Source organism: Lissotriton vulgaris, chromosome 11 (assembly GCF_964263255.1).
Source record: "Lissotriton vulgaris chromosome 11, aLisVul1.2, whole genome shotgun sequence".
NCBI classification, from domain to species: domain Eukaryota; kingdom Metazoa; phylum Chordata; class Amphibia; order Caudata; family Salamandridae; genus Lissotriton; species Lissotriton vulgaris.
Window position 1 is genome coordinate 1,065,606,328 of NC_141699.1, and position 72,089 is coordinate 1,065,678,416.

A 72,089-nucleotide genomic window follows, 5' to 3' on the forward strand; every position below is an offset into this window, starting at 1 on the left:
GAAAAATGTTAAACATGAGAAGATGTTTGTTTATTTGAAGAGGCTGTGGCGAGCAGCGGGCCCTGCCGAAGGCCCACTCCCGGCTCCGATGCCCGCCTCAGACACTGACTGAGCTGCAGCAACGGAAAGAGGGACTTGCAACGTTCCCGCCTGTTCACAAGAGTGTCTGCACTCAGTGGCAGCCATATTGTGGCCTCGTGTATATGTATATATTTTTTATTTATTTATTTATTTATTTTTAAGAAAAAAAAGATTAAAAAAAAGAAAATTAACTCGTTTGTAGAGTGTTGTAGTACTGGTACTTCCTGCTTTCAGAAACACAATTCTGTCTGACAAAAGTTTTGAGAAATTGATAATTGTGCACTTTGTGAAGTTTTAATTTTTTTTAGCTTACAACCATTATATCCCTAGGCAGAATTTCAGAAATAAAGGGGGCTGAGTGATAGATTCACCTCAAAAATTATTTTACAAAAGAATACTTTCCATTGTATTTGATATTTCTTACGTTTTTAGGCTATGAAAAGTTGACACATTTTTCCAATTTTTTAAAAGCTTATTTTTTGTTTGTTACAGAAGCAAAGCCCTGCAGACATTTGATCAGAGAGGATGCCAACACCTTCAGATATCTATTTGTTGGCCTCTGGACTTCTTTGTCATGACACAACTCATTTATGTGTCGAACAACATTACCTTAAGTTTCGCAAAGGCCTAAAAACTTGGCTTTTTTATCTGTAGCACCTTAAATCTTTTCTTCAGTATCCAGCTCATACCTCTTCTCCATCGTGTTCACAGGCGCCGGGAAACCTCTGGGTAGCTGTGCGCCATATAAATTTAATAAATAATATTAATTGTCATGGAACGGCTTTCTGTCATAGGGAGACGCCAATAGTGAGGACGCAAAATGCACCTGCCATATAACAGCTTTGCAGCTGAAAGGCCCGGGGTGCTGTCACGGTTGGACAGTGGATTGCTCAACGTGCTGCCATGTTTACAGTCATATTGGATTCCATACTTTGTCAAGGATCACATTTGCTCACAGGGGAAGCCAGGATTATGAGTCAGAGTTCTGGCTCCTGTCAAAAACTTAGGGCCTGAATACTATGCCATGTGGCCGAAGCAGGACTGCCCTACTGCCAGGATGCCCGCATTGCGATGCGACCGCCTTCAAGGGGGGGTGCAAAATTGTATATTTTGTATCGCGGCGTGTGCTGCAGCCCGCAGCACACGCCGCAATACAAATTATACACATATAAATCATCCCTGCACTATTTTGGCAGGCACCATGCAGTGCCTGCCAAATGGTGCTTGGATGTTTAGGAGGGCACTATAGGTCGCCCCATGCCCCATAGCGGAGGGCCAGGGGGCCCTGCTTGGGTTCCCCGAAGTCACTTTCCGCCTGCCTTTTCATGGCGGGTGAACCAACATGAAAGGGCAGGGGGAAAGGGACATTGTAATACCCATGGTGGTGCCTGAGAAGGCACCGCCCTCATTGCAGGGACTATGTGTCCGACCGCCGCACCATTGGAATCCTTGATCCTGTTGAACGCGGCGGTCTTTCCATCCGACAGCCGGATCCAACCATCTGCATTCCAATGTCAGAACAATGGGCTGGATGGCGGTGGGGCCTCCACCGACGGTCTGACGGTGGCGGGCCCACTGCCATTGTAATCAGGTCCTTTGTCTGTAAGCTTTACCTGCCCACTAATGACTCACATCCCTTTGTCTTGGATAGCATGACCCACATCCCAATGGCATTATTAGCATATTATAGCAAAGCTCTTTGAAAAGGATAAACTAACCCAAAAATGTATTCAAACAGAAAATGAGGCTCCAAATATTCCTGGCATGGACATCCTTACTATAGAGCCATGGAAAATATCCCTAAAAACTCCTTTGAGTGCCCAAAGTATTCTTAAAATTCACAAGTTCCACCTTATATTTAGGAATTACATCCATGTGCCCATAGCAAAGATAAAACTAGCTCAAACCACTAAATTGACAGTATTCATTTTTAATATAGTTATTTATTTGTGTTTTTGATATAGTACAATATACCCAGGAGGCTTGTGAATGGAAAGTACAATTCTGGAAAGACTTCCGGGTGTTCCCAATCTGGTCGTAAAGAGACGCAAAACAATAAAAAAGTCATTGTTTTGTAAAACTTTTGCTGAACTGATTTTCTGGAATGTTTTAAATGTATATTTCCTTCTGTAAAAAAAATGGATGGGTTTCAGTCAAAATGCTAAAGAGGAAATTGCAGCGCAGTGCAAAAATGCTTACAGTAAAAATATCAAAACTAGAAAAAGGAGCGTAATAACATAAACAAGCATTGGCAAAGTCAATAGGCTCAATGCTCTCGCTCGAGTGCTGTCAAAAGCAATAAAGACAATTACAAAAGCATTGCTTTGTGTGTATACAGTACATGGATGAGATAAAGAAATTTCTGATGAAAGTGTAATTTTCAGATGCACAATAGTATCTTATATATTTCAATGGAGGCGCAGGGTACGACAAAACTGTAAATACCAAGGTGGTGAGACTAAAATACTAATGTGGGCTGATCCACGATTTGATTGACAATGTCTCAAGACAATGACTACAGGTTACTAAGCAATAGAAACCATTGTTTGAAGGAACCTGAAGCAAACTTTTAAGTTCGGTATGCATGGTACAATTTGCAATCACACATCCAACTTAATGGGATTGAGGATGGACGCCTTCGACTTTCCACACAAGTTGTGAAACAAACTGTAAAAGACTCACACAAAGCACACCAAAAAGTAAACAAAACACTCACTGTGTAAAGCTAGTTGGGAGGGTCCGCAGCGGACGGAAAGACTGTTCACCACGTTTCCGCCGGTTGACTCGTGGACTGGGCGGAAAACACCTATAATGTGGTGCCGGTGTCTACAAGACACGGCCATCCATATTAGGATGTATGCGGAGATCAGCCTTTCAACAGTGGCGTTGCCTTTATGGAAAGGCATGCAGTCTTTGCCATTGGGGGCCCGTTGGGGGACCTCAGTGTTTTAGGGGTGGAGGGTGCACATGGGGGGTACCTATGGTACCCCCCTGCATTTGCATTCACAAGGTGGCAGGCACCGTGCGGTGAGCACCGCCCGCCAAAATGCTGGGAATGGGGGATGCCACCGCCACGTTGGCGGTGGCATCCTAATTGCAGGTGCACCCCTGGCGGATGGTCCCGCATTCCGTTACAAAGTCGGCCCGCCATCGTAATGGACCCTTTACTCTCACAATGACTGAAAACCTGTGTTTCAACTAGTTCCCTTAAAGCACTCTAATGCCCTAAGGCACAGCACCTTCTACAGCAATCTGCAAAAGAATGCTGTCCAAATAGTGGAGAACTATCCACATAAGTGGTAATGTGAGAATTCAGGCTCTGTAGGCAAGTGTGAGCTGTTGACCTATTGTAGCTGTCTATCAAGACTTAATCGACAGTACAAATGATAGCGGTATGAGAGAAACATAGTCTGCAGCTCTCTCAGAAAGAAAACAAGTCCCAATGAAAAGTGAAGACTGTATCCTGATAGAACACAGAGGATAAAAGACATAGTGGCGGGATCGTGTTACTACCTGCTGACACACTGAGTGCCTGATTACGAGTCTGGCAGTGTGAACTGCCCGCCCAATTATGAGCTTTCTTTTGTATGCCGGGCAGTTCTTTGGCATTCCCAGGGCGGTGCCTAAGAAATAGGCACTGCAATAGGAACGTCAAAGTTGGGAAACAACACTTACAACGCAACTTTTACAACGCATTACCTTTACAACGAGACTTTTACAACGCAACATCCATTACAACGCATACCATTACATCGCAACCATTACAACGCATGTCACTACAACGCATACCACTACAACGCATGTCATTACATTGCATACCATTACAACGCATACCTACACTATCCAACACTTACCCTACTGTTGCACCCCCTGGAGTTAGAATAGTAATTTTTACCCCTACACTATCCAACACTTACCCTACTGCTGCACCCCTGGAGTTAGAATAGTAATTTTTACCCCTACACTATCCAACACTTACCCTACTGTTGCACCCCCTGGAGTTAGAATAGTAATTTTTACCCCTACACTATCTAGCACTTACCCTACTGTTTCACCCCCTGGAGTTAGAATAGTAATTTTTATCCCTACACTATCCAACACTTACCATACATGCAATGTAATGGTATGCGTTGTAATGGTATGCGTTGTAAATGTAGTATGCGTTGTAGTGGAATGCGTTGTAAAGGTAGTTTCAAAGAATTCGTTGTAATGGCATGCGTTGTAATGGAATACGTTGTAATGGATGTTGCGATGTAAAAAATGCGTTGTAAAGGTATGCGTTGTAAAAGTATGCGTTGTAACGACATACATCCGTCAAAGTCTGTATCTGCATGGCATGGACGGCTGCAGTCCATGCTGTGCAGGTGCAGGGGTGCATGCACCCCAGGGCCCAGAGGCAGCAGGGTGTCCTGTGGGGCCCCCTTTGTTTCCTTTCTACAACGGTTTTCAAGGAGGAGGAACCACCATGAAAACCGTGGAGGAGGGGAAACTCGTAATATGCTTGGTGGGACCGCAGTGGTCCCTTCTAGCATATTGCGGTCTCAAGACTGAGCTGCACCACTGATCGGTTGCAGTGGTCCCAGGGTGGTCCAACTGTCTGAGTCACAATATGGCGGTCCTAGGACCGCCACAACCGTGCCCCCGGGAATCAGGACTCGTAATCAGCGCCTAGCTGTAGGGTGAAATGTAACCACCCATATACACTATATAAATGGTCTTTGTACTGAAAAAGAATTATGTTCTGATTTGTTTTGTCCTTTACTGAGGGCTGGACAGGCGTTTTCTTCCACCAGGAATTATCCCGAAAGGCCGGGACCCTCGCAGGCTGGTTTTGAAGACCCAGGGCTGCCCCTGGTACCTCTGCCATATTTCCCAGTTCAACAAGGTTAACAGTAGCAGACAGTGGGAGGCTTCAAGAGAGAGATATGGAGGGAGACAGAAGAGGAAAATAGAGAGACCATGATGAGAGTGGGAGAAGAGAGAAAGGGGAGAGAGCATGGATTGGAAAGAGCGCAATAATGGCACGAGGAGATGAAGGGAGCAGGGCTGGTTTGAGTATTTTTGGAGAGCTGCTTTTGCTTCCCCAGTCTGGCGCTGCCTCTAATCAGATGACATGTAAAAGTAAATTGAAACAGAATCTGCTAAATACGTCAGCTGCGTTATAAGACGTTTTTTTTTCCGGTATGGGTTGGTGGCTCGGTGTCCAACTTTTACTGTGTTATGTATATTTCAATCTTTTATGCATTGTTTTATTATTTTCATAACAACTTCTTGAAGGAAGAAATGAGGATCCTAGGAAGAGTTTAAAGACCAAACCACAGATTTAATCCCCAATACAATGAATCACAACTACAATAGAATCTGGTGGTCTCAGAGAGAAAAGCAAGAAACAGGTTGTCGTAACAGCTAAGATTGAAAACACCCAGTGTACATCCAAGATGAAATGAAATTAACCCCAAAACAGTGTGTAAAGAGAGGCAGCCTGCGCCAGGTGATAGGATGTCCATCAACTCCAAGAGAGGTCAGTGTCATCACTTGGATATCCTTCCTTCCAACCACAACTCTTCCAGATGACTGAGAGAGATACTGTGGGTCGGATTGCGATCAGGTTACATCATACAATAACAGAATGAAGTACAAACAAGAAAGAAGAGGACTACTCAATTGAGACCACCAGATTCTATTGTAGTTGTTTTATTATTTGCCATTATATGTAAAGTTATTCTTCTCCACTATGAAGCTGAATGGTTTTCTGGTGCATGGGTGCGATTTTCAATTCATAAATAAAAATACAAAAGTTTTAAGTTCTGCAACCTTTGTGTCTCTTTCTACACCATTAAAGGTATTAAGAATTTTAGAGACAGTGATAAGAAATAGAGTCAGAGAGAAAGACAGAAACTTGTGATTCCTTGTATCTCATAGCGGGATACCGGCCAGGATCAATAATTCCAGGCTCTGGTATTGGGGTGTTTGTAACAGATGCCTTAAAATCCATGGCATAACTTCTGACAGACTGCCAATAACTAGCATTTATGTTTACTGCAAAGGTGAAGAACTAAGGAGACCCCAGAAGAACAGGAGTGAGGACCCAGGACAAAGATGATGGGAGACAAAGAGAATGATCCACTATGAAGCCCAGAAGCGAGAGATTAGAGGTGTCCAACAGATAGTAGCATGAAAGATAGAGTGAAGTACCAGGGTTCTATAAAAATGAGAGAAGAGATATACATGGGTGTAGCTCCAGGGGGGTGTTTGGGCTGTGACACCCCACTAATAAATGGATCCTGGTGTGTATAGTTGGCTCCATGGCCTCTAGTCGGGCTAGTGTATGATGCCGGGTTTCGACTCGGATTAGCAGCCCTCATAGCACAGATACACGTCTCTATGAAACTTTGCAGAGCTTGCATACACCACCCCTCCTCTTTACTCTCACACAAAATGGAACCAAGAATAAACAAAGGACTGGATGGCTCTTAACCTGTTGAGTGTGTTCGTCGGCCAACGGCCGTCGCGAGCACTACCTCGGTAGTGCTGCGCACGTCCATTGGCTGACGCAGCTCCGCCCACAGAATAGAATGCCCGCACTGCGGTGTATTTTACGCTGCAGTTAACGAGTTAAGCGAGGCGGAGAAGCCTTTTAACGTAATACAATTTTCATACATGTTGCCATTTCAATGGCAGTGGTGGTTGGGAAATCTCTGACACACATCCCACGAATCTAACTGACTAAAGCTATGCCCCTGCAGACATACCCAAGAAAAGAAAGGGGTTCCCAGGACAGAGATTAGCAGTGCTCAAGAGATGTTGAATGGGGACCATACGAAACATTACTGGGCGACTTATGAAAGCGAAGAAGGCAACCCTAGAGGGAGAGGGCCCAGAAGAGAGAGAGTTCTGCACTGCTAGAAGAGGTGGAAAGTGGAGACCATACGAAAGATGAGGGGAGACACCAAGGGAGAAAAACTAGAGGAAACAAGTTAGAAAAAGCTGTGCGTTAAATGGGCAGGTACTGTCTGGTACTGAGTATCTCCACTTCTTTCATTTGTAAGGGAGTGTACCTGCCCTACTCAGTGCTTCTGGTGTGCATTTTATTGGGAGAGTATCAACGGTTCTCTGGAGCAGACGGGTGACTAGGTGTCCCGGATTTGCCCGGGACAGTCCTGGGTTTTCAATCAATCAGTCAGGTGGCTTGTAGCGCGCAACTACTCCCCGTAAGGGTCTCAAGGTGCTGCGGGGACAGGAGCCAGGGGGGGAACCACTGTTCCATCGAAGATGGTTACGTTCAATCGAAGAACCAGGGCTTGATGTCCTTCCTGAATTGAGGCAGCCACAGTGACTACCGAGGTAGGAGAAGGATCTTCCACCGGCTGTGGTCTTGTGGATATGTGGGACGGTAGCTAGGGCCAGATGGGAGGGGCAAACAACCTTTACAACGCAACTTTTACAACGCACTACCATTAGAACAAAACGTTTACAACGCAACATCCATTACAACGCAACCATTACAACGCATGACACTACAACGCATACCACTGCAACGCATGTCATTACAACGCAGTCATTACAATGCATACCATTACAACGCATACCATCACAACGCATAGTACCCTTACACTATCCAACACTTACCCTACAGTTTCACCCCCTGGAGTTAGAATAGTAATTTTTACCCCTACACTTTTCAACACGTACCCTACTGTTGCACCCCCTGGAGTTAGAATAGTAATTTTTACCCCTACACTATCCAATACTTACCATACATGCAATGTAATGGTATGCGTTGTAATGGTATGCATTGTAAAGGTATTATGCGCTGTAATGGTAGTTTTAAAAAATTCTTTGTAATGGCATGCTTTGTAATGGATGTTGCGTTGTAAAAATGTGTTGTAAAGGTATGCGTTGTAAAAGTATGTGTTGTAACGTCATACATTTGGTGGGAGGAGTGGAGGTCACTGGTGGGTGCGTGGAATGCGAGGCGGTGGCTAAGGTACGCATTTCCAGGATTGTGTAGGGCTTTGTAGGCATGTGTGAGGTGTTTGAAGGTGACTCTTTTGCTGACAGGGAGCCAATGGAGGATATCTCAGCTTCGCGATGATGTGGCTGCAGTCAGGGATGTTGAGGATAAGTCTGGCGGAGGTGTTCTGAATATTCTGCAGTTTCTTGAGGAGTTTCGGGATGATGGCAGCGTAGAATGCGTTGCTGTAGTGGATTCTGCTGAGGATGAGTGCGTGGGTGACCGTCTTTCTGGACTCGGTGGGGATCCACTTGATGATCTTTCGGAGCAGGCATAGCGTGTGGAAACAGGATGATGAGACGTTGTTGATTTGGCAGCTAATGGTGAACAAGGTGTCCAGGAAGATGCTGATAGTTTCGCCAACTGTCCCAGATTGCGGGAAATTCAGCTCATGTCCCTGTTTTTAACCCCTTCGATGCTGGTGACGGAACAATTCCGTCATCAGTCACGGTTGAGCTGTGCTGATGATGGAATGGTTCAGTCACGACCACACCCTGTTCTGGAATGTCCAGCACGGGAGGGAAATCGGGGCCGCAAGCAAGGAGTTAAAGAGGGTCGACTGAAAACTGTGGCAGGTGCCTTCATATGTTTTCCATAGCAGGGTTAGTTAGCAGCTGTAAAAAGAAAGCAATTTAATTAACAGACATGATACTGGTTTAAAAAATTGCATTCATTTATGTTCTTACTGCTTCTTCTGTACTAGTGTGCTGAAGAGCGCTGACATTCTGTGCGCTCAATTACAGTGAGATTGTAGTCCTTCTTCTATATTTGTGGAATGTCCCGATTTCTGGCTTTAATATTCTGGTCACCCTATCTGGGTAGTGAGTATCAGCAAGGTTTTAAGTGGGATAAAAAAACTGGGGGTCTCTCAAAGGGGCGTGGCCGATGCAATTAAGGGCGTGGCTTAAAAGCACTGAGGCTCAAAATCTTTGCTTAGCTTAGTGTGCCGCCAGACTGGTACTTTGCTACTTCTGTCATTACAGCCAGATATATAATTCAGCAAGTAACAATACACTCACAACAAGCCAGTACTATTGGTTTTGTCAATGGGTGTTGGTTGCATAGTATGAATAAGCAACAACTACGGCTTTATAGTATAGCATTTTAAAAAAACTTACGTTCTGAAATGATGAGACTGTGAAAGAGCTATAAGTAGTCTCTTTAACCCTTTGGCTGCGGCGGTAATTCCATGCTTGTGACGGAACCACTCCATAACGAGCCACGGACGCGCTGTGCTTGTGACGGAGTTGTTCCGTCACGGCCCCGCCCGCTCAGTAGAACTGCCGCGCAGGTGCGGAATTACTGCAGCCTGGGTGGGGCGGCCGCGCCGTGATGGAACCACTCCGTCACCAGCACAGCGCGTCCATGGCTCGTGACGGAGTGGTTCCATCACGGAAGGGGTTAAAGTTACCTTGAAGTCACTGAAGGGTGGCACTGCTGAAGAGTTAAAATTAATTATTTTGCATCCTGAGGGTGAGGGCAAAAATGTAGAGCTCGTTAGGGACCCTCTTGGCACCTGCTTTTTAGACATGCCGGTGCTGAGCCCCGGCAATACCCGGCCCACTTAAAGCCCTAAGTATTCAGCACTTATATTTTTCCATTTACAGGACTAAGAGGGAGACAGGGGGCCCAAGGAGGAAAAGGGCGAAGCTCCTCTCCTTGAGAAACCGGAGAAAGCACCCCTTCTGGATAATGGGGTTGAGGGGAGGCCGGGCACAGCCATGAAACGGTAGCCACGGAGGTTTGTTGACATCGCCCTCAGCCAGACACAAATAAACAAGCAAAGCCGAGAAGTGGATTCCATTTTCAGGAGAAGCAGGCGAGGGAAACGACAGCGGCGCTAATCACCCTGCAAATGAAAGGGGAAGTGTGTGTTTATTCTGATAATGAATGTTTATTATCAATTTGCAAATGTAAAATCAAAGTGTGCTCGAGAGGGCGAGAGAAGGGCCTGGCTGGGAGGGGATCTGATTAAGCCTGGCTGGGGTGGCTCCTAGGGAGGGGGGTCCAGATCTCACCTCCCTACAGGCCCAGGTGAAGAGCTGCCTATTGCTTCCTATTGAGCCCTGTACATGGCCCCCCTGCCCTCCCCAGGGGGGGCAGGCCCGGACACCTGGCCGCATTAGCTAATTGGATTCAATGACGAGGAATAGAAGCCACGGAAGGGAGGAGACGGCGAGAGGCCTGGTGTGAAGAACTGAGATTAATGGACGCAGCGAGGTGGAGGGCAGCACGAGGCAGAAGTGACCCGTGCGCGCCACCGTAGAAATTAATAGGTTCACAGAATGGGAGGAAGCAGCCAAAGGCATAATGTTAAAAACTCGGGGACAGATTTAGAGGCCCCTTGCGCCACTTTTACGTCACTTTTAACATGGAAAAAGTGACGCAAAAGTGGCGCAAGGGGCTTGTAAATCTGCCTCTCGGATTGTATTATAGCTTTATCTTGCGCCGTGATGTTCCGAGACACATTTAAAAAAAAAAAAAGTTGCTCTTGCGTTAAAATCGATTTCTCAAATGTTCAATATATTTTTGGTAGAAAAAAAAGTTACAGTTTCAAAGCGGTAATACCCACCAGTGCTTTAAAAGGCCGTTCAGGTTCACATTTTGTCAAGTGTCAACGTTTCTGATATTCGTGTTTCAAATGTGTGTCGTCGTTCCATTTTAAAATGTTATGGGGCAGATTTACATGCCCCTTGCAACACATTTACACCACCGTTGCGTCACTTCTGTGGTGCAGCTGCGGCGTAAATCATGCGCCATGTTGCGCCGTATTTACAACGTGACGCATCTACGGAGATGCGTCACGTTGTAAACCCCTGCCCCACATGAAACCTGCGTCAGGTTTCATGGGGGCGTTCCAGTGCAGGGTGGGCGTTCCCTCGCAGGTTCACTTCGTAAAAGTGACGCAGTGAAATCTACAAGATTTCCCTGAGTCACTTTTACGGCCATGCTGCGTCGAAACCCTGCGCCTGCTTGAAGCAGGCATTAGGATTGATGCAGCATGTTAGGCAAAGGGCACCCCCGAGCCTTGCTGGAGCCGCATAGTGCTTGCGACGCGATTCCTGCAATGCGCCGCATTTCCACAGGGGGATGCGACACGCATCTGCCCATCCGTGCGCCAGAGCGCGCCGTATTGTAAATGCGGCGCATCAGTGGTGGCGCACCAGTGGGCAGATGCGTCGCAACACTTCTAGCGCTTCCCTTTTGATTAGCAGAGATGCGCCAGAAGTCGTAAATCTGCCCCTATAAAATTACCATTTTGACGTACGATTGTGAACATCAACATATCGAAAACATTTTAATTGAATTTAATCGGCGCTTGCTATGAGCTTTGTAGTGCTTTTGTTTGCACAGTGGTGCTTCACATGGTAAGGAGTTTCAGAGGTTGGCGGGGCACCAGCGCTCTCCAGTTCCCCTAGCCACGTTTTCACCCTTCCTACAACTACTTGTGTCCCTGCTGAACTCATTATAAATTCAAGACTGCAAGTACCACAATGCAAAGCTTGACATTTCTATTTTCAGAATTGGGGTTTCCTTTAACAAAGGATGGAGTGTGGGGGCAAAGGGTACACTTTTCTTAAAGTGACATAAACATAACATGGTATATGTATTTGTAAAGCAGCCGTTCACCCAGAGGGCTATCTTGGCGGCGGCGCTGAATAACAGATGTTTATTATTACCCAACGGTACTCATTTTATCGACCTCAAAAGGATGAAAGGCTGAGTGGACCCACCAGGATTTGACCCTGTAACCATGAGGTCAAACACAGGCCCCTACAGTGGACGCATGAGTCCACTAAGCAGTTAATCAATTTATCTAAAGAAGCAAAATACAATAGGTTGTAATAAGAAAGGTGATGAACGGAATATGGGTTAATTCAGAAAATCGCGTATGAGTATTGAAAGGAGTACCCTTTTATGTACTCTTTCGTGCCTTTGTGATTCGCCCCGATGACCTTCTCCCTATTAGTGAAAGAGGAAAAAGAGCACACTTCTTTCTATTTGTACTAATTGTATATGAATATTCTCTATATATTTTGATCTTATTCTCATTTCAGGTGTTTTTGGGGCTGATTCACCTGAACAAGTACTCCTGCAGCACTATTTCCCAATACTCGCACATGCTATGGGAATGTGAATTGGCCCCATGGTGTTCAAGTGGCACGCGGTCATTTGGTAACCTCCATACTGTGTTGCATTTAGTCACTTGACAATACACTAAAATAATGTGCATTATACAGCAGAATTGTCAGCTGCCCACATGTCATGGGCGGGTCTTCATGCAGCCCTGGATTTTTAGCCACAAGCGCTTTGCATGCTGGGAATTGTAGCCCTATGCCAACAACTGAAGAAGCAAAACGATATGTTCCAGGATAGGCAGAGATGTTAGCTAAATGCCCGGATTAGATCAAATCTGTTCCTGATGACTAGGGACTTGTTAGCAATTCTGCTAAAAGTAAAGCCATACTACGACAGGAGCAGTATGTACAAGAAATACATACAGTCATAGTGAAAAGAGCGAACATCACCTCACGCCAACGGGGAGAAGGAGGACTAGTGCTGAGGGGAAACAGCCATTACAACGCAACTTTCACAACGCACTACCATTACAACGAAACTTTTGCAAAGCAGGATCCATTACAACGCATGCCATTACAACGCAGATGCTATTACAACGCATTACGTTGTAATGGCATGCGTTGTAGTAGTACCTGTGTTGTAATGGCATGCGTTGTAATGGATCCTGCGTTGTAAAAGTTTTGTTGTAATGGTATGCGTTGTGAATGTATGTGCTGTAATGTCATACATTCATTGCTGAGATGTGATCTTGCAAGTGCTTTTTCAAAGGTGTCTTCACATCATTTGGTTTCTAATTCCAGTTTCAGGATTCAACCACTTTATCTAGACCTGAGTCAATTACTTCACTTTCCATGTCTCAGCTTCACTGCAAGCCTAACAGGGCAAGCATAGAAACAAGCAAAGCGCGGTATCCACAAATCACCTGTCATTTACAGGATCGAAGAGGTTGCATCTTGGAGTACTCGGATTACCATAGTGATGCACCATCTGTCGTAGAGCCAATAAAACACCTTCAAGCCAGATCTTAATTTGAGCTGGTGGCTGCAGGTGGGGCCCAGCACCATGCATTTTTGGGGACCAGGATTTATTTTTCATCATCAGACATTGACACAGAACAACAGAGAAAGGAAGAAGAAGCAGAAAAAAGGAGGACGATGGTGAGAAAGATGGGAAAAACAGTGTAAAAAATATTAGAACATTGGAATGTTGGTAGCTCCATTGAAAACAATGGAGTGCTCCGGGCTTATAATGGCTGGTATAAGCCCGGAGCTCCAACATTCCAATGTTTCTTTGTTCACAGCTGTGGCTGTGAACAAAGGCTTCAGGGAGCCTGAGGGGATTCCAATCCCCTCACGCTTCCAAAAGGCTTTGTTTGTTTTGTTAGAACATTCTGAACTCTAGTGACAGAATGTTCTAATAGCCTTATAGCCCTTCGTATATAGGCTATACCGCTATTAGACGGACCGGGAGGGTCGGCCGAGGATAAGGGGAGAGGTCTCCGGGGAGAGCCGTCTCCAGCGATCGTACAGACAAGTAACTACCCCCCCACAGACGTACACCACACCAGGATAAGGTTCAACGATACTTTATAAGCAATTCTTTAAGTACGGTAAAATGATACAAGGAGGTCTGGACTCAGGGGTCCCCTCGATTCTGGTCTCGGGATTGGGAAAGGGGTAGCGGGACAGTCTTGTTACCAATAGATGAAATAGCTCTCAATCCTCGAGCTCGGCGTTCTAGATGGTCGGGCCGCGGCGGAGCCAGCAGGTCCCGAGATGGATGACGGAAGCGACGGTCCGCGGCGGAGCCAGCAGGTCCCGATGAAGATGGTAGTTACAAACGGTCCGCGGCCACGCCAGCAGGTCCCGACGACGATGAAGATTTACGAAGGTTGCGGCAGCGCCAGCAGGTAGGACGATAGTTCGCAAGGCAGAGCTACGGCAGCGCCAGTAGTCCGTCAAGGATGAGTTCTTCTCTGCGTCTCTCGACTCCAGGATACAACTGCCTTCCTGCTCTGGAGCTGCCTCAGTTATAGGGCTGGGGCCCTTTGATGTCCGGACCCTCGCACTTGGGGGTCGGGGGGTCCGGGATGAGGGAGTCCAGACACCCAGCAGGGGGGTGGAGCCAGCGCCCGGGGAGGTTGTGGGCGAGCGGTACCTGGCGGGGGAGAGCCATCGACGCCTCTTTCTCCCATTGACTTGCCAAGTAGTCCGCTCACCTCCTAGGTGGATGGTGGTGCCGGGATGTCTGGGGCCTGGCCAGGCCCAGGGTTAGGGTCGATCGGAGGCCACGCGGCCTCGTGGTGTAGTGTCCAAGATGGCGCCCAGGTTGGGCGCGCGGGCCAGTATTGGATCGGGCCCATGAGGTTGATATGTTCAGAGGCAGGGGTCCCGGAGGGACGGAAAACGTGAAGTGGTGGTGTGTGACACTTGAGGGACCGGGCTCGGGCCTGGTCGGGCAGAGGGGGAGCGGGCCCTTCATGTGGCCTGTCCAACATGCGTCCCCCCCAGCTGAAGGCGGGGAGAGTCACCCATCCTCTTGGGGACTCTCCTCGTCGAGGCGGAAAAAGCGTGACAGGCCATCCGCGTTGGCGTGATCTGGCCCAGGCCGATGTTCCACAGTGAAGTCCATCCCTTGTAGGGAGATAGACCAACGTAGTAGTTTTGGGTTCTCCCCCCGCATCTGCATCAGCCACTGCAGGGGTCGATGGTCGGTCTGTACCCGGAAGTGTGTGCCAAAGAGATAGGGCCGGAGCTTTTTGAGGGCCCATACCACGGCGAAGGCCTCCCTCTCGATGGTGCTCCAGCGTTGTTCTCGAGGTAGGAGTCGCCTGCTGATGAAGGCCACTGGCTGATCAAGGCCTTCGGGGTTCAATTGAGACAGGACCGCCCCAATGCCGTGGTCGGAGGCATCTGTCTGGACGACGAATTCCCGGCTGTAGTCGGGGGCCTGGAGCACCGGGGCGGAGCACATGGCGGCCTTCAGTTGTTCGAAGGCTGTTTGACAATCTGGGGTCCAGTTGACCTTCGTTGGTTGATTTTTGGACGTGAGTTCTGTGAGGGGCCCCACTATGGTACCATAGTCCTTCACGAACCGTCGGTAATAGCCCGTGAGTCCCAGAAAGGCGCGTACCTCGGTCTGGGTGATGGGGGGCTGCCAGGACTGGATGGCGGCAATCTTGAGCTGCAGAGGGGCCACCAGGCCGCTTCCCACCTGGTGTCCGAGGTAGGTTACGGACCCCTGACCAATTTGGCATTTGCTGGCCTTGATCGTGAGGCCAGCTCGCTGAAGGGCCTGTAGCACCGCTCGGAGGTGGTGGAGGTGGTCGGACCAATGGTGGCTGTATACAGCGATGTCGTCTAGGTAGGCGGCGCTGAATCCTTCGAGCCCGGCCAAGACCTGATTAACGAGTCGCTGAAACGTTGCTGGGGCATTCTTCATGCCGAAGGGCATGACCTTGAAATGATAATGGCCGTCAGGAGTGGAAAATGCAGATCGTTCTTGGGCCCGGGGTGTGAGGCCGATCTGCCAGTAGCCCGCCGTCAGGTCGAAAATGCTGAGGTAGCGGGCAGCTCCCAGGCGGTCGATCAGCTCGTCTGCCCGGGGGATGGGGTGTGCGTCCGTTCTGGTGACCGCATTCAAGCCCCGGTAGTCGACGCAGAACCGGAGTTCCGGTGTGGTGCCGGGAGTGGCTGCTTTGGGGACCAGTACTACTGGGCTGGCCCAGGGGCTGTCTGAGGGCTCAATGACCCCGAGCGTGAGCATTTTGGTTACTTCTTCCTGGATGCAGGCCCGTACCCGATCTGGTACGCGGTAAGCCCGGTGGCGGATAGGGGGGCTGTCCCCCGTGTCCACGTCGTGCGCACACCAGGAAGTGACACCTGGGGTGAGGGAAAACAGGCTGGCGAACTGCAACAGAAGGTCTCGACATTCTTGGCGTTGTTCCAGGGTGAGGGCCTCCGAGAGTCGGACCCCGTCCACGGAGCCGTCTTTCTCCCGAGTCCTTAGGAGGTCAGGGAGGGGTTCGGAGTCTTCTTCGGCTCCATTGTCTGTGGCCATCAGGAGGCTGAGTTCTGAACGCACGAAATGGGGTTTCAGCCTATTAGCGTGGAGGACCCGGAGGGGGTTCCGTGAAGATTCCATGTCGATGAGATAGGTGACAGGACCCTTGCGCTCGACTACTTTGAAGGGCCCCGTCCACTTGTCTTGCAGGGCGCAGGGTTCGGTGGGGGACATCACCCATACTTGTTGTCCGGGTTCAAATTCGATGGAGGAGGCATTTTGGTCATACCACTTTTTCATGTCCTCTTGACTGGCCTCCAAGTTTGCTTTTGCCAGCTCTCTGAACCGTCGGGTCTGGTTGCGGAGGGTTAGGAGGTATTTGAAGACATCTGGAGGGTTCTTTAGAGGGGGCATCTCCCAGCCTTCCTTGACTAGACTGAGCGGCCCCCGCACGGGGTGTCCATACAATAATTCAAACGGGCTGAAGCCGAGGGACTTCTGGGGGACCTCTCGATATGCGAAGAGGAGGCACGGCAGCAGCACATCCCACTGGCGACGGAGGGGCTCTTCCAACCCCCCAATCATCCCTTTGAGCGTGCGGTTGAACCGCTCAACGAGTCCGTTTCCTTGAGGGTGATAGGGGGTCGTGAATCGGTAGGTGACCCCACACTGTTGCCAGAGGGACTTCATATATTTGGAAATAAAGTTCGTGCCTCTGTCGCTGACGACTTCTCGGGGGAAGCCCACACGGGAGAAGATCCCCATCAGGGCCCGGCCGACTACCGGGGCTGTCACAGTTCGCAGGGGAACAGCCTCGGGGTAGCGGGTGGCGTGGTCCACCAGTACCAGGATGAACCGATGTCCTTGTGTTGTACGGGGGTCCAGGGGCCCCACAATGTCTATCCCGACCCTCTCGAACGGGGTGGTGACCACTGGAAATGGTTGTAGGGGGGCTTTTAGTTTGCGGCCGCTCTTTCCACTGGCTTGGCACGTGGGGCAAGATCGGCAATGCTGGAGTACATCATTCCTCATTTTAGGCCAGAAGAAGTGGGTCACTAGGCGGCTGTAAGTTTTATCCTGACCCAGGTGTCCAGCCAGGGGGACATCGTGGGCCAGATTTAGCAAGAAGTCTCTAAAACGGAGGGGCACCACTAGCACTCGGCTGGCCCCCAACTCCGCGATCCTTTGTTCACTGTATAGCAGATCATTGTCCCAATAGATCCAATGTGTTCCGGAGGTATCCCCTGCGCTCTGGGCGAGGGCTTGTTGGCGGAGTCCCTCGAGGGAGGGACAGGTCTTCTGCTCTTGGCGAAACTGCTCCTGTGTGGGCCCCCCCTCTTGATGCCACTGGTCGAGGCCAGCGAGGTCCGGAGGTTGAGCTGGTTCTGGGGGGACGGTACGGTCGGTGTCTTCGACTGGAGTGACCGGGGGAGGAGGCGCCGGCCATTCGGGTTCCTCGGGTCGGGGATTGGCACGGGCGGCCATGGAACGGGTGGTGACGCACGCCCAGTCCGGGATGCCTAACATCCCCAGGTGTTCTCTTCGTTCTACGGCTGCCCACGGAGAGTTTTCAAGGTCATTTCCCAGGAGGCAGTCTACGGGGGCATCATCTCGGACCGTCACCTTCAACATGCCGGAGACCCCTCCCCATTCGAAAGGGACGCAGGCCATCCGACACAGACTCTCCGAGTTATCGGCTGAACGGACAGGGCAGAGAATGTTGGGTAGGAACTGTTCTGGGGTCACCAGGTGACAGCGGACGGCTGTTACACTGGCCCCGGTGTCACGGAGGGCTTCGGCCTGGCGTCCATTGATGCTTACCCATTGGCTGTACTTCCGGGTGTTAGCGGGTAGGGGGACCCGCGGGACCATGTCTTTCCCCCCTAAGCATGCTAGAGCCATGGCGGCTGGCTCCCATTCTTGATGCTCTTGCTCATATTCTTCCTGCTCCTCGGAGATCTGTTCTTCCCCCAGGGCAGCAGCAGCCACCTGGCGGGGTCTTGGGCTCTGGTACTGTGGGCAATTTGGGTCGTTTGCATAGTGGCCGACTCGTTGGCATCGGTGACACATGACATTGGCTCTGTATCCCGGTCGTGCCGGGGTGCTGCCCCGGGTGGCCGGGGGGGTGGTGCTGGTAGCGGGGGCGGCCGGAGCGTTGTCTCTTCCTCGTCCTTGGCCCCCTCCTCCTCCTCGGGGACGGTGCTGACCGTGGTTGTTCCGGTTCTGTTCATAGGATCCATTTCGGCCCACTCTGGTGATTTCCCACCGGTCAGCCTCGGCTGCGAGCTGCCGTGGATCAGTCAATTTGCTGTCGAGGAGGTGCTGCCGGAGCTCAATGAAGCAATTGTTTGATAGATGCTCCCACACCATGAGATTGAAGAGTTGTTCGTAAGTTGTGACATTGCTTCCTTTGATCCAGCCCTCGAAGGCTCGGCTAAAATAGTTCACGTAGTCCACCCAAGTTGTACCCGGGAGGCGGGTGCAGTCTCGGAACCTCTGACGGTACATCTCGGGTGTGAGCCCATAGCGGGTGAGGAGGGCAGCTTTCATGTGGTCATAGGAGGTCATCAGATGGTCCGGGAGCTGTAGCAGGGCATCGCGGCCCTCATTGAGGAATCTCCCCCATAGACCGGCTCCCCAGTCGCTTCGATCGATCCGGTGGGCGGTCATAGCGATTTCGTAGGCCTTGAACCATTGCTGGATGTCGTCCTCTCGGAAGTATTCTCGAACGACATCCTTGGGGATGTGTACCTTCTTATCTGTTGTCCCTGGGGTGCGGGGTTGCTCGGGCGCCCCTAATTCTTTGTTCTGCTTGCGTAAGTCTATCTCAGCTAATTTGCGCTCGTGTTCATATGCCAGTCTTTTTTCCTCAAGCTCCCTTTGTCTCTGTTTTTCCTCTCTTTCTTCTCGGAGACGCAGATGCTCTAAGCTCAGTTTTTGTTCGGCCAACTTAAGTTCACCATCCATTTTGAGCCGGGCCATTTCTAGTTCATGTAGTCGTGATCTTTCTCGTTCCTGGATCTCGTCTTGCGAGAGACCCGTTCTTCGCTCCTCGGGGGCCGTGGTGTCTTTTTCTACTGCTGTGATATTTTGGTCGGGGGATCTGACGGCCCCGGTTTCTGCCCAGGACTCTAGGGCATGCTTGAAATCGTCTTTGGTACTTAGACCGGTGGTAGCGATACCTAGTTCGATGCAGAATTGTTTTAATTCACGATGGCTGTATTCTTCCAATTTCTCCATCTGAAATTTCTCGGTGGGTCCGCTTTCTTTGGTTGTCATCGTGATTTCGTCGTGGGGTGAGCTACTCTCTGTACGATTATGCGGTGATTCGGATCGCGCCGCTGGCCACCAAAGTTAGACGGACCGGGAGGGTCGGCCGAGGATAAGGGGAGAGGTCTCCGGGGAGAGCCGTCTCCAGCGATCGTACAGACAAGTAACTACCCCCCCACAGACGTACACCACACCAGGATAAGGTTCAACGATACTTTATAAGCAATTCTTTAAGTACGGTAAAATGATACAAGGAGGTCTGGACTCAGGGGTCCCCTCGATTCTGGTCTCGGGATTGGGAAAGGGGTAGCGGGACAGTCTTGTTACCAATAGATGAAATAGCTCTCAATCCTCGAGCTCGGCGTTCTAGATGGTCGGGCCGCGGCAGAGCCAGCAGGTCCCGAGATGGATGACGGAAGCGACGGTCCGCGGCGGAGCCAGCAGGTCCCGATGAAGATGGTAGTTACAAACGGTCCGCGGCCACGCCAGCAGGTCCCGATGACGATGAAGATTTACGAAGGTTGCGGCAGCGCCAGCAGGTAGGACGATAGTTCGCAAGGCAGAGCTACGGCAGCGCCAGTAGTCCGTCAAGGATGAGTTCTTCTCTGCGTCTCTCGACTCCAGGATACAACTGCCTTCCTGCTCTGGAGCTGCCTCAGTTATAGGGCTGGGGCCCTTTGATGTCCGGACCCTCGCACTTGGGGGTCGGGGGGTCCGGGATGAGGGAGTCCAGACACCCAGCAGGGGGGTGGAGCCAGCGCCCAGGGAGGTTGTGGGCGAGCGGTACCTGGCGGGGGAGAGCCATCGACGCCTCTTTCTCCCATTGACTTGCCAAGTAGTCCGCTCACCTCCTAGGTGGATGGTGGTGCCGGGATGTCTGGGGCCTGGCCAGGCCCAGGGTTAGGGTCGATCGGAGGCCACGCGGCCTCGTGGTGTAGTGTCCAAGATGGCGCCCAGGTTGGGCGCGCGGGCCAGTATTGGATCGGGCCCATGAGGTTGATATGTTCAGAGGCAGGGGTCCCGGAGGGACGGAAAACGTGAAGTGGTGGTGTGTGACACTTGAGGGACCGGGCTCGGGCCTGGTCGGGCAGAGGGGGAGCGGGCCCTTCATGTGGCCTGTCCAACAGGGACCAGGATTTATTTTTCATCATCAGACATTGACACAGAACAACAGAGAAAGGAAGAAGAAGCAGAAAAAAGGAGGACGATGGTGAGAAAGATGGGAAAAACAGTGTAAAAAATATTAGAACATTGGAATGTTGGTAGCTCCATTGAAAACAATGGAGTGCTCCGGGCTTATAATGGCTGGTATAAGCCCGGAGCTCCAACATTCCAATGTTTCTTTGTTCACAGCTGTGGCTGTGAACAAAGGCTTCAGGGAGCCTGAGGGGATTCCAATCCCCTCACGCTTCCAAAAGGCTTTGTTTGTTTTGTTAGAACATTCTGAACTCTAGTGACAGAATGTTCTAATAGCCTTATAGCCCTTCGTATATAGGCTATACCGCTATTAAAGTCCCTCTCCCTTGTTAAAGGCCCTCGCCTTCGGCTCTGGGCCTTTAACGCTGCAGAGGGCCTTTAATAGCCAGTATAGCCCTCTAAGGCGGGCTATAAGGCTATAGAAAGCAAGGATGAAAAAGAATCTGCATGAGTGAGATAAAGGGGAAGGATGCCTTTGGTGTGGGCTAAAAAGGTATGTGGTGGACTCAAGACTATGCAGCTTTGGTACTCGGCACCCCATTATTTGATTCTGCCAGTGGTGGCTTCTGAGAAAAACTTTGGGGTCCAGCTCTTATTCTTTTACAACTTAGGCATTGGTCCAGGCACATCAAGCTTACTTTAGTTTACAGCTTGGCTCTTGCTGTTTATTTATTTTAATTGCCACTTGTCATTAACCCCTTACATGCTCATGATGAGCTGAGCTCGTCATGAGCTACAGTGCTCCGGTGCTCATGACGAGCTGAGCTCGTCATGGCCATTAGAACGCTCGCACGCTGGGATAATTCCCCTGCTGTGCTGAACGTTCTATTGAAACGGGTGCGGCCGTAACGAGCTCAGCTCGTCATGAGCACAGGAGCACTGTAGCTCATGACGAGCTGAGCTCGTCATGAGCACCGGGGCGCCCAGCAGCCAAGGGGTTAATACAAGGTTTTAGCCTGTTGCAACTAATCTGTAACACTCTTAAGTTGCACATTTCTGCCGTTTGTCTTTCAGTAGTTGTGCCTTGTACAATAAGCTGGTGCTCTGAAGGGGCCAAAATTCTACTTGTTGGTGCTATCCGAGGAGCTAAATGTAAAATAAATAAATGGATTCAACTTGCTACCCAAAGAGCCAAATAAAAAATAAGCAAACAAATAACTAAACAAATAGGCAAAGAAGGTTTTCTCAGCCTATCTTAAGAAATAATAGTTTATTAGCTTGACTACTGTGTATATCGCCACAGGTAATTCAGCAACAATGCCATTTAAGGGTATTAAGAGTTGCTTGTGAGTTAAAAAGCTGTGAACCCCTAGCAAACCATATCTCTACCTCATTCACACTCTTTTGAATTGTTAATCTCTCATAAAAACACATCTTCCAAGCCTCTGGTCTGTAAAGAAGTGAACAAATGAGGCCTTCTGTGACCACCTCTATCCTACTAAACCAGCAAGGAAATTGTAGGGTGGCATTTTGCGGCACACCGAGCGATGGCGGAGCAGCATTTAGTGGTCAGAAGTGTGAGTCATATACCTTGATGTCACTTCAAACTCCGAGGCGTAATGTGAAATAGGGCTGAGAGAATTATTTTTCACTGTGCCATAAACCAAAGAAAATTTAGCCTAAAATCCATTTTTTAACCACATGGCTGCTGGGCGTTTTCCCCCCCTGTGCTGGAAAATGCCATTTTAGTGGCACCATGACGAGCTCAGCTCGTCATCAGCACACGACACCCGTGGATGATGACGAGCTGAGCTCGTCATCAGCATCGAAAGGGTTAAAGGATCTTCTCTCAACCTGCAGTGATCCGTAAAAAAAAAAATGCAAGTTGCAATTCGACCTTGGAGTAGTCCACAGACTTCAGTGAGATGACAGGACTGCTTTCTGGTGGTTGGTCAAAAGGTCTGTTCTACCAGCAGCCAATGAGAATGGATCTAAGACATGGCTCTGGTTTGATTGCTTGAAAGAATAGCCAATCAAATGGCTGAAAAAGTGGAAATCTGATTGTCTACTCATTCAACCAACCAGATTCGATAATTGATTTAGAAAAGATTGATTCGCTGCCACCAGTCAATCCAACGGCTGTACACAGCCCTGCCTACTTGAACTCAGCTTCTATAGGCTGCCTGTGGAGGGGGTTTTGAGTGTTTCCCTTTTCCCTTCACCCTGTTTCCTTTTTCAGTAACCTCTGTGCCTCTTAGGAAGCACATTATTGGGCACCCTTCTTGCTCATTTGTGGTCTTTCACGCAGCAGCACAACTTTTCACCCATGGAAATCCTCTAAAATATTTCTCTATCTAAATCCCGCTCTGTCTGAATATAATACTGTCTGTCAAGGCGAAGTGCCTTTTTTGTGTTTTTTTTAATATATCCGAAAGGCAACCTTGCATATAAAGATCTGGCAAATTGCTCTCAAGACCACAACAGCCTCATATGTGCACTGAGCAATGAAATTGTTCCAACGGCCCCCTGGTCACCTTATTAAGGCTTTTAGGGCCTTCGAGTCTCATGACAAGCTCAGCTCGTCATGAGCCACGCTGCTCGTGTGCTCATGACGAGCTGAGCTCGCCATGACCGTTAGAACGCTCGCATGCTGGGCAAATTCCCCTGCTGTGCGAGCGTTCTAAAGAAACGGGTGCGGCCGTGACGAGCTCAGCTCGTCATGAGCACACTACCACCGTGGTTCATGACGAGCTGAACTCGTCATGAGCACGGGGGCGCTTTGCGCGCTCACCCCCGCCCCCCTGCACAGCAGGGGAATTTACCCAGCTGTGAAGGGATTAATAATCCGTACAAATGGTACTCTATTCCCTTCCCAATATCCCCCCCCTGGAGTAGAAAGGGTTCTAACAGGGGAATTTCTGGGCTAGCCTTTTTGTTTATCTGAGGCTCATAAATTGTTAACCGCATGTTTTATAGTTTTTATCTTGCATTCTGAACAAATAGCCTTTTAGCGTTAGACTATTATTGTAATTTGTTGTCCTCTCTTTTTTTAGCTTGAAACTGCGTAAAAATGGAAACTGTTTGTAATGGTTTTAATTAACTGTACAATAAAGTATACTTACTTACCTGAAAATATGCTACCACACTGCCTCACCTCTTATTTATAGATATACAATCGCCCTCTTACCCCCTCCACACATCAGTGAAGCACGCACAAATACACACCCAAAAAAAACAAATTCATACACAATCACATACTCAGACTGAAACAGTTTCAAGCTTACTCATTCACTCTGTCCCTAGTCAAACTCAAACACAATCACTCACACAGCGTCTCTCTCATAAACACGCTCTTTCCTGCTCCCGGATTGTGTGACTCTCTGTGATTGGAAGTGTATGTGAGTGAGTGTGTGTGTTGGGGGCGGGTGAATTCTGTAAATGATGTGAGATTTATTGGTGGCATGCACAATGAAGGGATGCTCGTTTCCTCCGTTGCATGCTTTTCCACACCCATATTACCAGTATTTCATAGCAAAGCCGAAAGTATATCTTGCGAAAGTCTTTTGGTAAGGAAGTCGAGATCTCTGGGTCAACGTTCTTACATGGCTGAGATCCTAAACAAGGGCAAATTGGGTTTAGAATTAAAAATAAGAAAATAGTGTTTTCAAAATTAAAAAAAAACATTTTATGTGATGGGAATGGTATAGGAATGGTTAAGTCTTGGTATGCATATGTTAGACAGAAACCCTACATACAAACTCTCCACGCATAGTGTCAGTGCCTTAATAAACAAGCATTGGTAATGCATCGGTTTTGCCAATGTAATGAATAAAGAGCTGTTTTCAATAATCATTGCCCGGGAGAAGGAAAAAGCTCCCTGACAGATAACACAGGAGTCTGGAGGATGAGTTGCAGCAGCCAGAGCTGCTGACTCGAGAGCTGGGGATCCCAGTACAAGTCTCGGCAGCGCCGAGCAACAGCCTGTGAATCTATGCATATTAATTAATCTCGCCAGGTGATAAATTGTTCTATAAATATGCTGCAAAAGGAAACGGCAAACCTTTTATGAAAATATAGTTTCACCAAAGCGGATTTTAACAGTATTTTGGCAGCAGGAAACTGATAAGAGAAGCAGACAAGGAACAAGCATTGGTAAATGTCGGAAAATGTGCTACAGCTAAAAAGAAAAGGGAGAAAGGTAAGTGGCACACACAGGAACCAATGAAAAGACAGGAAAGATGGGAGGTGGGTTATAAGCCCCTTTTAAGTTTATATGAAAAACAATAGATTTTTCAAGCGCAGCACAAGTGCTGTGCAGGCGAAACCTAATGAAGAAAGATTTCTGTCAATGTAACTGCCCGTGCTGCTTTGATAAATCTAAGAGAAATATAAAGCAAGTGGTTAGAGTGCTAAATGTTAAGCACACATAGTAAAAGAGGGTGCATTAGAGTGTAATACAAGCTTCCAGCTGAGCCAAGTGTTCAGTAAAGCTATGAGCTTTAAAAAAATGAAGCAGCACTTTTTTCTGCTCCCACTAGTCAACTTCAAGATGTGTAAATGGATAAATGGTTCATGAAGTTTTTGGCACAAAAATAGTGATTTTTATAACACTTATACTGGCAAATCAAAAAAACCATGACATATGCGTTCCAGATGCAGCCGCATTATATGTTTTCAGATGGTATTATCTGTTTGAACTATGTGGGACTAGCTGCTGGCAGTGTCAAGTTGTTTGTTTAGTAACACTGACATTCATCCCACCACTTGATGAACTCTTTTGAATTCATTTTCAGTCATAAGCATATCCTTATTCCCCACATGGTATTTTTTTAAATCTATTTTTTTACTATTTAACACAAAAAGCATTTGTTATGTATTAACTCAGTTCATTGAAATTGGACCATTTTTCATCTGAAATTTCTGCTTTTAAATTATGACATTTAAAACTTGAAGCGAAGCAAACATAAAATAAATCATGAAATTAGGCTTGTAACCCTATGATGCTGCTGAGTAACTGCGAGCCAGATGTAAGAAGCATTTATTTGGTATGGAAATTAGGCCATTTGCAACCGCAACAAGGCCATCTGGTATGTACTAACCACAAACTGCGATTCAATAACGTTCCCAAATCGCAATTAGGATTCCCAACCAAAGTCCGACTTGGAATTAGATAGGGGTGTGTTTAAGGCCTGCCTTCCAAATACCAATTTGCAATGGTATGTATTAATGTTTTGCGACCGAATTCTGGTTGCAGAAAAGTAATCTTTAACTAGCTACTGAAGCGTAGTGGTAAGGCATTCACAAAAGGGAACAGGTCCCTTAGGGGGGCCTTCCACTTTGAGGATGTTGAAATAATACTTTTGATGAGGAGGCGGGGGTCTGTACCACTGCATAACCTTAAAAAAATATTAGCTACAAGTAAAAAAATTTTTAAATGCATTTCGTATTCCTTTAAAGAAAATTGGTTACATTTAAAAACAAAATGCTTTATTTAAAATCGATCACAGACATGGTGGTCTGCTGACCTCAACAGCCAATTCATTATTCATGTGACAATGGAGATTCATTGTGGGTACCAATTTACGACCTGCCTCATTAAAATTCGGAAAGTAGGTCAAATTGCGACCAGCTACAATTAGGGTTTTTGCAAACTGACGTAGTAGATAGGTTGGTTCGCAAAAACAGAATCGATTCAGTAAATGTTGTTGCACAATTTGCAACCATTTTACCAAATCTATTCTTAGTACAACTGGCCTAAGACTCTAAATAAACATTACAAGCTTTCATGAAGTCCTTCATTGCAATTGGCTTCACCACTGAGAATACTGCCCGTATTAGCATAGAAGTAGTCATCATCCTTCTAACTTTGCCATATTTTTGTAAATAGTTCCAGGTATTTGCCTTAAAGAAAAACAAAATCGTGTTATTGGATTACATTATGTAAACATTTATGAATTTGTGAATTGATAAAAAGATTCCTATGCATTTTCATATATAACAACTACAATTTACATAATCATTCAGAACCCGTATTGATACAGTGCCTAATTTTTCTAGCTTCCAATGGTATTGTTGTAGAGACACTAGAGGCCATATGTGCAAGGACAGGCGAAAACTATCGCTAACATTAGTTAGCAGCAGTTTTCTTACCACCGTGTACTGCTGAAAACTATCGCTATGTCAGCGACGTATTTACAAGCCGTCGCCACAGAGTGAAAGCATCAGGGATCGGCATCGAAAATTGCAGCTAACATTAGCGTGATGGGGATAGCAATTCTGGTGTTAGCGGGTGAACACCAACGAAAGGCCCATTAGCGGCAAAAAGACGCATGTTAGTCAGCCCAATGTGATTTCTTTTGCCTCTAATAGGAAATAGGCAAAAGAAACAATGAAATGCAGAATGGAGCAGCCAGGGCCAAGTGTAGCACACATCAACAACCCCCTAAAGCCACACAACATCCAGGATGACCAGGATGAGAGGCTGGATGCCTCGCAGGACCTATGTCCGGAGCCTGGATGCCTCACTGGACCTGCATCTGGAGCCAGGATGCCTCACTGGACCTGCACCTGGAGCCTGGATGCCTCGCTGGACCTGCGTCTGGAGCCTGGATGCCTCACTGGACCTGCATCTGGAGCCTGGATGCCTCACTGGACCTGCACCTGGAAACTGGATGCCTCGCTGGACATGCATCTGGAGCCTGGATGCCTCACTGGACCTGCGTCTGGAGCCTGGATGCCTCACTGGACCTGTATCTGGAGCCTGGATGCCTCACTGGACCTGCATCTGGAGCCTGGATGCCTCGCTGGACCTGCGTCTGGAGTCTGGATGCCTCACTGGACCTGCGTCTGGAGCCTGGATGCCTCACTGGACCTGTATCTGGAGCCTGGATGCCTCACTGGACCTGCACCTGGAGCCTGGATGCCTCGCTGGACCTGCGTCTGGAGCCTGGATGCCTCACTGAACCTGCATCTGGAGCCTGGATGCCTCGCTGGACCTGCGTCTGGAGCCTGGATGCCTCACTGGACCTGCGTCTGGAGCCTGGATGCCTCACTGGACCTGCGTCTGGAGCCTGGATGCCTCACTGGACCTGTATATGGAGCCTGGATGCCTCACTGGACCTGCACCTGGAGCCTGGATGCCTCGCTGGACCTGCGTCTGGAGCCTGGATGCCTCACTGGACCTGTATCTGGAGCCTGGATGCCTCACTGGACCTGCATCTGGAGTCTGGATGCCTTGCTGGACCTGCGTCTGGAGCCTGGAAGCCTCACTGGACCTGCGTCTGGAGCCTAGATGCCTCACTGGACTTGCACCTGGAACGTGGTTGCCTCGCTGGACCTGCATTTGGAGCCTGGATGCCTTGCCGGATCTGCGTCTGGAGTCTGGATGCCTTTCTGGACCTCTGTCTGGAGCCTGGATGCCTCGCCAGACCTGCGTATGGAACCTGAAATGCCTCACTGGACCAGTGTCTGGAGCCTGGATGCCTTGCCGGACCTGCGTCTGGAGCCTGAATCCCTCGCTAGACCTGTGTCTGGAGCCTGGATGCCTCGCTCGACCTGCGTCTAGAGCCTGGATGCCTCGCTGTACCTGTGTCTGGAGCCTGGAGTGGGATGCTGAGGAGCTGTGGTGCCGATGAGCCGTGGTGGTAGAAATTTAGGCTCAGCGATCGCCCGTACCTGGTGGTGAAGTCTGGCAGGTCGCATGGAGACACATTTCTGACCTGTGTGAGAAGACCGTCTTGAGCCCCTTGGAACTGTGAATCGTAGAGGCGCTCCTGCGCACCAACGTAGGGAGGTCTGCATCGCACAGTCCTATCCGCCACTACACCGGGGATTCACAGAGGGTGTTTCCAACGGTGGGCGGCGCCTCTCTGCATCACAGGCCAAATGATGTTGCGCTGGCTGGACGCTGTAGAGGGTGAGGCCTCTGAGCTGCACCTAACTTGTGTGGTGGGAGCACTGCAACTTCACGCATAAGGGGGTCCTGATGCATCAACTGCATTGGGAGGTTCACCAGCAGACTTGTCGGTGACTGCTGAGGTACCCAGCTGAGGTACCCAGCCTTGTGAAATTCCCCCTGGCTGAAGCTACTGCTGGCTGAGTCACACATTTGGAGATAGTGTAGCGGATTGCACCACAGTGTCAATGTCCAGGTAAGGAGAAGGTGGGACGCGTACCGGAGGAGGCCCGGGGGTCGAGTCGCCCAGGCCTAGCACCTGTAGATGACGCACCCCCAGTGGCGGCTTATCCACTGTAGTAGAAGAGTGTCGTGCAAGAAGAGGAAAAAACATCACATGACGATAACTTCCTGATGTAATCGTGCGGTGTTTCCATTGCGTGCGACAGGGCAGGGACAGAGTGGCATGTCTACTCAAGTGGGCAATGACTTTTTGGTCGGCCCACTCAGACCGCCTAAAGCAGTCATATGCACCATCCTGTTTGCAATGCAGGCTGCATTACAGACTGCATGGAGAACATTCCAACCAATCCAGCCCCTGGCTGACCGCCATGTCCAGGGGGCAATGACCAATCCCGTTGTGATTGGCTTAGGGGAGGGAGCCTGGCTGCCTTCCTTTAGTTCCTGGAAGCAGACTCAGGAGATCAGGAGCAACGAAGACACAGGACCCGGCCTCGAGGTAAGATTTCTCTCATTTAAATATTTACAACACCCGCTCACACACACACACCCCCACGTCCACGCCCCATCGAGTGTCCTTTCCGGCATTTCCCACCTCCGAGCTGTCCAGTCCCCCACCCCGCAGCACTTCTCAATGGCGGCTGCTGTGCGGCCATGCGCAGCGGGCATACCACTGGTGTGCCAAAGGTATAAATGAAGTTATGACGCATACCATTACATCACATTACATAACAATGCATACTAATGCTAGGCATATTGCAACAGTAGGGAAGGTGTTGGATAGCAGAGATTTAAATATTACTATTCCCACTTCAGTGAGTGCAACCCTAAAACTAACCCATGCACCCCAAAGCAAACCCTAAACCCTAAAATTAATCTTTGAGCCCAAAAACACTCCCTAAAAATCATATTTGACCCAAATGCACACCCCAATCTTTATAATTGACCCCAAAACACACCCAGAATTTCGAATTTTACCCCATAATACACCCCAAATTTAATCTGCTACACTCAAAACCCATACCCACCCCTAAACTTAAAAATAGCTCATTACTGACCTCACAATGCGTTGTAATGGAATGCGATGTAAAGGCACCTGCGTTGTTGGGGTTGCGTTGTAAAGGCATTACTATGTAATGCCTGCAATGTAAGGGACATCTCCCTTGCCAAAGACAAGCCATAGGCAAGCCTGTCTGCGTCCGTCTGTCCCTGGAATGTGTTCAGCACCAAGCACTCTTCCTCTCGGACACTCCACCGCTACGACGCTAGCACCCTCCTCGCCAACAACCCTGGACGCCACATTGTCTGCCAGGACCAACCTCTGTTCCGGACTGGACATCGCGTTCACTGACGGCTACTAAATCACCCGCAAGGACTATCCCAACTGCCCAGGAGGAGGCATTGCCATCACCTACAGAAGCACACTCTGACTGACCACGCACTCTAATGACCCAACGGTGACCAGATACGGACCAACCCCAAGCCCATCCTCTGCGGCACCCTCATCTGCAGACCACTCAGGCCATAGACCCCCATTCTCCGATACCATTGTAGACCTCATTGCACCCCAGGCTCTCCCATTCACAGACAACATCCTACACAGTGAACTCAAGTTCCACCTGGACAACCGCACTGACCAGAACACCAGCCCCTCCTGGGGAAGCTCCCCAACATCAGACTCAAGCAGCTAGTCACTGCAGCAAGCCACATAGCAGGATACACGGTCGAGCAAGTCTCCTCCACCAGCGGGAACTTTAACTACAGCCACACCACGGGACTCTCCTGGACCGACCATCACTGCCTACATCACGCCTTCATCATGCCCACTGTACACCACCGCCATCATCCCCTCCCCTCGCAGCTGGAACAAGGCCACCGAAGAACGTCTTGTCAACTCCCTCAGCACCACCACTCCACCAACGCTTACAGACGATGACATCACAGCACGCAACCGTCACCGATGGATCTCCAACTGCGCCAACAACCTGGCACCCCTCAAGAACAGCACTGCGTCAGTACCTTATGCCTGCCTAATGGCAGGCGTAAGGGTGACGCAGTGACACAGGAATAGGCTGGCTGCATGCGTTGCTGGAGTTGTGTCATGGTTGTGACACGACTGCAGCAATGCTTAACTTTAGCGCAGACAGATGCGTCAGGATTCCAGACGTTTCTGTCATTACTTGTGTCATGGAGCGATGTCCATTGAATACACTAAGAGGTGCCCCCTGGTCCAGGACACTCAGCTGGCATCAGTAGAAGTTTGTCCTGAAAGAAAAAGTGAAAATCCAATGTTTGGGCTCTTCGCTACTTCAAATGGGCCAGTTCGCACTAAGACTCTGTCGCCCGTGACGGCCGCTAACTTGAAGCTCCATGGAAACCTGCTCTTCATGCTACAGCAACGACAGCCTGCGGTGACCGCCGATGCAAAGCTACAGCAATCAACATCTGAGATGCGTGACTGGCTCTTTATGCTACACAGCCGACCATCGCAACAACCAACCTGCCCTTTTTGCCACAACTGTCCGCTATGCTCAGCCTACTCCTCGCATCCAACTCCAGTGTGAATGGAACTCTTCACGCCGGACTTTGAATGTAACTTTTCAGTGGGACTAATCTGGTCCCTGCATCTAGCTTGGGCTCCATTGCATCAGCGGGAAATAAGAATTTTGCCCGGTCTAGCGCAAAAAGATAACCTTAAGTATCGTTTTATGCTTTTAGGCAATATTTTCACTAAAAACTTTAAAATACAATATCTCCAGTTCTACTGATTCGCTTGGGATTATTCTTGTATTGGGTTTTCACTTTATTACTGTTTCTGTGCTGCATAAATGCTTTACAAATTGACTCCAAGTTAAGCCTGACTGCTTATGTGCTTCGCTAATAGAGGGTTAAGCACATGCTAACTTATCAACTTAGTGGTTCACCCTGACAAGGATTGTGGTTGCTGCCTGATTGGGGCTTCCACCTTCCTCAACCAATGCCCAATTTCAATTCATGTAAAGTTCCTTAAATGATGCCATTACACCACTTTGCTTAACTACATGCCATTCCCTGTTAACATCTGTTGTGAACACACAGGAGCAACATCAGTTTTTGTTTGCAGTGCTTGTGCTTTTTTGCAACATTTTTTAGTGTGAAATGCATTTTTGCACCTCAAACTGATGTAATGACTCATTTAATCCTAAAATGTAGTGTTAAATGCCAAAACTACATTTCATGCCATTAGGCATAATTTCTCATAACTTTTCCAAAATTTCACAAGATTACGAGAATGCAAATTATGCATATTTCATACACGACTAGTCTGTATCCAGCTACAACGCCTGGATCCCCCCACAGGTGACAAGCAGCCCTCTACAAATCCACCTTCCCTTACAAATGCACTATTCTAATTATTTTGAAAAGGTCAGGCCTCACTTCAGATGATGTCTAATGTAAGAATTAACATATTAATCTTGTTGCACCTTCACTTAAATCTACACACCCGTGGAAATCTTACAAATACATATATGTGCATGAATAATCGAAGTACTATTAAACTATAATAAAGCAAACGGTATACGTTATACGTGCACACAAACTCTAAATGCATTATGCATTTATACATGAGAAATGTACACTCAAATAAATAAAATATATGAAAGAGATGACATAAGTACAAATGTGAAGATTACTTCATGGCCTGCTATTGTGGTTTGAGATGGTTCCAGTTGTCTCTATAATAGTGTTGTAGGTTCTAAAAGGCACATATAAGGCCAACTCAGTGAGTCAATGGGCTTCAGCTAGGATGTATGCAGTACACAGCTCACTAGAAGGGATGTATGACGGTACAACGCGTACCTTTATGACGCAGGTTTTACAACGCAAGCCGTTACAACGACTTGCGTTGGGGGGCGCTGGACAGTGAATAGTTTAATTTACTATTCCAACTCCAGTCCCCGTGGATAGTAGGGAAGGTGTTGGATAGTAAATTAAACTATTACCTATCCTAGAGCGCCCTCCAGCGAAAGTCGTTGTAATGACTTACGTTGTTAAACCTGCGTCGTAACGGTACTTCGTTGTAAAAGTTCTGTTGTAAAGGACGTTCCCCACTAGAAGTTCCCAAGGAAAGCTAAGGTATCTCTCTCTGAAAATGCCTTTGCATCAGACTTAAATACCCATTTCTTGTTATTATGAAAAGGCTAGACCTTGTGCTTAATGAAGTAGAATGCAAGAATTAGCATATGAATTCAATAGCACATTTTCTAAACTCTGTTGCACATAATTCACATTAATACATGAGATATGAACAATTGATGCACTATCTCTCTATAATAAAGACAATATTAGGTGATAAATTGCAATTAATATTAAACAAAATGTGCATTTATAAATGGGAGATGTGCACACAATAAATGAAATGCGGTGTGACACATTCGCAGGAAAACGCAGTGCATGTGCAAGCCCATTCCTTTCCAATTGAATTGTATTTGCCAATGTGCAATATGACACACTCGAGGGATAAGGCTGATCTTGGTTAACATAATTTAAGGGTGCAAGTTCCTGTTTTGTGAATACTTTACACTTATGAATCAAATGATGATTTGTGAATGTAAGTTGAACTTAAAAGGGCAAATAGCTTTGTGAATCGGGCCCTTTCCACCATTGAAAGACCTTGACTATAAAAGGCTGCAACTCTTTTGATAATGTACACAATAATGCAAACAAAATAGTATTAAATTAAAGGCTTAAGCAATTAGATCAGGCCAATATGAGAGTTGCATGTCTTGCGTGATGTTGTTACATTATGTATGCTTTGTGTAAGGAAGCAAAGCTGATATTTTGAAACGTGATAAATCAACTGAGCAGCACCCCCTGCCGGCTTCATGGATGTCTGTCTGTTTGTCAGTTCTCAGAGACAAGGAAACACATCCTTACTCTGAGTACAGCAGTGCATATTAGCTACCTATGGTGCAGAGGATGGAAATAAACATTATGGTATAGAGTTTGTGTTGTTTTTGTGTAAATAATAAGACTGAAGGAGGACTGGTCTTGTCTGGTGATTCTATCAGAATGTACTGTATGGCCCTCTAGCATAGACATGCTGATATGTTCATAAAAGTTATTTTTTAGCTCTACCATTTCACATTGCCGAATTACTTCAGGTAACACTTGGACCATGAGTGCTCTAGGAAGCACTGTGTATTGGATATTAAATTGAACCCTGACAGACTTGAATCTAAGATGGAAGCAGCCAGTCAATCTGAAACAGAAGCAAAAACAATGCTGCAACCTTTGGTGATATTATATTAAGCAGCCTGGAAATGAGGACAAAGTGTGGCTTAAAAAGTAAATTTCTTAGATGGCCATGTAAAGATGTGCAATTGAAAAGATGCATATCACAAAGTTACTCCATATAGGGGAAAGTCAAAATCAGGAAAGGAGAAGTTTAGTGGTGCTGAGTTGATGTCTGGAGAGACACAAGCCGCCTGGGCCTAACGGAGAGGATACTAGGTAAAATGCAGGAATACTGAAACATAAATTAACATTGAAAGCTTAAATACTGAAATGTTCAATAGTTTGATAAATTTGAGCGAAAGGGAATCCGCTATCATAAAAAACTGCATAATTATTATCTATAAAAAAGGTCAGATATTGAAAAACCCCTCTAATGAGATTCCTTTCTTGATTTGCACATGGAAGAACAATCTTGTATAAAATTAATTTCTAAGCATTCAGGTCTTGCTAATACATAGCATATTTTTAGATGTGTTATACTTCTAAGTGTACAAAAAAAATTAGAATCCAAGCAATTGGAATAAACAGATTAGACATAAATGTGTTTGCATGGTGTGAACAATTTAGGGCTGTGTGGATTTTAATTATACAGGGAAAGGTTGAAAAATGATCAATAGACAAATGTGAAAATTTGCATATAGACTCAAAAGTTAGCATTATGCAATTTCTCATCATTTTTGTCCAAGGGATGAGGTTTGTGCAAAAAATGGCTTGATTATTATCTTTTTGTGCTTGAACCAGTCTTCTTCTGATATCTCAAGCGATTTTTGTACCTGCATAAAAATGTTGTTTAATGTACCAACAAAGCATGTTTCACTTTAAATTTTGCAAAATATTGCAGATAAAAATATGCAATTTTTTTATTATAGTAAGCTTTCAACTTTTTTGGAATCCACAAATACCTTCAGAAGTGCTCCTGGAAAGCTACAACTTTGGCTGTGTTCCTAGTAGTACACCTGGGGTACACGCCATATGTGCTCAGGTTAATAAAAGCACATTCTAACATTCCTTTTTCTTTTTTTTCTCCATTAGGATTTTTTTTTCACCTTGGAGAAATCCCTTCCTCTATTCCTCCACCATTTCTAGGGTTAGTCGACCCCATTCCCACTCTGGAAAGGGATTTGCACCTGCTTTAATGGGGTAAATCCTTAACAATTTCCAGGGTTGGAATGTTCCAAGAAAAAGCTTGTGAATAAACATAAACCTGATATTTTGTGGGTGTTCACCAGATTTCCATAGTATGCCCACACTGGGAGCAGATTTACATATTATATCATCACATCAAGCCAGTATTATGTTACAGTAAATACTTTTCGGAATATAGATTCACGTTTTGCAAATACAATACATGAATTTGCACTTGTAAATCCTGCCATTTGTAAACCTTAGTTAAACTTGAGGGCACAAATTGTTTTTAAATGGGGTATTCAACTTATGCACTCAAACATCCATACTTTGTATAGAACCATGCTCCACATAGAACTGTGGATCTAAGAATTCAATCTTCTGTTTATTGTGGTTCATTGTTAGCATGAAATTGTATGGATTTTCATAAAAAATGCGAGATATTCAGTGAGTTGGTCAGCTGATCTCTTCCATAACATGATAATATTGTCCATATACATCCCCCAAAAAGACAATATAGTCTGCCATGGGGAAGGCATACCGGCCCCAGACATTTTCCTGCTCCCACCAGCCCAAAAAGAGGCCGGTGTAGGATGGAGAAAACCTGGAGCCCATTGCAGTACCTTGTATTTGGTGGTATCAGCATCCATCTTGTAAAAATATTTTTGGGGGAGAGAATGATATCCATCATCTCAATGATCATCTTGTTGTGCTCCAACAAATCTGCACTTCTTGTACGTAGAAAGGATTCGACAGCCCGAATGCCAAAGGTCTTTTGAATTTAAGTGTACAATCTGGTAACACCAAACATTATGAAAATGAGTCCTTCAGTCCAAGGGACATTGTCATACTTGTTGAGAATATCCTTCCTATCCTGTATGTATGCAGGTAAATTGCACACAAAAGCCTATTAGAACTTGTCAATGTATTCTGCGAAACGTTAAGTTGGAGAGGATATCCCAGAAATTGTAGGCCTCCCTGGGGCGAAAGGACCCACCTTGTGGATTTTAGGTAGTATGTATATGCATGGGACTCGTGGGTTTTTAACAGAGAGCTATCTGTGCTCGTCATCCGAGATGAGACATATTTTTATCCAGTCATTAAGTCTCATATTTATAAATGACACCAGTTCTTTAATCGGGTTGTCTTAATTTGAAGTATGCCTATGTAGACCTTTAGAACAATTGATGATTATTTATATATACTTATGACAAGCAATCTGCCCCCTGAGCCAATCTTGCAACCCTCCTTTTTCCTTTCTTCTTTTTTCCTCCCTCCCTTTCTTTTTTTCCTTTTTTCTTTTATTCCTTTCTTCCTTTTCAGCTTTCTTTCTCCTATAATCTTGGTTACAAGGAACAGAATATACTTGAGAAGAAATTAAAAACTTGTAACACAACCACTAAGACATTTTATCGACATTAATCTTGAGTATAGATACGGATTCCCATATTGAGATTTGTCGATCCTAAGCATATATATTTATGAATATTGAACAAATGATAAATGCATGCCTCAATATATTTGAAGTATTGATACCTTATGTTGCACAATGAGTTATGTGGGTAAATGTCTTACCTATTACCCTTAAGTACAACCTTGCATAATGTTTTTTAAATGGTTTTAAACTTAAGGTTTTGTAGCTTGGTGTGTGTATTATGGCACTAATAGTGGTGAGTGTTTCTGTCCTTGAAGGTTTTGAATTGTCTATCTCACTCTAATGTGTGTTCTTTTTTAATATTTATATTAATGTGTATACATTCTTTTGTATTTCTAATGTAACAGCCCTGAAAAAGTTCACATGTTGTGAACAAAATCCATTGGTTGTTTGCAGTAACGTCTGGAGTGTCTTTTGTATACAAGCAAAATAAAGAAGTTATGGATTATGTCAACTCTTGATTTGGACTTTCTTGTATGAATATTGGTTGTTTGGTGCACCACTATTTCTGTTTTTTTTTTTACAATGTGCCATAAAGTCGCCCCCCTGGGCAGTAGATGCCTATAGTGTGTGCACATTGCATAGACTGAATTTGAACAAACACTTGGATTTGGGACAAGTGAGAGGTGTAATATTTTTGGGCTCCTTGCTCTGGTGTTTTTGTTTTGTAAAAAAAATATTGTGGGTAATAGTTATGTTTATTTGAGTAATTCTAAAATTAAAGCTGCTAATTTCTCAGAACAAATTACCTTTATGATGTGAAAGATAGAATAAAATAGGAATTTAATCACTGGTGCACAGAGTTTGGGTAAATTCGTTTTTAAATGTTTTTGAGCTCTTGGACAGGTTTGGTAATAGACTGTATATCTTTTCATTATATTGCATGCTTTCTTGTTTACTATTATACTATAGCATTGGATGCTTGTATAAATTAGTGCACACAGGTCCAGACAAAACTAAGCATTTCATTGAACTGTTAAGTAAACCTGTGATAGTGCGCTGGTTGTTAGAAACAACAAAAGCAATGAAAGCACAGGAATTTTATGAAAATTTAGCAGGGAATATCCTCTTTCAATGATTTTTGAAAACTTCATGTACGAGTGAGTAATGAAGATTAAATATTATTAAATTTGAGCATGCTTTCCCGAAGAGATATAGGTCAGCTTCTAAGTGCGGGCAAACGTAGTCACGCTCCCTTGCAACTATGTAAATCACTTTAACATATTACTTTCATATTACTTTCATGTCTCATACTAGGACAATTACATTACCTAAAGAATGCAATCTGCTCCTCCCTCCCACTTCGCCATTTATGGCGGAGTCCACGCGTACGCGCAGCAGGCGCGCCGATTGCGCGCCGAAGCGGGCCAAAGGCAAGCCCGGCTATGCCTATCCAGGCCTGGACCGCGCCCAGCGCCAGGACCCCTGGCCCTCAATGATACCAGCCCACCTGACTGAATTACGACGACGCCACCCTCCACGCTCTCAACACCAGCCAGAACCCCGCCTGCCACCGAGCCACCCCGAAACGCACCCACGGACCCTTCACCTGCCAAGCCTGCAAATTCACCTACCTCGGACCTGCACCGCACCCGCCAGGCCAGGCACCAGCAACAATCACTTCAAGTGCATCCTCCTGAACACCCGCTCCGTCCACAGGCACGCCGTCGAACTCTGGAACCTCCTCGACACAACAGCGCCGGACGTCGCCTTCCTCACAGAAACCTGGATGAACGCCTCCTCAGCCCCCGACATTGCCATAGCCATCCCGGATGGCTACAAGATCACCCGGAGGGACCGCGTCAACCAAACAGGAGGAGGCATCGCCATCGTCCACAGAAACACCATCCGCATCACGACCAACTCTGACGACACCCTCACCGCCGCCGAGCACCTTCACTTCCAGATACACACCGACTCCAAGACCACCCTCAGAGGCACTCTCATCTACAGACCCCCGGGACCACGCACACAATTCAGCGAAGCCATCGCAGACTTCATCAGCCCGCACGCCCTCACCTCCTCAGACTACATTTTCCTAGGGGACCTCAACTTCCACCGGGAAAACAACAACGGCAACAACACCACCACCCTGCTGGACAACCTCACCAACCTCGGACTCAAGCAACTGGTGAACACCCCCACCCACTACGCCGGCCACACGCTTGACCCAGTCTTCTCCTCCAGCAACTACATCTACTTCAGCCACTCCACCGGACTACACTGGACAGATCACAGCTGCGTCCATTTCAACTGCAGGAGAACCACGACCCACCACCACCCGCAACAGGTTCCCCGAAGACGCTGTAGCAAGATCACCGCCGACCAGCTCACCACCTCCCTGAGCCAGAACCCTCCCACCAACACGACGGACCCCAACGAAGCAGCCCGCAACCTCACACAGTGGCTCACCAACTGCGCCAATGCCCTTGCACCGCTGAAGAATCCTCCCAGCAGACCCGCCAGTAAGAAAGCCTTGTGGTTCACCAACGACCTCAAAAACTCCAAGAAATCCTGCCGTACCCTCGAGAAAGCCTGGCGCCACGACCAGTCAACAGAAAGCATGACAGCCCTCAAGAACGCCATCCGCAAACACCACCAGCTGATCCGCACCACCAAAAGGACAACATTTAGAGAACGACTGAACAACAACACCCACAACAGCAAAGGAACTCTTCAGCATCGTTAAAGAGCTCTCCAACCCCAGCGCCAGCAACAACGACATCACACCCTCGCAAGACCTCTGCGACTCACTCGCCTCGTTCTTCCACCGCAAGATCGCCGACATACACAACAGCTTCGGTGCCCAGACCACGCACCCAACCACCGAACCAGTGCCCTCCACCACCACCCTCCGCACCTGGACCTTGGTCAGCAGTGAAGACACCACCTGCGTGATGAACACCATCCACTCCGGCACCCCAGCTGACCCTTGTCCACACCACATCTTTAACAAAGCTGGCTCCATCATCACACCCCAACTCCGGAACATCATTAACAGCTCCTTCGCATCCGCCACCTTCCCGGAGAGCTGGAAACATGCGGAGCTCAGCGCCCTCCTGAAGAATTCCACCGCGGACCCCACGGACCTCAAGAACTTCCACCCCATCTCGGTCCTCCCTTTTCCTGCCAAAGTCATCGAGAAGACCGTCAACAAACAACTATCCGCCTTCCTCGAGACAAATGGATCCCTCGACCCCTCGCAGTCCGGCTTCCGAGCAAACCACAGCACCGAGACAGCCCTTAGCGCAGCTACCGACGACATCAGGTCCCTGCTCGACAACGGGGAAACTGCTGCCCTCATCCTCCTCGACCTATCGGCCGCATTCGACACAGTCTGCCACCGCACCCTAACAACCCGCCTCCACCACGCCAGGATCCAATGGAAAGCCCTGGAATGGATCACCTCCTTCCTCTCCGACAGAACTCAGAGAGTCCGCCTCCCCCCTTCCGCTCAGTGGCCACCAAGATCATCTGCGGCGTTCCTCAAGGATCCTCCCTCAGCCCCACCCTCTTCAACGTCTACATGAGCCCCCTCGCAGCCATCGCACGCCAACACAACCTAAACATCATCTCCTACGCTGATGACACACAGCTGATCCTCTCCCTCACCAACGACCCCGCCACCGCCAGAGCCAGCCTCCAGGAAGGAATGAAAGACGTCGCGGAATGGATGAAGGAAGCTCTGAAACTGAACTCAGACAAGACGGAAGTCCTCATCCTCGGACCATCCCCCTCCGCCTGGGACAACTCCTGGTGGCCCCCCACACTGGGCACCGCCCCCAAGCCCACGGACCATGCACGCAACCTGGGCTTCATCCTGGACTCCTCCCTCACGATGACCAAACAAGTCAACGCCGTCTCGTCATCTTGTTTCAACAACCTGCGTATGCTCCGAAAGATCTTACGGTGGATCCCCACCGAAACCAGAAAGACGGTCACCCAGGCCCTTGTCACCAGCCGACTGGACTACCGGAACACCCTCTACGCTGGAACCACAGCAAAACTACAGAAAAGACTCCAGCGCATACAGAACGCTTCTGCACAACTTCTCCTGGACATCCCCCGTCACAGCCACATCTCTGCCTATCTGAGAGACCTGCACTGGCTCCCTGTCAGCAAGAGGATCACGTTTAGACTCCTCACCCACGCACACAAGGCTCTCCACGACATGGGCCCCAAATACCTCAACAACCGCCTCACATTCTACACACCCACCCGCCAGCTCGATCCGCCAGCCTCGCCCTCGCCACCGTCCCACGAATTCGCAGAACCACCACCGGAGGAAGATCTTTCTCCTACCTGGCGGCCAAGACATGGAACTCCCTCCCCACCCACCTACAGCTGACCCAGGACCATCTCTCCTTCAGGAAGCAACTCAAGACCTGGCTCTTCGAGCAGTAGCAGCTCCCCCCCCCGCTCTCCTCCCAGCGCCTTGAGACCCTAGCGGGTGAGTAGCGCGCTCTACAAATGTGTTTGATTTGATTTGATTTGATCTCTTAAAATCCACTAATGTCCTGCTAATTTCACATTACAGGCTGTGGATGTCTGTTCAGTATACACGATCAATAGCAGTCTACTTATTAGGGCTTATGATGTCACACTAAGGGCCCGATTCCGATCAGACTGGAGTCCGAAAGAGCGAGTACGATACATTCTCATGCTTACGGACTCGGTTTGCTCGGACTCCCATTGAACTCTATGGGAGCCTATATACCGGATGCGTACACATGCTCCCATAGCAAAAAGTGGTGGGTGGGGAAAAGCGTACACTCTATGGCAGGCACCCAATGGTGCCCGCCACACTGTGCATGCATGTGAAGGGGGGCCCATGGGTGTCCGCCCGGGTCCGATTCGGAGAGCTACAGTTGAAGGGGGGCATGCCACGGGCCCCAAAAGAACGATTCCTGCAGCTTTTTCAATCCAGACATACTGACTCGTGAAGGCTCTTCAAATCTTGCATCGTACTTGCTCGCTCGGAAACAGAGTCCAAAGTGCTGTACAAAGCATCTGCGTATGAGTCGTACGGACGGGATCGGGTTGGGAGACGATTCGCTCGGCTCGTACGTGCTCTTCGCATCGTACTTGGTGGTTTGGACATGTGTACGATTTGGTCAGGAAAAAGGGCTACGAATTGGATCCCTTAAAACCAAATCCGATTTGGAAGCCTTTCGAGCGAGATCGGAATCGGGCCATAAGTGTAAGTATAGAATCTTGTCCAGCCCAGGACTTATCTTTTTTGATCAAAAGAATGTACTTTGATCACACAGTATAATGTAATACTACAAAGCCCAATTAGGGTTCTCAGACCTTAAGTTGTAGTCCGGTTTGTGATCTTCAGTGAGATGCTACACTCTTTTGGTACCCTCCCGCCACAAATGGAGTGTCCTATTATATCCAATCACTGGAGTGTACCATGGGCCAAGGTGCTGATTGGGCACAGGTGCACTTCAATCAAAATATACCTGCAACTTAGAGGTGAACATCAGTTCAGTTCGCTTTCATCAACTCAACCTCACCGGTTCATAAGGCATAATTCTAATTGCTTCCTCATTCTCTCATTCCACTCTCCGTTTAGGCCCTGTTGTTACCTATGTTCCGTAAATGGAGTTCTCGTGATGCGAGACGGGCGCATGCAGCAGCAATCACGATAATACAGTGGCGGCTCTTGGACTGTGGCAGCCATGGCTATGGCCTTGCTTGGAACTTAATGACTTGGTGAGATCATCATGGCAGTACTGACATGCAACAGTGGTAGTCTACCTAAGCTGGGTACAGATAGTGTGCTTGGATTGCAGGTTCGGCCTCTTGGCTGGTCACCAGTAGGTGAGTGTCTTATGCAGTTGATGCTCCCAGGCCAATCAGGGATTCTACTCGGCAGAGGGAGAACAAGGCCTACTTCGCCCCAACCATGGTGGATGACATAATGTTTTGGTACTTTACATATACCTCATGTTTGGTTTTTTCTTTTTGTACATGTGCTTGTTAACTTACCTTATGTTTATTATGTACGCTTTTACTTCCCAATCTTATCTGCTTCTTTGTACAGTGCTCTGATACCCTTACAGGTCATGCTCGCGCTATATAAAACTTTTCGAATAAATAATAAATAAATCCTTTGCCACTCGTGTTCTGGGGTCCATAATACTTTGGCTCTGCAAAAGCACATCCTTTCTACACTTGACTCTCATGGTAGTGAGGGCAAGCGGTCAAAGCATCTCAGGAAAGTAGTGTAAGGGCAAGAACTCAGAACTCCACAGTCAAACAACAGACAAAATATAATATATATTGTCCACCCCAGTGGTTGGGGGTTTCAGGCAGAGGGTGGTAATCCTATTTGCTATTTTTAGTGAGGATTCCATTTGCTTCCAGTCTTTTGTTTCACCCAGATTAGGTGTCATGTTACAACTTTTCTGTAGATGAAGAGGCCATACACAGGGCTATGCAACATATGGAGAACTCTCCCAAACTAGGGGGAGGGGGGGGCAGGGATACCCCAGGCAACTCTCAGTCTAGACTACTCACAAGTGAACATCACACTCTAGGATAATTCTAAATGCTTGTAATTAACTCATCATCTTAGAAATTATGCCCTGAAGAAGTTGACGGTGCAGTGCCGCAACGGCGAGACACAGGCTGGCTAGAGGACCTTTTTGGACTTATTGGAGAAAAATTAATCTTACAAGAATTAATTTATGACTTGTAGCATTACTTATCCAAGTATGAAATGTTTGCTTAAAGGCATGACATATTGTTCTGTAGAGGCCGTCCTCGTGGTGGCACCTACAACAGGCATGCTCATGTGAGTCAACAATGCAGTTCAGAGCATGACTCAAGACTCACCATGAATTCAGCACCATCCATAGGGGCCCAACTTCTGCCCCCATTCCTGGCACACCCTTGCCGCACTTGTAAAAATAAAAAAAATATAAATGTGTATACTTGTAAAGCGCACTGTGACTCCAACTCGGAGTGTCCTGGTGCTGTATACCGCTGGGGAACCCTTCCTGGCTTTCCCTGTGAGATGGTCCCTCCTGGGCACCCCCAAGGTGAAGCCAGGCATCCCCAGCGCTGAAGGGGCCGTTGTGGAGATTAAGCAAGCTATTGCCCAGAGTTGAACCCATGGTTAGAGTAGGCACCGAGGCGAGAATTGTCGAGTCCGCAGACATTTTGACCCAAGACCCGGCTGCGTCGGGAATTGAACCCTGGTCCTGGGCCAACCTCTGCTTCCGGGTCTGCCGCTTTTAACCAGTGAGCCACACTTCTCCACAGTATCATCCAGACACAAACAGCATAACCAATACCAACTAAATCCTGCATTAAAGGTACAGAAACCATGTACCCACTATTTATGTCACCTAATGTAGTTCAAGTTTATATTGTTATAGATGTTTTGAGATGTGATGAAAAGATCAATTTAACCACGCCCACCCAGCCTGGGTGGGCGGGACCCAGGCGAAGGATGGGCATTACTAATGTAAATTTCTCCACCATAATTGCATGTGAAAATTACTTGGAATTATACACAATAACATGAGAAGTGTAATGCAGCATTTAATGCTATTTTCAAAATGCTCGCTCACGTCCAAAATGGGCCTGAGGAAGCATTTTGCGCGAAGAAAATAGCACTAACTGCTAGTGGACATGACCAGCAGTGGCCAGCAGCTGCTCGCTCTCTCTTAGTTCGTTGTTCCTGTGCTCCCGTGGTAGGACGCTTGCCCACAAATTACTCTTATTTACTGAAGCTGGTGTCATCGCGTAATTTCACATCACAAGTGTGCTACGTAATTACTCTAATTATGCAGATTACTCCAGCATAAATAAAATATTTCTCCCAAGCCTAGTCCAGGCCCCTGATACTGGCGTAACTAAAAACCATGGGGCAGATATAAAAGCCCCTTGCACTTTTTGTGATGCACTGGCAGTGCATTTCTCTGCCCCTTATTTACAAGGACAGGAAAAGCCACCCTATGTGGCTTTTCCTGTTCTTGTAAATACGGGCCCTTTACACGCAGCACTTTGCATGAAAGGGGCGTTCAATGGGTGTTGCTGTGGGTGTTCCCCGCAACACCCATGGAACTAGACACATTTCCAGATTTACGAGGAATCGTAAACCTGGAAATGCATCAGAATGCTACGCCACCCTAGGGGTGGCGTAGCGAGGTGCAACTAATAGAAATGTTTTCATTTCTCATTGTTTTTTCCTCTTTCATTGTGTGCTGCGTTCTACAGCACGCATTGAAAGAGGAAAATGCCTGTAGTGATTGTTTTTGTGCAACAGGTGCCCCTTCCTACACAAAAACAATCTCCCAATGACGCAGGCATCCTTGTCTTGCACCATGGTGTAAGGTTGCCTGCGCCGGCGCATGACAGCCCATTGTGCGCCAGCGCAGAGGAGAGCACATAAATACGACATATCATTGTTAATAGGTCGCATTCCTGTGCTCTGAAAGTGCTGAAGTGTAGCGCAGCCAAAGGACTTGCGGTGTCACGCTACAGCACTTTCTTGTAAATCTGCCCCCATCAGTCCAACACAACCATATGCAAATCATTCTGCAATGTATATCGATTCTATGCAAAGCACACACAATTGATGGACGGAATGCAGAACAAATCAAAACATTCACCCCCAGTCAAGAGATCTGGGTTAAATCCATCATTCTTTTGCTCACAAGGCCACCCCAGTTGAGACATGGCCATATGCAAATCAATCTTGACCCTGTGCCTCATGGGAACAGTCCAGCCCGAACTGCCAAGCCAGGTCTTCCCTGGACCGGACACAAGCATCCTGGGACCACTTACGATTCTATGCTCCAGCGCCTAGAAGCACTTGAGTTTTGAAGTGCATGCACTATAGGTATAATAAGCATAAAGGTAAATACAGTCCAGGAATTGATGGGTAATGGGGGGGCTCTATGCAGCACAGGTCGGATTGATGGCTGTTAAAGGCCAGTGAAGAAGAGAAGTCAGTCAGGGGAAGCCCTGGATTGAACCCTGGCCCCCTCAGATTTGGGGATCACACACTTTGAGCGTCTAAAGTTGATTGGGGTCTTAGGTAAAGACTCATTAATCTGGGGGTGTCAGCACACAGACTGCCCACCTGCCTCCCGCTGCCCGAAACCAGCTGCAGCCCGGGCTCACCCCTCGGTGCCCTGATCTTTATGGCACCCCTGTCTTCAAAGCCGCCCCTGGCCCAGCTGCGAGCCCCTCCCCTGCCCACCTTCAAGTGGTCTCGAGCTCCGAAGAGGCCCCCCCCTGCCGGGAAGGCTAACATCACTGCGGCCCTAAAGCCGGGCCTGGAGCTGTCTGTCCGGCCCTCTGTTTGACCTACCGGTGTGAGGCCTCTGTGGCCAGCAGTGGGCTTGAGCTGACTCTGGATGGAACAGCAGCCCCCTAGGTGAGGGAGAGAGAGAGAGAAACCCCCTTCAAAGATCTGCTCCTCCCCGGAGCTCATCCCTAGTGCACACTGTGTGAGCTTAGGCAGAACTGCCACCAAATGAGGGTGGGAGGGGGGACGCTGCAGAGAGAGTTGAAGTTAGGAGTTTAAAACTCTCTTTTCAAAGGCAAGGTGAAGTAAAGTGCATGATGGAATAGCAAAGTGCCGCGAGTGATTACTATCTGAAACTGATGAAATAGTTGAGTTTTACATAATTTACAGCTTTTGAAGTCTGCGGGGTAGCTCAGTGAGTTAAATAACCGCTTCTGGTGTCCTCTTAGCTGCAGGTCATAGGTTGAATCGAGTTATGCCTTCATCCTTCGGAGGTAGGTTAACTGAGCACCGCTATCCTAGGTACAATTGAGGCAGTGTATTTAACACGCTTAGAAACAGAAGTGTCACCTGCAGGCAGCAGCCAGCAGCCAACAGCCAGCAGCTGCAACAATAAATACACCTTAATGTTTACATGGACTCACTGCCAGTCTGTTAATGTCAGTCATGCAACTCACAGAGTAAGTCGTAAATCTGCAGATTTACAACCTTTAGAAGTCTGAAAACCTTTCCAGGTTGAGTGTAAACGCGCTCCAGTCACAGCGTTCCGCTTCTAAACCTGGCAAAAAGTCAGAGAATTCCAGGCACAGCTTGTGCAGCAGGTGCAGTGGCGCCGTACACCCTGGGATCGGAGTCACTACAGCTATGGTTTTATTTTTCTAACCAACTGTTGGGCTGGATTTAGGGCAACGCCACCTGTGATACACCATTGCAAGTGTACATTTTCGATTGAGTGAAAAAGGACAAGTACAAATTCGATTGCTTCTTCTTTATTTTTTCTTCTCTATGTTGGACAATATTTCCCCCGCATAAAAACTCCTTCCTGTAATAATAACTCTGCACACATTTTGCGTTTGTTACAGTTCCCTTCCGGCTGTAGAACGTGATTTACTCCTGCCCTTGTCAGGAGTAAACATCTGTCTGTTTCCTGGTCGAGAAGGGCTCGGAAAGAACTTGCAAAATCCCCCCAAAGACAAAGTTGTGGTTGTTCACAAACTACAAATTCATGACACGTCAACTTCTTTCCTGCAAGAAGAGATTTACTCATTCAGAAACCTTCGTGTGAGTAAATTCTTTATTGAGGGCTAAAACAACTTTACTAAACTGCAAAAGTAATTTTGCCCCTGTAAAAGAAGTTATTTGCGAATGTAAACCTTGCCTTACGTGCGCAAACAGCTTTGTGAATCCGGCCACTGGTGCAGGCAACGAGGTTTGAGAGCTGTGGAACAAGCAGGAAGTAAATATCTGGTCAAGTTGCACATATGAAGCAAGCGAAACAAACAAGTCTACCATTCCCCAACAAGGCACCATGGGGCATATGTATCAAAAACCGTTATTGCAATTCTTAAATAGCAATTTTTAGAGAATCGGTATTTGAGAATCGCAAAACGGGATGCAATAAAAAATTCACAAATATTTAGCGATTCCTTGGCTTTCCTTAATTGCGATTGGCAAATTGCGAATTGCAATTAAGGAATACCTTCCCATTCATTCCTATGGGCCAGGAGGCCCATAGGAATGATTGGGAAGACATTCTCAATTTGCGATTCGCAATTAGAGAATCGCAAATTGAGAATGCAATTTCAAGGGTGCCAGGGTGTCAAAAGGACACCCTGTTGCACCCCTAGAATTTGTATGTGTGCACATGTGGCGCACATACATGCCCTGGCACATGGCACTTTGAAAAAAGCAAAAAAGTTCTTTTTTCAAAGAATTCGCAAATTACCACCAACTATCAGTTGGTGGTAATTTGCGCTTTCTGATGCCAAATTTGCACAACTTACGTGCTTTCTACATCGCATTTAAGGAATCGCAATGTGCGATTCCTTAAATGGAATCTCAAAATAGAGAATCGCAATTTTGCGATTCCCTAATTTGTGATGCCCTTTCGGGATGATACTTTCCAAAAGGCCTTTTACCGTGCGCAAACGGGCCGATTCCCATCCATACATATGCCCCTATATGAGGTACTACTCTCGCAAAGAATTAAACAAAAAAATGGGACACGTGGTGCAATCCGCCCAACAAATTTCCTTAAATATTGTCTAAAAGGCAATAGGTTTTACCAGCAGCTCTAGGGGGAACACAACATATTCCACTATTTTCTGGTCTGCAGGAGTGTCTGGGGCAAGTGTAATCCTGCTCCAAAAACATAACTGAAACGATTAAACTAACAATGCATTTTACAGCACCATTTCCCAAATAAATGACCTGCCAAGCTGAAGAATTCGCTGGCAGTTCAAAATCCTGGGCATGCCGTCTGACATGCACCATATACTGTTTCAAAATATACACAGCACCTGCCATGTCTGTGGATTTCTATAGCACACATCTAGCTACACAGTAAAAGTGTTCTGAATAGCAGATGGGGGGAGCAAGTCAGGGCAGGTCAGAGAGGCTGAGGGTGCAGAGGGGACTGGTACCCATGGCCGCTGAGTACCTATATGGTCTAGGGGTCAAGGGGGGGGAACCTAGACAGCATGAAGAATCGAAGGGGCATATTTACAAGGGCATTGCACCACCGGAAGGTCGCTTTGTAGGACACTTCAGTGGCGCAATGCCCTGCTCCATATTTACAAAGGCGGAGTTAAGCCACTATGCGTGGCTTAATGCTGCTTTGTGAATATGGCACCCTTTCATGCAGGTATTTGCGTGAAATGGGGGGTGCAATGGGTGTTGCTGTGGGCGATCCATCGCAGGACCCACTGCTTGTTTACATTGCGCCAGATTTACAAGGATCTGTAATTCTGAGGCAGCACCAACAACAAAAGCCACTGAATAGCAGGCGTTAAAGTGGAGCAGCAAGGAGAAATACTTTTATATCTCTTCGTTTTTGCACTTTATTTGTGTGCTGCATTCTGCAACACACAAAGAAGGAGTAAATCACCTTTAATGATTGTTTATGTGCAGGAAGGTCCCCCTTCCTGCACCTAAACAGTCATCCCTGCAACGCAGGCATCTTTGCACTATGGCTCAAGGGAGCCTGCACTGGCGCTAGGCAGCTTTTTTTAGTGCCAATGCAAGGGAAAACACAGGGGTGCACCGTATTCATGTAAATACGGCCAGTCCTGCTTGTTTTAAATGAAGCAGCAGAGCCAAATTGCTTGCAGCGCCGGCCTGCGCCATTTCTTTGTGAATATATCCCAGAGTTTATAGGTTAACGGGCCGATGAGCAGCAGGGTCCGTAGCTCTTTCCTGATACGAAGGATGGTTGGGGTCTTACGGGCATCTTCTGCGTTGACATTCCTCATTACAGGGGCCCAATGGGAAAAGTCCTGTCATTTCCATCTCTTTTTCTTGCATTCCCTGACGTTTGTCTGTCAATATTGTTGAAAAGTATTGTAGTAGTTTGGAGAGCTCTAGACGCTTATGTGGATTTGGCTTCGAAGGGTTTGGTTGATCAGTATCCTTTTGTGTCATCTAACTGATTGCTGTTTGTTATTTGTGTAGTGTGTCTTTGTAGTACGACAGTGGATCCTTCCCTTCCCTTTCTTCACTTCCACTTCTTTCCTTTCCCCCCTTGTATTTCTTTCCTTCTTCTCTTTTTTCCTTCTTCTTGCTGTCTTCCTTTTTTCCTTTTTCTCTCTTTTTACTTCTTCCATTCATAATAGTGATACCGTTTACGGATATTGTGGTTCACTAACATTCCCCTTATGGATTTCTTATATTTCACTCTTATTTGACTTGCGGGAATTATTTGTAATTGATTCAAACATAAGTACTGTACCCATGGATTTCGATGGTATCACCTTATATTGTATTTAATTTTTTTTTATACTTCTTAAAATTTAATAAACTTAATGAACAAAAAAAAAAAAAGAAAAGTATTGTAGTAGGAATTATCAAATCCCGAATATTAAATCCCGGAATATCTTTCCCACATCGAGGGACAAAATAACGGAAGGTAAGTGCACTGAGGAAGGTAAGGATTTACGATTCTTAACTCCACCTCTACGTACCTTGAGGATGTATACATCACCAAGGTACGCATATGTGGAGTTAGGTATAGAAAATGTTTAGAAACGTACCTTTTGATATTCTGTCCCATCAATATTTGGGCTTCAATATTTCCAGCCTACAATATTAAAGGGTGCTCTACTGAACTATTGATTTTGGAAGCTACATATGGAAGCTGTACCACCAATGGATGCTAGGCTGAAAGTGGGAGCAGTTGGAGACCCGTAGAACAGGTGTTATTCTATTGCATCTTCATAGAACTTTAATGCAGCAGCATGGATGCAGCTCTTGAGGGGACAGAAGGGATTCTGGGATACCCGGGTGGAGATGAGACAGCACCAGTGATCAGACTGTCATTCTGATTCTTCTTCGGATAGAAATAGCTCAACTCTCTGTGGAAGCGCAAGCTGATGCCGGGTATTCTTGGTTTTGTGTGAGATGTGTATCCTATAGTTAGCGTAGGTTTGGATATGGAAACTAAGAGACCTGGTGTTGCTGATTAGTCAAGGAGTGACGTCCCCTAGGTTAATTTTGTTCCAATATCCTTTGACCGTGTGTTGACTGTTGGCATTAGAGGTTAGGGCGACTCTATCCTTGTTGAAATCAGCTTCAGGTTTTCCCTACACATCCAGGATTGGACGATTGGAAGGCTGGACGACAGGCTTGTACTGTAAAGGTCTTCAGTGATCCTAAGGTACAACTGGGTTCAGTGCTTAATTTGAGCCAGTGGTTTCCGTTACTCAGCACCAGCACTTAATTTACAACACCGGCACTCATCACAGTCTACCACTTGGTGGTGCTGTTTGTCTCATTTAAAGATAAGCAGGACAACAGCTGTTTATTGAGTTAATACACTTAAAAAATGACTATTACCTACTGCTAAAGCCATTCTTTTAACTTTGGGGTCTGGAATAGTCTGAATTATCACTGTCAATTGTCAGAAGCAGCACTGGCAGGGGCAATGGTGCCAAGCTGCTGTGACCACCTGTTGAGGGCCCGGTACTTATGTTTTTGCAAATTAAGGTCTGACTGGGTGTCACCCCTTTATTGGTTAGTGTTGGCGTCCATTTCTGCCAACAGGACTGACAGAGGTCCTGTGTAAAGGCGGAAGCTAATGGGCAGGACTATCAGGGTTTTTATGTGGCCTGGGTCAAAACAACTTGTGGCGCGCTATCTTTACTCACCTCAAACCATATTAATGAGAAAACACGAAAGAGCAAACATTTGACTCCAGAAGAGTGCGGGATGCCGAAAAGGCACAGAGCCTGGACATATTGCCCACTCTGCCCTCCACTCGTGACGGCTCTGGATATGGAGGACTAGAAAAAGGGGTGACTGCGCTCTGCTCTTCAAGTCTCATCTCAAGCTCTGCAGGGCGGTGCCTTCGAAGACCATATTGTGGGTTACGGTGTTCTCAGCATTTGGTGATAAACTTTGCTGAATGCTGAGGAAGGATGATGAGGATGAGATGAGATACCAGGATCACCATGCCCTACCGTGGACAGGACATAACCAGTTTGTGGATCTGTTGCACTATGATCCTAAGCTATAATATGCATGTGATTTTCTTGAGAACTGGGTGGTGAAGGCTTTCTAAAAGTTTTTTCAGGGATGTAGTAGGTGCACAATTAGGCAGGAGTTTGGAACGTGCTCAGGCTGCAACCCAGGCTTATGATTAGAGGAAGTATCTGTCCAGTCTCGACAACATCTGTAAAGACGCCTTGCATGAAGGAAACATAAGCATTGACTGTGTTTACAACAGTGCTTAATTTATTAAAAAATAAGTGCCAGGGCTCTTGTCAGGAGCCCACTGCTACGTGCACCACCCCTTGCCCCTGCCCGCACTGCCAATGCCAGTACCAACACAACTACTATCACACTCCTCCAAGTGCGACAATTCAGACTATTTAAGGCCCCCAAAGCTTTATGAATGGCTTGGAAGGCAGGTGTTAGTTATTTTTAGGGTATATTGAATTAACAAATAACTGTTGTTGTGCTTGTCTCTAAATTGGACAAACAGTGCCACCAGGTGGCAGACTATCATAATCGCCGGTGCTGACAATTAAGTGCTGGTGCCGAGCCCCAGAAACCACCGCCTCAAATTAATCACTGGTTTACTATTGAGAGGTTCTCACATCATCTTTTTCATGTTTGAAGATGGGACGACACTGTCTTCATAAGTGGTGGCCTTCAGTGACTGGAGTATGCCTACCAGGCTCCCTGTCAGCTGATATCTGTTTGAGTGTGTTCGCTAGTGTGATGTGCGGATGCTCGGACAGTGGGAAACTATTGATGTGGGGTCAGATATTTTTCAATCTTGACTTTGAAGGAGATGTTGAAGGAAGGACAATTCTCCTGGGAATGGGCAATTTTATGCCCACTCGAAGGCTTTAGCTAGTGCTTCCACCTTTCCTGCCCCATCAGAGGAAGTATGCGAATATGAAAAGTAAGACATGTCTCTTTTTTTTAAGTTTCAAGAACAAAATTTTATTAAAAGAAGTTCAGATAAGGTAAGCATAACATATCATAAAAACATGTTACAAAAAAATGAATTCAAATATTCTTAAAGAAAAGAAATAAGTATAAAGCATCGCAAAAGAGAAAAGAATGAAGGTATAGAGAAGAGAGAAAAGGAAGAGAAAAAGAAAAGAGAGAAGGAAAGAAAAAGAAAAATGCAATATGCTATAAGCACGACTAATAACTATAACAAAATACAGCTGAGAAGGTATATACTATACATAACAGTCACTAAGACATGTCTCTTAGTCTCAAGCCCTAGCGAGCAGAGCTGTCCCTCAGGTTGAAATGATGGATCCAAATTGTCAGAGTTCAGCATCACTGATGCATTGGGCTCAGACCTGACAACAATATATACAGACAATGAACTCCATGACGGTCAGTAAATAATCATCACCTCAGCAAGAAACTGATTGATGCTGCTAAGGAACTTATGACAACTCCTCGACAATAAGAGGCTCAAAATCACTATGAAGTATCAGAAAAATAAAAACTTCACATTTTTGGAAAAGAAATGGTTTAGTTCCAAAATAACATTATGCCATTTTCACGAAATTATCCAATTTTACCCCCACCCTGCTACCGCTGCAATCCAACTTGCCATGTTCAGCAAACACATGCCATGTTCTCAAAGCATGAGGTTTCATTAGGTTTTGCCTGCACAGCGCTTGCACTGTGCTTGTGAAGTCTATTGTTTTTAATATAAACTCAAAAGAGGCTTACATTTCCCCCTCTTTTCTTGGCTTTTCATTGATTCCTGTGCGTGCCACTTACTTTTCCTCCATTTCCATTGGATGTACCATGTTTTCCTGCATTTACGAATGCTTGTTCCTCATCTGCTTCTCCTATCAGTTTCCGGTAGCCGAAATACTGTTAACATCCGCTTTGGTGGAACAATTTCTTCATTAAGTTTTGCCTCTTTTTGCTTTTTCGTCTTGCAGCAGTTTCACATAGCATCTCATCAAAGGAGATTTTAAGTGATTTGCAAAGAACCACAAGATATTGTGCAGCGGAGACTAGAACTGGGATCCTCTGCTCTCAAGTCAGCAGCTCTGGGCACTGTGCCACATCCTCTCCACTCCTGCATCACTTGTCAGGGAGCACTTTCCTTTGTCCCGATCGATAAATGATAAAACAGCTTTTTATTCATCACATGGGCGAAACCGATGCATTACCAATGCTTGTTTTTAGTGAGCTAGCGCATGAGCTCTCAAAAGTCAAATTGGTTTTTAACAATGTGCTACTGTGATCCCCTCAATAAAAACTTTTCCTTGGTAATAAAGAAACTATGTCACCAAATATTAACATGCTCTTGCCTGGGAATCCGTGCCAGCACCAGGGGGGAAATCTCGGTCCCTGCCATTGGGGGAAAGCTTACAGCATCAACGCCGACGCAGCGCCCGGTCTCTCCCTGCCGTCTGCGCTCCTCTAACACCAGCGCGGCAGGAGAGGAGGGGAGACCGAGGGGCAGGAGAGACTTCATCTCCCAAGAGCCCTTGCGCTGTGCAGCTGACGCCGGGGGATGACGCGCCAGGAGGCGCCTTGAAATAAACACTGACCTCCGAGTCGCGGGAGCGCGCGGGAGCCGCGCCGGGCTAAGCCCGGGCAAAGGGCGGGCCCTCTACGGCCCTCATCGGACAGAGGAGGACGGGGACGGGCCACCCCCTTTGCAAGCTTTGAGGTAAACTACCGACCTGTATTTCTGTATCCATGCCTAAGCCCAAATCAGGGGATATGTCTAATAACATCCCGGAGGATATATTCGCATATTCCCCATCTAGTTTTCCATGGCTGGATGACCTTAACAGTCTGTGCAAGGTTAAATATGTTCCAGCAGCACCCTCCCCCACGCTAAAACGACGCAGCTCATCATCATACCCAAGGGAGCAGAAATCTCTTACTGATACAAAACTTACACCTCCCAGGGTTACGCTTGTCAAAAAGAAGACTGTTAGGAATAATGACAATGGGAGCTCTACTAAATTTCAAACACCTGATAAACCTTCTCCAAGTCCAATTCCACCTTTAACTAATTCTCTTTTTACCATGCCGCCTGGTGTCAATCTGGAGGATTTATCACCACCTTCCCATCAGGCCCTCCTATCTATAGTAGAACATTTGCTCAAATCTTTAATACACCCCTTGATGGACAAAATCACTACCCTGGGGAATAAGCTCATGGGGCTGGAGAACTCCATTGAATCCCTCCTGAAACCCTCAGACCATAACGCAACAACTCATTGCTCATCGACAACCGCCCATTCAAACTTACCTAACTTGATTACTCCTTATGAAGCAGCGCCTATCCAATTGCCAACCCCCACCTCCTCTCTGCCTATCAACCCCAAAGTCCCCCTGAAACTGAAAACCCCACGTCATCCCCCACCTAAACTTGCGCGCACCACCCATATGCACTTACCTCCAGAAGCAGCGCCTTTTGTCATTGTTCTTTCAGGAGTCCCTGAACTAACAGAAGGCAAAGCTGAGAGACATCACGATCTTATGAACAAGGTCAAATATTGGCTATCAAAAAATAGACCTCTGCCCTACCACCTTGATGGCCGAATAATAAGTGTCCGGAGGGTGGGATGGCTTGGACCTCTTAAAAAAGACATCTCGGGGGATTTGATCTTGATACGTTTTAGGAGTAGACTCATTGTGCCATACATGCTGACGTGGCTACCCCAAAATGGAGATGGACTCATTTCTACCTGGAATCTACATGACTTTTACCCTTATAGGGCCTACACGCTTTCCCCTAGTACCCGGGGCATTGATAACATCCCGGGGGGCAGAGGAACCCATTTAAGTAACTGCAGTAGTTTTCCAGTGGCTTTTAATTATCCCAAACCGTTGTATAATAATAATTTTTTTGTGTCATAATTACTAAACCTTGTAGATTACTGTGCCCTACAAAGTTGCCTAAAGGTTGCGTAAAGCATGTTGAATACATTAACTGTGTAACCAAAAGCCATTTAGGAGATTTATTTTAAAATGTTTATAAATGTATTTTAGTATTTGTCTGTATGCTTTTATGATTTTAATATCTAAAATCGAATAAAGCTTTAATCAATCAATCAATCATGCTCTTTTTTAATAAACAGGCTAATGTAGTCAATGCAATAGCATTCTGAAGGTGGTCCCAATTTGTGGGTAAGCTTCATGGGCCAGTTTTTCCCATTTCACCCTAAATGCCACCATGTGCCTACTTATGCATTTTAAGAGGCGGCCACATGCATCAACCTATTTAGGAAGTGCAAACGGTGCGAATCGGTAAATTCGGCCGTTTGCGATTCCTAAATACGTTTTTGGGATGCATCATACATTTTTGTAAAATTCGCTATTTTTAGCGATTTCCAAAAATGCGATTGTTTTTAAGGAATCGCAAATTTGCGATTCCTTAAAAGCAATGCATGATTGTTTTTCAAATTGCGAATTAGCAATTAGGGGGTGCAAATTACCACGAGGTTGAACCTCGTGGTAATTTGCGAAAAGTTATGAAAATGCTAAAAAATGCATTTTTTAAACTTTCATGTTACAGACACACATGTCCTTAGGACATGTGTGTGTGAAACATGCACTTTAAAATACATTTCAGGGGTTCAGGGGGGGGGGGTCCTTTGGACACCGCTCTGCACCCTTGGAATGCATTAACAAATTGCGAATTGCATTTTCAAATTCGCATTTTGTAAATGTCTTCCCATTGACAACTGTGGGCCTTTTGGCCCATAGGAATCAATGGGATTTGCGAAATCGCAATTAGGTATTCGCATAATATTTGCGATTCTGTAAAAATTGCGATTTTTACCGAATCGCAAATAATATGCGAATAAAATCATGCATCCCATTTTGCGATTCCTTATTTGCGATTCCCTAAAAATCGCAAATAAGGAATTGCAAAACCGTACAATGATGCATGTGGCCGCTAATGCCGTATGTGTAGGTAGAATCCATATGCCACTCAAAATCTTTAGGTCTTCTTCTTTGGCCAGTCAGTGTTGTACGCCCAGGTATGCCACATTTGCTAGAAGATTGTGACCAGTTATGCTCGGTATGCCATTCAAAGACACTTTGCGCCATGTACGCCCAAAGTGCAGTCAGGGCTGTCATATGCCCAAATATGCTCTGGCCATAGACCAGCATACTCTATTATACATACATGCAGGCACACATATTGCCCCACACATATATGTTAGTCTTTGTCTTCTATTTATGTGCTGTGACGCTTACCTGAATGTTCGAAAGATAAATATCTACTGAGCTCAGGGATTTTTCAGACTGAAATGGCCTAAAAGTCTGGATAACTCCTTTATAAATTGGCCCCATTTATAAAAAAAAAAAACAACAACAAAAACAGGACAGTGGTGATACAATAAGTGACTTTCATGTTCTTGTGAATACACGTGTGAAGATACAGTTGTGAAAAATTGACACTTTCACACCTATTCTAACTACTGTAGAGTAGGTGGCGCTGTTTACTGCAATGGGTGTAGAGGGCTTACCAGTACGGAGAATACCTGCTATTCTGAGTTTTTCAGCGTGTAATGGGCCACAAACTGTGGAATCATCACAGCACTGAATTCCACGTTTTACTTCTATAGTGACTGTTTTCCGCTAATAAATTATGGCAGATTTTTCCTTGCAAAATCTGTCCGGGTGGGAAAACTACAGGGATGTGATATTTACCAAAGAACTAGTTTCTATGTTCCATTACTAGATATGAAGCAATGTCAGTATGTTTCATGCTTAATTTTGTACATTGTATATGTTTTGATCTTTTTTCTATTTTTTGTGATTTTGATGTATGTATTTATGTTTCTACACGGGAGCTATAGATACAAATATGTCCCTAATCATGGATATAACTGTAACTGTAAATATTTTTGTTTCAGATTACATTAGGTTATTACAAATATAAATTCCAACAGTCCTGAAGCTGGTCTCACAGATTAACACTTAGGAGACCGAAACGCGACCAGCGCCTTTACCTTATCTGTCCATCAAATTGAGAATTAGGAAAGGTGTCATCTGGACCTACAGAGTCATATATTTGTTTATTATCAATGTACCTGTAGGCCTGCATATATATATTTGTATTTCAAATTGATTACCTTTTAACTGAACGATAAATTCAATATTTTTCTATACACCCGCCTAGTGTTTGTTCTTTTGTGTTTGTTTTATGTTGTATAACAGTGTGTACCTTTCATATAATCAGTACAAAGTTATATTTGGGATTGATTCCATCAGAGGACCATTGAATTGTCCTTTTAAGCTTCTTTAAATCACTTCCAAGTTATTTGTGAAAATAAATTCCCTTGAAGGCATTCCTTACCTTTCCATAGTTTCTATCCCAGCACAACTTGCCATTTGTGTATTTGTTTTGCTATCTGAGAATTAGTAAAGAGACATACATCTTTTTCTTTCTTCAATGGGTGTAATTAGTCCCTTGAATGCCAAAAGCATAGATTCATATTTTCTTCTTTTTGTTTTCCGTCTAGGACATGGGTCTCATGGAGCATGTTGCGGCCATAGTGCTAATTTATACTGGTCTTCATCAGGATCGAGTTGGAAGCTACACAACGAAGATCCTTTTTCGTCATGCTCATCTTTAGAGGACTAGGGTGTTGACTCACCTCTCATGTGTTCTGTGTGGTTTAGATAGGTGCTTCTGATTATTGGTGTATTTTTCTCTTACAATCGTATTGATGACTCTGCATTAAAGCACCTGTATATTGTTTAGTGTGCTAATGTTCTACTTCTTAATTACCTTCTTATCAGGGCCACTGGAATTATGTGGCAGGAGAGGGCCACATTATACGGCACAGTTGAGGAAATTATGCAGCAAGAAATGCCAAAATATGCTCTGTAATGTGGCACATTATTTTATAGTATTACTTCATTATTTTGTACTTTTTGCACTGGTTAACACTATCTGGGCATTAGTTGCACCTCATTAGTAGCAGTTTAGTACCCAAATATAGCAATAAACAACAGAAAGGTGACCAGTCAACCTTTGCAAAAGGCCTTTCACTACGCGACAACATGTGGCACTGCGTTTTTGCTTACTTTTGAACCATTTGAACGAGAAACAATTTTATTTTGTTAAAATCTGCCGTTTATACAGCAGACGGTGGATTATGTGGTAAATGTGGCAAATCTATAATTATGCGAAAATCATAGCACAATCACATAATTCCAGTGGCCCTGCTTATTACAGCATGCAGACATCTCAGACAAGTGAAGGTCCGCCAGTTGAGCAACATTGTGCAGTTGCCACATTGTTCCACTGACCTAATGCCTGTGTGGAAGACATTCAGCGTTGACTGTACATGTAAAAGTTCTATTCCTGCAAGCTGACCTACACTCACAAACACCATGTAAATGTTACCTGATGGCTCAATAGACACATATGCTGCGTAGAAGTAAGTGCAAGTAACTAAGCTGCTTGACTCAACCCCAATAAATTCATCAAATTACTTACAGACCGGCTAGATTGGTCGAGCTCTATCTCATTTACAGAGAGGCTAGACTGGCTAAGGTCCATCTTACTTATAGACAGGCTAGACTGGCTGAGGTCCATCATACTTACAGACAGGTTAGACTGGCCGAGGTCTATCATACTTACAGACAGGCTAGACTGGCTGAGGTCCATCTTACTTACAGACAGGCTAGACTGGCTGAGCTCCATCTTACTTACAGATAGGCTAAATTGGCTAAGGTCTATGTTACTTACAGCCAGGCTAGATTGGCTGAGGTCTATGTTACTTACAAACAGGCTAGACTGGCTGAAGTCCATCTTACTTACAGACAGGCTAGACTGGATAAGCTCCATCTTACTTACAGACAGGCTAGACTGGCTCAGCTTCACCACATACATGCTAAAGAGAATTGCACAAAATGAACTACCACCCTACTCTCCACCTTTAAGAACAGAGTAAGGCTTCCTCACAAACATGCCAAGCCTTGGAGCTGCATATCCTATACCATGGAGGTTACAGCCCTACACCCTAAACCCCTGCTAAATACCGCTCAAAAAATTCACAGCCCCATGTACGACCTTTGTTAGTGGTCGCAAACGGAGACCCGGGCCGTTTGCGACCACTAAAAAGGGTTGTAGCGTGTATCAATCATATTTTGTGATTTGGTAACCTGTTACCGACTTGCAAAATAGGGTTTGGGAGTCTGCATTAGGAAGAAGCATGCCAAAGGCGGCCCTTCCTAATAGCGATTTGCAAGCTCATATATAATTGTTTTGCGACCTGAATGTAGTCGCCAAACAATTGCAGTTTACCGCCTATTTCAAGTAGGTGGTAAGCCACTTGCAAATGTAAAGACCCCTTCCTCGTTGTGCTTAGTAGCAAAAATGTTTTTTAAGACCAGGCAGTCGATAAAATTCACAAATTGCGAGTAGCAAAAGGAAATGGTCATACGTATGGTCCTTAATGTTTTCTTGCAGCACTCCCAATACTTCCTTAATGAGTGTCAGATCCATTTGGGTGGGACCCCTGGGTCCCCTCAAAGATGGTGGAGGGTGTTTTCTGCTGGTGTCCAGGGGTTCGTCCTACTATGGCCCCGCAAACCGACCAAGTACAATCCATTCTGCACTTTACTCTCAGGGTCACGAGGACAAGCAGTCACAGGCTTCCCAGGGAAGTAGTGTGGGCAACAAGAGCTCAGAACACAACAGTGAACTAACAGACACAATAACACATTGTCTAGCTCAGTGCTTTTTTAATATAAAAATGAATTTTCATCTTCCAAAACTAAATACTGAAGAGTTTAATAAGAATGTATTTGAAGTTGTATTAATCAGTGAGGCACTCCACACCTCTCTTCACCGTATTCTCCCTCTACCACTATGGCATATGCATCGATTAGGCATCCGTACAGAAGGCATGAAATACTCTCACTCGGCCACTGCACAACACAGAACAATCTATTTTACTCCTTGTGTTTACTAAGCAGAATTCTCAAATCTATGTGACAGACTCTTCTGCATGTGCTAGTTTCTAGTCCCAGGTACAGGCTTAGCCCAGTGTTTACCTGTGGGTTATCACTGCAGTTCTTGCGGTGCTGGAGGTGCTGTTCGTATTCACGTTCTTGAGGTGAAGTCTGGGCAAATCACTTAATCGCCCCTTGCCTAACAAAAATGAATGTGTGTCCTCATGTAACGTAACTGGTGCTATGTAAAGCGCTCTGATACCCAATTCGGTTGCGGGTCAAGTTTGCGCTATATAACACTCTACAAAAAAAAAAGTACTCAGATTCAGCAGTTGTGGCTTCAGGGCTGGCTCGTCCGTGGTCATTTGTCTTCTCAGGTGCGACCTCAAGGCCAAGTAGGACTTCCCGCTTTGGTGGTAATGTGGCTTCACTTCCTGATGTAGGCAGCACCATTCTCTTGAGCTCACAGCAGAAAGCCTGGCCAAAAAGATGTGCTTGGCCTTGAAAAGTCTTAATGCAGTTCACAGAGGAACCACTAAGGGACTGGAGAGACCCCTTTACAGCAAGGGTCAATTCTGGCTTCCCTTTCTGTGACAGCTTTTGCTGGGTGCTCATCATGCCAGGAGCACACTCAGCTTCTCCTCCTCTACAGTCTCTCCTCCTGCAGGACCAGGCACATGCCTTCACACTCTCAGCAGACATGCATGCTTCTAGGCACTTCAGACAGAGCCTTAGCTTCTCCAGCAGAAAGTGTAGGCTTCTGGTGATTCCCTCTACCTCCGGGAAACGGGCTGTAAGGCAGACATCAGCCCTGGTCACACAGCACCTTAGTCTTGAAGAAATCAGCGATACCATTTGGGTCATTGGCAGAAACATGTCGACCTCTGTGACACACAAACGGGTTTAATAAGTCCCGCAGTGCCACACTGTTTTTTAATCCTAGCCCAGGGTTGTCCTAATAAAATTGTTGTAGAGAACACTGTAGTTAGTTTTAAGCACTCTCTTCACTTGCTCTGCTGCCCTCACACCCCAAGCTCCACAATTGGGTATTCAGTATATACCTCTTTTAGTTCAAAAACATCCCTGAGCTCTTCCCTCACAGTGAGGGGGTTGTAGCCCGTATTGTGACTAGGCATCACAATGCAAGGGGGTTCCCCAATGATGAAGCATGCCACCTCTGGTGGGTGAAGGAAGCCATCCTATTAAAGGAATTCCCCTAGGTTGGTGTGTTGGTCAGCTAGGCTAATAATGCTCTTTACATCCAAGGTTTCCTATTTGTGTTTGTACAGTTCTTCCAATGTCAACCACCACACCGGCAAAGGTCCCAAACACCTTGGATTCTCTGGAAAGTAAGGTGCCACCTTCAGCGCGCCACCACAGAGCTCAGAGGCAGGTCTCACAGTGGAAAGCTTTCTCTGGGTTTCTCCCCTGGGCAGATGCTTTTGAAGAGACACCTCCACTGTCCTTCTTTCAGTTCAGCATTGCACATTCAAAAGCAGCCAGTTACAGTCTTCTGTGGTGATGGTCCCACGCCCACCTGGATACCCTCATGGTGATAAGCTGTGCTACACAAATCCAGATTGAATGATCGATTGAGAACCCAGCCCTGGATCACACACATCTTCCTCTCCCCTGGTGGGTGCCGCCGCCCTTAGTTGTGATACATCTTAGAACTGCGAGCGCTAGCTCGGGCTCCTCCAACGAGTAGCTCATGAGCTACTGGTAGCTCTACTGTATTCAACCCACCCCACTAAATTTTAAGCTTTTGCTTGGTTGAATTAATGTTTGTATACCAAAACTGAAAAGGGTATATCCAGGACAGAAATGTGTGTGTGTTTTTAGAACTCATGATTTCTGGTATTTAAGTGAGAAATTGTGCGGCGTTGGAGTGACGTATTGCTAATATTATTACCTTGTTTCCCAGGGAATTGCTGCTTTTGCTGTTATGAATTACTCATGCAGAGACATTCCAAATTGAGAAACACTTTTTTACATTTCTACAGGCACCCCTTCCTGATGAGCGGAAGTGATCAGTGCTAGCAAACTTGTGTACTGTGGCCACTAATGTAATATAGTCTTATATGGTCACTATTACTACACTAACAATTAGTAGGTCTGGGTGATTTCCTTTCAACATTAGTAGCTCTTGTTACTGAAAAAGATAGAGAACCTCTGCCTCAGCTACCCTCTAAATTGTCCTTGCTAACATTCTTTGTTGAGGCTGGTTCTCAGCCCACAAAGATTTCTAGAGAGTTCCACAGTATGATGTTTGGCTGCAGCCAAGTCCGTTTTTATGCTTCAGGTGATTGCAGGTTTGGAAGCTTTGTCTCAGGGCTACGCAGTGCTTGATTTGAGCTGGTGGTTTCTGGTGTTCAGCAGAAGCACATAATCATCAACACCGGAGCTTTTCACGGGGGATTAAGTGATTTGCCCAGAATCACAGGATGTTGTGCCGACGCCTAGACTCGAGTTTGGTACCCCAGCTCTGCAGTCAGCAGTGCTGGCCATTATGCCACATCCTCTCCCCACTTTCATGGATAGTAGTTGGTTCTGTTTAAGCTCCGCTAACAAGGAGAAATGACTGGTGCAAGGTGGCTCCTGACAAGAGCCTCGGCACTTATGGTTTTTACAAATTGACCGCTGGGGCTTCCCAAACTTTCAGTCCCTGTGGAGAAGGATAGTAACGTATGAACTGCAAGCACCAGAATGATCTCTGTGACAAAAACAGCAGCCTACTGAGCGATCCACACAAAAAACAGTCCGGTGATTTGAATGGTACACATTCTATGCAGCAGGATTATAACCCTCTGCGCTACTTTATCATGAATGGAAACTGCTACTCAAAAAAACTGTGATCTCTCTCCAGCAGGAACATTAATCACCAGAGTTATATTGACATTTTTATTGTTGCCTGAAAACTGCTGGACACACAAGAAACTCTGCAGCAGGTGCTATTTCATCCCATGTTATTTCTAAACACCCCCACCCCTCCCCCGAGATAAGCATCAGGTGCTTCTGCACAGATCGCACCACCCCAGAGTTGGCCCTGGGCACTAGTAACTAGGCTGCTGACCTGAACCTGATGGATTTCCAGGTTAGTGGCGCAACAGAACACTCACCCTTACGGGCCGCTGTGGTTGATCGCGTAACACAAAATCAGCCTCTCCTCACTCTCTACCAATAGAGGAATGGGACATATAAGATTCCATCAGTTCACTAACTCATAGCTGCCAAGTTTCCAAGGTCCTTGTGTCATGTGCTGCTCCAGTCCAGGTTCTTTTCTGTGACTGCTGGGCCTTGTAGTCATGTTTTATAATAGAATTATAAAGACTACAAGTCCCAGAATTCAAAGAACAAATCCTGGACTGGAGCAGCACATCACGCAGGAACCTGGGATACTTGGCAGGGCTGCTTACTGGCGACATAACAGATATTGTGAGACATTGGGACCGAAGCCGGGGGGTCCCCTGTGCCCAGATGGAATAATGGTCCACGTTGCACCCCTGCCAAGCACAGCTCTAATAATTAATTTTTACGGTTTTTGTAATGTCAATCCTGGGACATGACACATATCTCTTCCGGTACAAAGCTGTCCTTAATTTCCATGTCCCACACCATCTCCAAACCATCATGTCCACCCAAGCTCTGTCCTTGCTATTCCGGTCCTAGACCCCACTGGGACTTTGAGCCTTGGCTCTCAGAGCCCTCTGTCAAAGAAGCTAATTCCTGGCCTGGTACACCTCTGATATTTACTCTAAGAAACACAAACATTTCTCTAAATGTAGCTCCTTCCTAGTTTGAACATTCCCTAGTGACTCAGTACTGGGTCTAACACACCGGCATTCTATTTATCGCCATTTGTGACATCAGCATCCTCGCATATTGCCGGAGAGCACTATTTCATGTGTGAAAAGCTCACATACTCCTGTTTCGGGATCTGTCATCCTGTATAACACATTATAAAACCAGGACTACAAGTCCCAGAATTCAAAGAATATTCCTGTCCAGGCTGGGCTCCTCATGCAGAGCTCTGTGCCTGTGACCAATCGCTATCCTGCATCCCGCTGAGGTATTGATTTTCACTCACTCATAGCTCCATCAATGGATCTCACTCCTTCTCTACAGTAACTCCTTTGTACGGAGCAATCCAGCTGGAGTAAAGTCTATGAATGAGAAACATCTCCCCCTAGAGGACACATAGAGAACAAACTGAGATTTTAGAAGGGAGGTGATTGTCACATTCTGCACTTACTTACCTACACTTACCTTATTCTAAACTTACTGCTGGTATAACCCTGTCCACAAAACCCACCTGGCTTGTATTTACCTCTGCCTATTTGCTGTGGATAGGTGTGATGCTGCGGCCAGGGTAGTTGACTTCGGAGCACAGGGTTCACAGTTCGATCGGCGGCAGCTCAGATTATCAGCACCATGTGACTCTGGGCAATAGCTCACTTAATTTCCACGACTGCCCTCAACGCCTTGAGACCCGTAAGGGTGAGTAGTTCCCACTTTACGAATATGGATTTTTTTAACCTCATAGCTGCTGTGGAACGTCCAACTCCAGTGCTGGACGTTCCATTGGGCAGGTGCAGTTCGAACGTTCAACGGCCGACGGCAGCACTCCCGAGGTAGTGGTGCCGTCCGCCGGTGAACGTGCGCAGCACCTAAGGGGTTAATGTAGTACAGCTTTGTAAATCCAAGTCTGCGCTTAGTAACACAGGTTTAAATAATTAAACACAAATAATAATATTGATGAATGAAAGTAAAATATTAGCAATAAGAAGAATAACAGTAAAGTAATAATATTATCATCAGTCATAATGAGACACATTATTATTGTTTTTATTACTATTACTACTATTAGTATTGTTATTATCATGAATATTGTTATTATGGTTGTTATTCTTATTACTATTATTAGTGTTATTATTATCATTCTTATCATTATTGATATTAGCATTTTTTAATACTATTATAAAACTTTGTATTGGCATTATTATAATAATAATAATTATTATTATTATTATTATTATTATAATAACGCTACTACTACTACTACTACTACTACTAATAATAATAATAATAATAATAATAATAATACTAATAATAGTAATAATAATAATGAAAATAATAATAATTATTATTATTACTATAATTATTATTAGTAGTAGTAGTAATATTATTATGTAGCGTGGGGTTATGAACAGGCCAGAGACTTTGTCTGCTTAGTGAAGGCTTTATTTTTATAAGTGTTCTCCTACTACGGGAAGTCAGTCTCTCCCTCGCAAACTCTGCCCGGTCCGTGGTTGCGGTTCCGTTCCGCCGCTGGGATGCGGTTGCCTTTCTCTTCTACGCCAGCCCACACGCCTGTAGGGGTCTTCTGCTGCTCGGACTCCGCCCCGAAAAGAGAAGAGAGGGAGGCCGTCAGTTCATCTATCTGATTGCAGGTTACCGGGGGACTGGGTGAAGTGAGGGAGGTCACCAGTGCTATACAACTAGATACAGTGCTCAGTGCTCTGGTAGAGTGAGGAGAGAGGGCGAGGAGAAGGAGGGTTGGAAGCACGTGGGACGCGGGAAAGAAAAAGGCAGGGATGTATTTACAAAGTTATACACAAGCACCCTTACTCCCGACCCAGGCTGCCCAACGCCGCCGTACCTGTGAAAGCCACACTCCTCCCTCGGGAGTGTGGCAAGGCGGTTCACCGGGTCGTTGGCCTCCAGGCACTCCACCGCAGGCCGCTCTTTCGTCTTCTCCTTCCTCTTCACGTCCTCTCCGCTGCTCTCCGACTCCTCCGCTTCTGGCTCCGACTTCCGTGCTCCGCTCCGCTTCCTCCTGGGTGTCGACACACCCAAAATAGAGGGCTTCCGGGTATTTGTCCAGTCTGGGTCCTCTGACGTCATGTGGGGGCGTGGTTTCATCTCCGCATTAGGCCCAGTTAAAGGCGCCCTCCTATGTTTCCTCTCCGGTGTCAGAAAGCAGAGGACAGCTGCCCCAGTCCGTCTGAGGGGAAGGAGGTAAGGTAGGGTCAGCGATCCACCAGTTGACAGGGGTTACATCTGCTATCACCCGGTTACATATTACTATTATTATCATTACTCCAATAATAACAACAATAATAACCACCATAATATTTTTAGAAATAATTGCAATAATAATAACTGTGGGCCCGATTCACAGAACTAACTTAAGACAAAATCCTAAACTTACTACTTTTGGTATTCACAGAAGTTAGGATTTTGTCTTAAGTTTGTCTTAAGACAGACTTAAGTTAGGATTTTGTCTTAAGTCTGTCTTAAATCTGTCTTAAGACAAACTTAAGACAGAATCCTAACTTCTGTGAATACCAAAAGTAGTAAGTTTAGGATTTTGTCTTAAGTTAGTTCTGTGAATCGGGCCCCATATGTGGTTATTATTTGGTTAAAGTTATTATTATTATTTTAGTGACAGCATTATGACTATTGCCATATTGCCACCACTGCTGCTTTTATAGTTCTTGTTACCAGTCTTATCATTATTGCTGCTCTTCCTCCACTACTTCATCATCTTCAGGAATTAATTCTGCATCTGTGAAGACTTCATTATCTGAAATAATTTGAAACATATTTTTCTGAGGGCTCCGACCATCTGCGTGAAGGTTACTAAATTTACTTCTGTTATCACTTATTACTAAAATCCTGCATTCCCACCTCCTGCCAGCAGCCAGCAGTAGAGACTCAGAAGACAATGCAAGGCAGGAGCCTGGCGTAAGGCCATGGAGCCTTGGGACTAAAGTACTGCCAGTCGCAGTTGTTAATTTGTAAAAACATAAGTGCTGGGGCTCTCGTCAGGAGGCAGCTTGCTCCAACCCATTTCTACTGCTAGCACCCCCTAAAACATAACCAACTACTGACCAAAAAAGTGGGGAGAAGATGTGGCGTAATGGCCAGAGCTGCCAACCTTTGAGCTGGGGAACCAAACTGGGGCCTCATTTATGAGAAATGACGCATTGCTTTGTGAAAGCAGCGATGCGTCACTTCTCAGTGCGCACTCCGTGCGACATTCCTGATGTGTCATATTTAATGTATGACGCATCATGTCTCAAGAAGTTACAGATACGTCAGTATTTCTGACGTATCTGTAAGCGCAAAAGTGACGCATTGCTGGAGTGTGTCACAAAAGTGACGTAACTCCAGCAATGCATCCTTTCACATGGGGCAAGCCACATGTGAAAGGGCCTGCGTCAGTCTTACGCCTGCTGTGAGGCAGGCGCAAGATTTTGATGCAACAGCGTCCTAAAAGTGACGCAGTGAAATCTCATAGATTTCACTACGTCACTTCTACGACCCTTCCTTGCGTCAATACGCCCCCCTGCATACATTATACCTGGCGCAGGTATAATGTGGCACAGGGGTTTACAAAGTGATGCATGTACCTAGATGCGCCACTTTGTAAATATGGCACAACAAGGCGCATTTTTTACGCCACTGGTGCGTCACAAAAAGTGACGCACCGGCGGCGTAAAAGTGACGCACTGCCTCATAAATGAGGCCCCTGGAGTCTCGGTGTCAGCTTAACATCCTATGATTCTGCTCAAATCACTCTAATCTCCCCATGAAAAGCAACAGTGTTGATGATTAGGTGCCGGTGCTGAGCACTGGAAACCACCAGCTCAAATTAAGCACTGGCCAGCTGGAATCACTGTCACCAATAATGAGAGGGTAAATAGTGGGAAGTGGAGCCGAGATCTGAATTTGTGTGGGAGTTTGTGGATAGGTTTATGCGTGTGTTTGTCGATTTCACGGCTCCTAAGTGCATATGAGGGAATGTGTCTGAATGAGTGTGCGTGAGTGCATGTGTGCATGCATATGTGTGTTTTGTAGAGGTAGATGTGTATAGGAGGTTACTAGTGCCTAATGTATCTCATCCAGGTCAGTTGCGGGTGGACTTGTAGCTATGCTGTCTGTCCCTTCAAATAGTGGTGGTTATGATGGGTTTTTGGACCCACCTAATCGTGCACTGTTCACCTGGTGCTCCGCACCTCAAACTTTGATTGAGGCGATCATACATGTACATCTACAGTAATAGACAACAGGTATGACATTTACATAGTTCAGTTAACACCCCCATGTACTACCTTAGAAGTGATACTTACACAATGCATATGTTTTTTATTTCAGAGTCGCCCCTGATGAAGGCACCGTAGAGGTGCCGAAATGCATTGGGCTCATTTGTAAACACAGGATTATTGAATGGATATATATATGTTATGCCAAAGTATTGAAAATGTAACAATGTTTGTATAACTGAGAAAATGTAAAAAATCTTTTGTTATGAATAGTGAAAATAACAATCAAGAAGGTTTTTAAAAAAAAAGATGCAATAACAAAAAATAAAAGTTAAAGCAAATGTATAACCTAAAGTGTGTTAATAGCAGTCTGAAAGTTTGAGGTGCGGAGCACCAGGTGAACAGTGCACGATTAGGTGGGTCCAAAAACCCATCATAACCACTTCATAAAACACAGGAGTGACTACCCTGATTAATCGTAGCACCATTTGATAAGCAAGTATAAATACTACTAAAAATAACGGAGTGCTCCTCACGAACCCAATTTACGCACCTTCAAATAGTGGGACATTATTCACATAAATGTGGCTATTCCTTGTACCATGCTTGCTGCCTCAGATATAATGATGGCCCATCAGTAGTAACTCATTGATGGCATTTTTGTGACTTTCTGGGTAGCTCTGCAAATAGTGGAAATCTGTGATAGAGTTGTGGGCATCTTTGGTGACATGCTGCCTAACCTAAGTCGATTCCATGTCCAGTTAGCCTGAATTGAGGCTTCATAATGGTGGCCCATCAAGGACATATTAGTGGGTATTCCCAGCAACATGCTGGTTCTCCCTGACCTGATGGTGACTCCTCAGGGACATATTTGTAGCCATTCTTGGTGACAGACTGCAGTAATCACAGGGCAGCGAGTGTGAGTCCAGTAACATATATTCCAAAACGATGTCCACAGCAGTACAGCTGCATCTATAGCGCTGTCTCAAGAGTAATGCCTCTTTCACAGAACTCTAAGCATTAAGACAATCTAAGTTCTATCTAGAAATTCCAACTCAGGTTCCACTGTAGCATATGATTAACACTACACATACTATCAGGGCCACTGGAATTATGCGGCAGAGGAGGACCAAATTATGTGGGAAGGTTGACTAAACTATGTGTCAAGAATTATGCAGCATAATGAGGCACATTTTGTGATAGTATTTCTTCATTATTTTGTCATTTTTACACCTGGTAACAGTATCTGGGAAAAAGTTCACCTTAATTAGTACCAATATAACACTTAAATACAACAATTAACAACTAAAAGAAGACGAGTCAACCTTTGCATAAAGCCCTCCTGCGCACAGGAACTAGAGTAACCCTATTTTTTGTAACTTTGAATCAGTTTGAGCTAGAAACAATTCTTTTTTCTAAAATCTGCAGATTATGCAGCAGATGGTGGATTATGTGGCAAATGTGGCAAATCCATAATCGTGCGAAAATTGCAACAGACTTAGAATCGCATAATTCCAGTGGCCCTGCATACTAGCTAACCTTAGTATATACATAGTAGTTTTTTTCACTATTTATTTGGATTGTATTAGTTTATATAGAATGTCATAGTTGTTAGAGTCATGCTAAGACCCTACATTCTAGGTTCTGGTTATTTATTATGGTGCATGGAATGTTATGATGCATTTACTGGGAGCAGTGACTGGAGTACATCTATTTGTATCAAGCCTGATGGACTGGTAATAAAGAAGATTTCACACTTCTTGTAGTGTTTTTACTGAAGAAACACTACACTATCCCTTTATAACTATGACCTATTAGTGACAACATACCTGTGGGCATGTATGTCCGAATTTTTGCAATTCCTGAAATAACAAAGGCCCTTCTTTGTTTTACTGTGAAGAGCCTTTTCCCACCTTGCGCCCAAGTTATGGAATGCCCTTCCTAGGGATTTAAGATTCACAGTATCAGAATCCACCTTCAGGAAGAAACTAGAAACCTGGGGGCATATCAACAATAGACAGCGATAAATCTCGCAAAACGCGATTAGCGCTTTTTTATTTCTCGGCGTCTATCGCTGGAATTTATCGCCAGGCTAGTGCGTTATTAACAACGTGTTTCTCCAGGGCGATAAAATTCCAGCGATAGGGGGGAAATGGCAAAAACATCGCTGGAAAACCAGCGTTGATCTCCTGAATACGGCGATAACCTTGCTGATACGACCCAGTGGTCGTATCACCATTATCCACCCCCAAAGGAAAACATACATAACTCATGTTTTTTGCAGACGTCTAAAAGCAACGTTAAGGGTGAGCGCTGAAAAGAATATTGCTACGCCGGACGGGGCTGCGTTGTAAATATCTCGAAGCCCCGTTAGCGATATTTCACAATGAAGTTTCACGAGGCACGCCCACCTTGCATCTCATTAGGGATGCGAGGCAGCATGAAACCAGATAATATTATCACCGCTTTTCGTATGGAAACGGACGCTAAAGTGGCGATAATATTATCTCCAGCCCTTGCTAATATGCCCCTTGTTGTTTAACGAGCGTGACTAACCTCCTTCCCTCTCGCTTCTCTGTATTCGTGCTCAGCGCTGGGAGGCCTCCGGGTAGCCTTGCGCTCTATAAATCCTAATAATAATAGTAATTCTTGAAATCTTTCTGGCTGGACTTGGCAGAATGGTGGTGAAACCATTGATATATGATTGGCATACCTGGTATTCGATGATGCCAAGTGGACCCGAAAGGCTGGCCATGTCCTTGTGTGACAGTGGTATATCTGGGCGACAAATGGATGTTGGGGACCCACAACTTCATTTTCTAAAAACAAAAGTCTATTATTTAGGAAAATTTTTTTTTTGCCCCATTACAATTAACAAGCCTCTATTCAGAGGGAGTATGCTACTTATCTAAAATGAAACAATATACCTAATGGTACATGTTGACTACATTTGTGGAATATATTTAAAATTGGCATTTCAATGGAAATCCACGTTGAATTTGGGAGCATTATGTTGCTGTTATTTCCTGACTTACATGGAGGCATTTCATTATCTATACTGATAAAGCTCTATTGAGATCAGCACTACTATAGTAGAGCTCTGGGCATCTAAGAGTGGTGTAACCTGTCTGCCTTTATTCTAAGTACCTGTGTAGCAGCCTTGCTGTATGAACTGTGGCATTTGTCTAACCCTGCTATCAACAGTCATTAATTAAGAGCTTTACAAAACCTTTCATTTGCTGCCCTGGCCCTTCCAAGCAGAGTCCCATTCACCATATGACAAAGAATCTTCTTAGCAGGGGCAGGATGGGAAAAAATGAAGTGAATAAAAATACTAAAAATGATAGGCCATGTGACCTTGTATGACCATATTTTCTTAACTTCCTATATTACAGATAGCTTTTTAGCTAACTTCCAAGGGCTATATGTTAACAAATCTCTTGTTTTACCACGATGCTTTTGATGTTTATGTTGGGGAAGGGGAGTCCAAACAACTATAGGTGTGGCAATCCCTACCTGTTATGCCACAAAATAAATGAATGTCCTTTCATTTTCAAATGTTACCATTTGCCACTAGCTAA